Source organism: Erithacus rubecula (genome assembly GCF_903797595.1).
Source record: "Erithacus rubecula genome assembly, chromosome: 2".
NCBI classification, from domain to species: Eukaryota; Metazoa; Chordata; class Aves; order Passeriformes; family Muscicapidae; genus Erithacus; species Erithacus rubecula.
This window is the reverse complement of record NC_136685.1, coordinates 71,443,868-71,515,956: the sequence shown is the minus strand read 5'-3', so window position 1 is coordinate 71,515,956 and position 72,089 is coordinate 71,443,868. Positions and strand designations below refer to the sequence as shown.

At 39.6% G+C, this 72,089-nt stretch overlaps 3 protein-coding genes across 3 annotated transcripts in view; 2 read left to right on the top strand and 1 right to left on the bottom strand.

Moving 5' to 3' along the window:
- The first annotated feature begins 5,151 nt into the window (after positions 1 to 5,151).
- CCR6 (C-C motif chemokine receptor 6) lies at positions 5,152 to 11,101 on the top strand. The gene is made up of 3 exons (XM_079298445.1): positions 5,152 to 5,267; positions 8,410 to 8,482; positions 9,104 to 11,101. The coding sequence occupies exons 2-3, from the start codon at positions 8,474 to 8,476 to the stop codon at positions 10,187 to 10,189; spliced, it is 1,095 nt and encodes a 364-aa protein (XP_079154571.1). The 5' UTR covers positions 5,152 to 5,267; positions 8,410 to 8,473; the 3' UTR covers positions 10,190 to 11,101.
- An 11,709-nt stretch (positions 11,102 to 22,810) lies between these two features.
- Positions 22,811 to 56,198, top strand: LOC306798731 (uncharacterized protein; the record flags this gene model as incomplete). The annotated part of the gene is given in 8 exon segments (XM_079298931.1): positions 22,811 to 22,879; positions 24,260 to 24,311; positions 24,314 to 24,349; positions 25,752 to 25,810; positions 31,876 to 31,969; positions 33,391 to 33,413; positions 55,341 to 55,430; positions 56,061 to 56,198. Coding segments are annotated over 8 exon segments (561 nt in total).
- Positions 56,199 to 63,893: 7,695 nt separating this feature from the next.
- The window catches only part of UNC93A (unc-93 homolog A), a 17,985-nt gene continuing 9,789 nt past the window's right edge, over positions 63,894 to 72,089 (bottom strand). The window contains exons 5-8 of the mRNA XM_079298450.1: positions 71,734 to 71,951; positions 70,463 to 70,598; positions 68,767 to 68,898; positions 63,894 to 64,416 (exon numbers count right to left, since the gene is read on the bottom strand). Coding sequence (XP_079154576.1) covers positions 64,151 to 64,416; positions 68,767 to 68,898; positions 70,463 to 70,598; positions 71,734 to 71,951 — 752 coding nt within the window. The 3' untranslated portion in view covers positions 63,894 to 64,150. The remainder of the gene's footprint in view (positions 64,417 to 68,766; positions 68,899 to 70,462; positions 70,599 to 71,733; positions 71,952 to 72,089) is intronic.

Genomic DNA, 72,089 nt, shown 5'->3' with positions numbered 1-72,089 from the left:
CAAATGCTTGGGAGTACAAAGTGATGACAGGCTCTGAGAAACTACTTTGGTAGTTATTTCAATGAGATATGAAACAGAGAGTGTGTGCCTGAGTCAAGCAATAAAAAGCTGTTACCACAATGGGTATTGTTTGACTACAGGACCAAAAATATGTATCTTTATCTCATGTGTGCAACATTTCTGACATGGAAATTCACTTGTCCTCTACAGCCTAATGTGAACACTGGCAGACAATTCAGCAAAACTTTCTTGCAGGAGACAACGGACTTCAGAAAGCAGCAGTTACTTGGAAATATTTTGCAAAATATTTGTCTTCTTTGAGGTGATATACTTAATTTAAAAAAAAATACATCCGCTTTAGCAAGAATATGATATTAAGCCCTTAAATAAGGGACTGTGACTTACCTTACACATTCTTTCTTGGGATATCAGGAACAATCATATATTTTCTGGTCTATAAAACAGTTTCTTTTGGGTTGAAAAGGTAGAAAAAATAGATTACAAGTGCTGGGCACCTTCACTCAGTTGGCCATTGGCAGTACAAGGATTGTGTTTCTCTGTTCATTGCTGTAAGGGTCCATTACTTCTGGTATAACCTGGGAAGATGTTTTCACCAGAAATGGTTCTTAAACATTTTTAACATAAGCAGTCAAAAGGGAATAGTAAGAAACAGACCAAGTACAGCATAATCTAGAAAAAGCTCTTTCCTAAAGTAAAAATCCCATTATTTCAATAAACCAGGTTTTCCCTTCAAAATGCCTTTAGCTATCCCAGAAGCATTTCGATGAAAGATTGAAGTGTGGTATTGCATCTCATGGGAGCTGCTGTTCCTTATAGTTTCTATTCCTTTTTCTGTCTAAACTTCTGTGAGATCTTTGACCATGGAATGACATTGCTCACTGCCTACTTTTTCTTTCCAAGCTAGGAAACCTTGCCTAATTGATAAACTGAGACTACGAAAGAGGATAAAAACATAAATAAGCATATAATAACTCAGCAGTTCATCTTGGTGCATTTCATAAACCAGTATTTTTGCCAAAAAAATCTCCTGAAAATTTTTAATTTACAACTTTGGTTTATCAACATTTTCTCCAATAGAATAAAATCTGTTGAATCAGCTTCTCTGAAGCCAGTGATTATCAGCAGGAGGGTACACTTACTGCTCTTCATGCTCCTTTCTGGAACTCAGGCCTGCTATGAGCTCAGTTGGTTCTAGGAAGTGTTGCTGCAGTGAGGCAGAGTAGTGCTCTGAGTATGACTGTGCTACTCCTTCAGAAATTCCATGTTTAGTCTGACAAGAAATAGCATCTGAATCTTTACCATGACCAGCAAACTGTTTCCCATCAGGTTTTTTTTCAGCCTCACTTCATTTTCAAGAAAAATATTGAGTGCATTGGTGGAAGAAAAGTGATGGATTGTGCTACTTTACAAAAGCAGTCATAGCTTGGGCTAGAGGTGAGACCTAAGCAGTGACAGTGCAGGCTCCTTCCTACGTGCTCTGTTTACATCTGCTACCCATTTAATCCCTGAACCCTATTTCCTCCTGCGGGAAAAATTCCCTGTGGAAACCTTTAGGAGGTCTCTATCTTCCCTGGCTGGTTTGGCAGGGGGGACAAGTGATAAAAGCATTAATGGATGCTGGTCAGTGTGGCAGGGATATGAGTCACTGACACCTCATAATGTGAGAGAAGGGCTGTGTCTGGCAAGGGGATAATGGAAGCAGATGGGAGTGAGGTAAAATGGGAACAAAACTGATCAAAGGGGAAGGAAGTGAGGGGTATTACAAAACACAATGCTGAAGATAAATTAGAAAGACAACAAGAGATGGGAATAAGAAAAATCTAGAAAAGCTGAACAAAGAAAGAGGAAGAAATAGGGAGAACAAAAAACTAAATACAGAAATACCCAAACCAGCAAAAATGTTTGACAAGAATTAAAAGCTGGATGCCAACAAAAGGACATTTTAATAGAATTAATGAGAAAAAAAAAGTATATATTTAGTATAAAATGGTCATTATAAGAAAATTAAGTAGGTAATATAAGCAACTTGAATGTAAATACATAATTTACATTTTGTGGTCCAAAAGAATGATGAAGAGACTAGAACTTCATCTGATGGCTAGGTTTTTGAATTAGACTGATCTAAATTTAGCTGAAGGAACATGAAATCAGGTTGGAAGAGCATAGGGCTGCATGAAGCCTTTCTTTTAGAATTAAAAATGTGACATTTCAGAAGAAACATGGATTCTGGAAAAACTCAGACAATGATTTTGCTTTCCTTATCTTGAAATATTTCCTTTCCTTAATTAATTGTGGCAAAAACTAACATGTGAGATTTGAGAAACCACCATTACCATATTATCTAAGTGAGTGAAGATTTCCTTTCAGAGCTCTAACACACAAACCCACGCTAGCTAACAGAGAGATGATTGACAAATAGTCATGCTAAAAGGAACAAACTTTCCACTTGCCACAGTGTGGAGGTGAAGCACAAATCATCTGTAAAGAAGCTGAGCAACTGAAAGAAACTGGGTTGAAAAGGTAAGTTAGACTAGGTGTCTTGTTGTAATTTTGGATTCACCAAACTGTTTTTTTTACCTTCTGAAAGATTGTTATTGATGTTAAGTATTGAATATAGTGCAGACTAAAAGCATAGGACACATTGAAGTTGTAAATCACCAGATTATGGAACAAGGTGAGCAATAGATTTTGCAAAGGATCATCTAAAACTCTGATTTATCTTTTAACTGACCATTAAAAATCTGATCTATACTTTGGTGACTCTCATTCTATGAAAATACATTGATAATACTCAGTTTCTTCACAGGCAAATCTTGGCATTCCAAAGGTAAATTGTCTGAGAGAGATGCTGGAAGCTGTTACTGGAAGTGCTTGTCCAAATACAAATTACAATCATGATGAAGTCACAGATGATTTGTAATGGAGAGGGATCTTCTGCTGCATATTATTTGCTGGTTACACAAGTGCCATATGTTACATTTGTCTTGGTGTAATGAAGTTTGCTTTGCAAGACACAGATCCACCTCTTCACTTCCAGTTAAGAGAAGGAGACACTAGAAATACTTCAGTGCAATATCCCACAGTGACACCTCAGCAAATTCCATTACCAATAGAATGTGACCCTACTCTGAATTTGCTGTTTTAACAGGATTTGAGCTTGTTTCAAACTGTCAGGACTGTGAACAGGAATCAGTGGTTTTCTTCAAACAGTGTTGACAGAAAGTGAGCTCTCTGTAAGCAGGATCAAGGCTTTTACATGTAGCTGTGCTACCACAAAGAGCACATGCAACTCAGTTTATCAGCAGTAAACATACTGTGCCTTGCAGCACTTGAGGGACAGGAGATTTCAAAATGAAGGTTGTGTTTTCTTTCTAAGAAAGTCCAGAAAGAACCTTCCAAGCATCACCTCCAGTTAATTAGATGATTTCCATTATTACAATTTGACATGCAAATAACGAGCTAGGAAACCAGCACAAAAATGCAGTTAAAAGACAAAGCACCTTTTAGCAAAGATTCAAAGGATGCTGAAAACTTGTGAAGTTTTAATGATGGAAATTGTTATGAATTATAAAAATGTAAATAATAGAGTGAAGAGTACTTCATTATTGTGATTAAGGATATCTTGCAAGATTCACAAGGACTTCTGTCTTCACTTCCTTGTCTCTGCACTAAAACACATCTTCTTTCCTCCATGCTACTCGAATTTATAAAACAATTTTCAAGAGCTTAACTATGTTATGGATTTAATCACAACCTGCTCCAGATCTGTGATGACAGGGAGTGGTTTAGTCCAAACAGCAATAAGGTGGGCCAAATCAATCATAAAATTTAAAGTTATTGAAGTTATTTGAGTCACAGATAGATTTCACAATTTTTTGCTTTGTATGCCTCAAAGAGTGAAGATTGCTGTCCAGCAGTAACAATCACAACATACTTTCACCATGTATGCATGCACATTTAGGTAAAACAAGACTCCCATTCCAGGGCTTGTTCCTTGCATGTGTCAGTTATAGCTGAAGTTCTTGGATCCTGTGAAAATGAGCCATTGAGAAAATGATGCGTGATTATTAGATTAGATGATTATTAGAACCATTCTGGCATGGTGCTTTAAATGTACCAGTTCTCCTTTTGACACCAAGCAGCATTTTTATTCCATTCACTGGGTGTGGTCAGTGGAAAGAAGCTTAAACTGGTGGGGAGTCACTATTGTGATATGCCCAGTTTAGAAAAAAGGTGAGTGAGCAGAACATCTGTTATCCTGCATTTCTTTAGATCCAGTGTTACATTAATTTAATCATACCTTAAAATCTTACATGACTGTATTTATGCCATGTGGCATCTCTAATGAGATGACAAACCATTTCTAAAACAAATAAGGAGTTGAAAGAGGGGGATTTACCCTCTTTTTTTTCCCCTTTTTTTTTCCTCCTTCCTTCTAATGCAAACATCTAAGTTGTGTTCAGAACCAAGGTTTGGAAAAGAAAAAGAAATCCTTCTACATTTTAAAATTCAGGAGCATTTAATGCTTCCATGTCTGGTTCCAACTGTCTTTAGCAACAGACCTGAGCAGCATTAACATGAGCAGCAAATGTTTGTGCCAAACAGGCAAACCAACCACATTTTACATATTTGCCTGTATTTACACATTTTGCAGATCTGGACATATATTTGGATTGTGTGCACTTTGAAATATAACGGATTACTATTTTTTTTCCTTCTAGAATAGCTGCTAATCAATTTGGTAACTAATACTTGTCTCATTTCACAGTTTTATTCTGAGCAGTCTCATTGATTTAAATGATTGGTGTTGAAACTACTCGTCTGCATGACACTAAGAGTATCCTTTGCAAAACCAGGTCAACACTCAGGACATTTTCTGAGCACAATGGCATCTAACACCCTGCTTATTATGATTCTAATTCTAGCTTGATTATTTTTAAAATAATGTCATAACACAGGTAGACTAATAAGTAAATTAATAAAATATTTGCCTTCAGCTTGTATTTTTCAGCACAGTAACATTTTCCTTTACATAAAAAACAGCTTATATCTGTTGCTTGTAAGGAGGAAGTGGTGGTTATTTCAATTTAAATCTGCACCTTTAACTAGTGCTGTTATTTCTTGTTTTTTAAATTAGAGTGCTCTCTTGTCGAGGCTGATGGTAAATCTGCTTGAGGCAGCCAAAATAGACTTTAAAAGAATCACACATCCTCTTTCCTCTGGCCTTCAGACAATTTTCAAATCGGGTAAGTACTAAACTAAAACAGGTAATCTATAATTCATGTATATGTGTGGCAAATGTATTAAACTAAAGATGTAAGTGGGGCTCTGCTTACAAGGACGAGCTATTATTAAAAATACTTAATGACTGAATTTTTTTTCTTCATAGAATTATGTCTTTTTCCTCAGGTCTGTCTTTATTCATTGTTTTGTTTGTAAAATTCGAAGAATATATTTTCTCTTAAGATTGTGGTTTAGTCTTACACTGAGTACTCACACACTTCTTTCATAGTGAAAAGAAAGGTGATGATGTGGTTAAAGTGGAAAAATACTAAGCTCAAAAATTCAAGGCTGACATATTTAATATTCAAAACATGGGTGTTTTTGAGCACACGTGCACAGACATGTACTATCCATATGTACAATGGATATGTATGAATATACAATGTTTATGTACAATATGGACTGTCCATATGTGCAATGAATATGTACCAATGTTTGGACATAGCATCCTATATTTATCTATATATGGAATTTTTTTTTATATTTGCCTAATACATTCATTCTAAATAAAGATGTAAATATGCAGATTGTAAATTATAAAGATGCCTACTGAAACACCTTTAGAAAGATTTAAATCAAAAAGGAGATTGTTTTTATAAGAGTTATGATTCAATTTCCTCAGCAGCCAGTGCATCTTTTTAATAACTTCTGTGACTGTTGTTTCAAATTCAGAAAAGGAAGTCAGCTCAAGAGATTTAAATTAGATCTAAATCTGATCTCTGCAATTCTGATTTCAGTTTGAGCCCTTTGCTACAGCTCTCATACTAACCATCCCCAGGAAGCTTCTGCAGGACAGTGGAAGTAATTTTATGGATAGATGTATGGCTGGTGGTGCCTTTTTGAATTCCTATAGGATCAGGGAGAATATGCATCTCTCCTGTGATGAGTAGTTGTTGTTCCCCCTATGATCTCTGCTGGTCTTGTCTGAACTAAAAGCCTTTTCTTAGTGATAATCTGAAGAGATCTCCCTTCTTAGCCCTCCTTGCAGGCTGTAGGAAATACCCATGGCTCTCTTTGTTCTAAATACCCTCACCCAATCACCTCCCTTCTGCATGTTATGCTCATGTTCCAAAGTGGCTTGTCTAAGTGGAATGAAGAGTGACTTTTATAGAGAAGATAAGCTATCAGACTCTCTTTGTGTATTTTAACCACGTAGGTCTTTTAAAAAAACATACATGAATGCCTGTCATCTAGGATAGTATTTTTCTTGCAACACTAAAATAACAGGTTATAAAATAATAGCCTAGACAGATACCCTTTTAATTCTGTCCATCTGGAGGGTTACTGAAGCTGCAGCCACGTGCAAAGAGTAACAGAAACACCAAGCAAGGTCATGAATGTGTGGCTGGATGAGACCAGAAAGTAAAGCAGCAGACAGTGACTAAAACTGTGCAAAGATGGGCTAGGGGTCCTCAGCCCCACTTCCCTGCTTGCCCTATACATCTCTGCACTTCTGAGGGACACCTTTAAGTTGTTTGAAATTTGTTGCAGAAGGTGTTCAAGCACTTTCAGGCTGCCATATTCCTGCAGCTTCTAAAAATCAGTTTTGAAAAGCCAGCAGATGAAGCTGAGAGATAGTTAAAGATTTGTTTAAAGAGCAGGAAATCCAGATAAGCTGTGGTGCCTTAGCTGCATCAGAGAGTTCAGGTCTTTACCCAGCTGCAGCCCTCTGTCATGAGCCAGCATGCCCACATGAGTCATCCTCTTTATGTTTTTGGAGAGTGTTCTGTCCTTTCCCTCCTCTAATTTCCCCATTTTATCTGGACTTCATCTGCCCCACTTTTACAAATTCCCTTTTGCTCTCATTTTCAAGGTTAGGTAATTCCCAAACAAGAAGGTTTTGGTTTTATAGACCTAAAGCTGGCCTGTGTGCTCTTCCCAGTTAGTAATACGACTAGCAGAAGCAGACAAACTCTAGACAAAACTGCCCTTCACAACCTTGACAAATATGGGACCTCATGTCATCCCATCCCCGAAACTATTGCCTTGCTGATAGATGCAGATCTCAGAGAGCAGCTAATGCAAGGAAGCAAAGGGCTGAACTCATGCAAGGGGATGCTGAGGAGTTAAATCTCCTGCCCATGAGCTCCTGTGTGAGGTGGAACAAGTTATTTAAGCCCAGCTTCCTACACGTGGTCACCAATGGCATGTTCTCAGTTTTATTTTTCTGTGACTTTGGACTCTGTGATCTGATTTGCAGTAGTCTGATCCTGGATGCAACAGTCAATGGATTAAATCCTTAGCTGAAATCCTTCATAATTTTGAGTACTCTTAGAAGTGATGTTGAGGGAGATACCTGTCTCAGATTGAACATCTTAAGTAGATACTTAATTTTAATGACTCTGATTCTCCCTTGTAAATAAAGATGGTAATACTTTTTCAACACAGGGTGTTGTGCTAATTAAGTAAGCCTCATTTGGAAAACAGTTAGGTATTACAGTAATAAAGAAAACAAAATTTTTATAGGGTGTTGTTTGAACTGCACACTGAACACTGCACTGTAAATCTGTTCACTGGCCAAAAAGGAAACACCAGTTCTCAGTCTGTTCATCCATTGTGTACTATCCTTAGCACTATAAGATACTATTATTCTGCTAGTGAAACTATTATTACCTTTCTAGTGTAATAAAAAAGGACAAATAATGCGATGTTGAAAGTGCTGAGACACTGAAAAAGTGTCAGAGTGGGGAAAAAGGGTAAGTTGTTACATTACTGTTATGAAGAATACTAAGGAAGTGCTCTTTATTTATTCTGTATTTCCCTCAGTACACGGATTGCCATTGTCCTACAGAAGTTGTCCAAGAAAATTTTATTTACTCTAATTTCTTGTGGTGCAAATTCAATGTGAAGTAGCAGTCACATATTCTCATATATAATTTATTAAGCTATGAATAAACATTCAGAAGATAAGTCTGTGATCTTAATAATAGTGATAAAAAACATTAGCTTTTTACAACTGCACATTTTGTAAAGATATGTGATTTGTTAACATGCTCCAGTGATTAAATTCTGTTTTGAGTAGGTTTTATTTCCAATTTTGTTTTTCTACTTATTCACACTTCTTGTGCTGGTTCCCTGATCGAAAAAACTTTATTTTCTTTTCAGAAATATTTGGGAAAGTATTTTGAGGTCCTTCTGAATATATTTTTCTGAGAACTGTACAGCCAAAATGAATTTTGTAAGTACCTAATTGATAGACTATATTAGTATATCAATAAATAAATGACACTGTCAGACCCAGTTCCTTGAGTGTACAGATCCAAATTCCATAATTTCAGGAGCGAAAATCTGAAGAGATGTTTCTGACAGCAGAGTTCACTGTCAAAGCACACTGTCTATTGGATTTTCAGTACAGGTTTGGTGTTTGTCATGCAGGGAAATGTGTCTCAGACTACCTATCATAGGTTGCCTGTCCAGCTGAGTAGAGAGAAATAATCATTTTTGGGCTTGATTCAGCCAAGCTACATTAGTATGAAATGCATAACATTCTAGAAAGGCCTGTTTGCCTTGTGTGATGGTAAGGACTTGACCCCTAATTCAAATTCAGATTTTACAGTATAGAGTCTTTTGTAGCAGACTTGTCCCTTCTGCATAATGCATTTAAATATGAGCATCCAAAAGGATTATTTCCACATTGGTGTTTTAAGTACGATTTTATGAAAGTTCCTCTTACAAGCCTTGTGTGTAGTGTTAAAGGTGTTTGTAATTGGAATGTGTGGTCAGTAATCTATCATGTTTGTACTGTACAGGGACTAAAGATTAACATCTGTGTGTTTTCTGGTGTTGTCCTTTTCTACAGACAGACCCTCCTTCCACAGATTACCCTTATGATTCAGACTATGCTTCTCTAATCATGCCACCTTGTTCTAAGCTGGAAGTCAGGAACTTCACAAAAGCATTTCTGCCAGTTGCATATTCATTGATTTGTATCATTGGACTCTTTGGTAACATCTTTGTGGTGATGACCTTTGGTCTGTATGAAAGAACCAAGTCCATGACGGATGTGTACCTCTTCAACATGGCCATAGCAGACATACTGTTTGTTCTTACTCTTCCACTGTGGGCGATGAATTACGCTGCTGATGAATGGATTTTTGGTGATTTCATTTGCAAAATGACTAGAGGTATCTATGCAATCAACTTCACCTGTGGCATGCTGCTTTTGGCCTTCATCAGCGTGGACCGGTACATCGCTATCGTACAGGCAACAAAGTCTTTTAGACTCAGGGCAAGGGCTCTTGCACACAGTAAACTCATTTGTCTGGCTGTGTGGATATCATCAATTTTAATCTCCAGTTCTTCTTTTCTGTACAGTGAAAGTTACAGCTTCTCCATCAATGAAACCAAAGAGATTTGTGATCACAGATTTGAAGGAATATCTGAAAGCACAACGCTGAAATCACTGCTGCTGTGGCTCCAAGTTGTCTTTGGATTTTTTATACCTTTCATATTCATGATTTTTTGCTACACCTTCATTGTCAAATCCTTACAACAAGCTCAGAATTCCAAAAGAAACAAAGCAATCCGTGTGATTGTGTTAATTGTAGCTGTTTTCCTAGTTTGCCAGGTACCTTATAACATTGTTCTTCTCATAACAGCTGTCAACATGGGCAAGATCGACAAATCTTGTGACAGTGACAAGATCATGGCTTATGCAAAATACACCACTGAAGTCATAGCATTTTTACACTGCTGTGTGAACCCTGTGCTCTATGCATTTATTGGAGTGAAGTTCAGGAGTTATTTTGTGAAGCTAATGAAGGACCCATGGTGCAAGAGAGACAAGAAAGACAATAAACGTAGCTCAAGGACAAACTCTGATACTTATCATTCAAGACAGACTAGTGAAATTCTGACTGACAATGGATCATCTTTCACTATATAATACAATTTGAACAACATTAGTACTGAAGGACTCTTCTCACCAAGCATCCCAAACCAATGTCACTGTGCATGTGGCAGCAACTCTTCTGACCTCTGTGCCACTAAAGGATATCAAATGATCTGCAATTCCTTCCAGGAAATTAATTAGGATAAAGGAATAATATTTTCCTGTGTAAAACCAAAGCCTTATTCATTTCTCTTGGTGCTCTTCTAAAACACATTCTCTTGGAATTATAAAGAAAGTGAAGTTTACAGAGAAACCCTCATCAGTGTGTAATGAAAAAATGCATCTCATCTCTTCTACACCACTGAAATATCCCCAAAGTAATAAGTAAATGAATAAGGTTATGTCTAGGCTCTTTCTTCCATTTATGTTGTTGCTGTTATTACCTCCACCTGGTGTGTAGCTCCCCAGGGTGCTTGTATTGCAGACTGGTCACATTGTGACAATACTAACCCAAAGAAATGGCATTTTGAGGAAAGCACAACAAGGATTGCGAACTGAGAAATGGAAAAACAAACTGAGGACTGCTGACATAGCTGGGCTGTGGTGCTTGGTCTTGCAAATCTTTGCTCAGTCCTATTCTGAACAGAGAGTGAAGCCTTGCTTGAGAGTTTCTTCTCTTTGTTTGACACAAACAAGACTAAGGATTCAGATGCTGGAATCCAACAAAGCTGATATATATCTTTGTAAAATGTTATCTCTTTCTAGCTGAAATTCACACTCTACTTTTTAAAAGGCAATTAACTGTATGAAACTGCAATTATTCCAACTCTATTTGTTGGAATGTGATTGGTGACAAATTATGAAGCATTTCTTTGTATTTAGCTACCATTAGGAAAGATTCCTTAAGAATATATTTACCAGCTCAAATATGCAAATATATAGTTTCAGAAGTTACTTAGAAGTTATTATCTAAAATAAGAGAGCAGAATCTTAATTCAGCCAGAATTTTTACTGAGTCGTTATTTGACTCACTATGAATATAGGAATACTTGTGATAAATGCAATTAGTTTTACCCAGCCTTGGGTAAATAAGCAAATCCTCAGTGGATCTTCTGCTCATTGAGTGAGCTTTACCACTGCTGCAGTCACTGTGGGACAGTGAGATAGACAGAAGCAGGAGCTGAAGATCCCTTAAGGAAATCATTAATATGGCACATGGATCTAGTATTGCCTTGGCTGGTATGATCCATTCTTGTTTCCAATGCAGTGTCAGGTTTTTAAATATCAGTGGCAGATATGATAAAAAGTGCATATATTTATCATAACTGAATAGCAAATTTGCAAGAATATGATAGAAAATTATGTAAATACAGATGCATGCAATTTGCTGTACATAGCCATGATGGTTTTCTGGAAAAGAATTTAGTGAATAAAAAATTTAACTGAAAAGGAAAAAAATCCCTCATATCTAAGAGTTCCTTTCTATATGTGTTGCTGTGAAACTTTGTCTTACTCCATGCAAAATCTGAACAAAAATCTGAACAAAATCTGTCAAAATCTGAACAGTCTGTCCATTAGGGGCTCCCTGAGAGAATGTGCCTCAGGAAGGGAAGTGTTGGAGCCCTGGTCACTGAGAATTTTAGATTTTCTGCACTCACAGGCACTGACCCCCAAGAAAACACTGCTTTTGACCTGAGGCCTTGGAGAAGGCTTCTAAAATTGAATGATGGAACTGGGATTATGGGTGTGTAGTTTGAATAGAAGTGTGTAGTACCACATGGTGGAAAACTTAGAATTTGAGGTTTCAGAATATAGCAATATGTAGAAAGCAAGATGGAGGTTTTAGGGTGGATGTTTTCACCTTCTCTCTCATGGGTCTGGGTGGGATTTTGTAACTGGATAAAAAAGTCCACATTGCAGGTCATGGGTGGTTGGTTATTGGGTTAAAAGTAAAAATTATTTAGGTGTCATTTCTTAATTGGACAGTTTATCCTTAAAAGGCCTTGTAGAGAGAGAGATACAACTCCATTTTTAGCTTGTTAGCTTGAGGTGCTGTGGAACTCACAGTCTGTGAGAATGTAATATAGAAAGGAATTAATAAACATCTGAGTCTCAGCAAGAAATACTGTCTCGTACATTTAATCCTGACCCTGGCAAAAAGAAGATATAGCACATTAGGGAATTGTGCCATAGCCTTCCTATGGGACAAGAGGGACCCAGACAAGCTGGAAGTGCTGGTGTGGGACCGCTGCCTCAGGCAGGAGAGCACAGCTCTCAGCTGCTGGATTTGGAGAGGATGAAATGCTCACTGGAAATGGCATTGAAGTCAGAAATTGCACCAGCTGCTCCCCAATGCATATGGGAGATTCCTGCTGAGGGAAGAGGAATACAGTGCACATGTGGGACTAAAACAGCTCTTGAAGTGTGATTTGTGCTGGTGCCAAGGCCTTGTCAAAAATCCTGTTGAGGTTCAGTCAAAATCTTGATTGCCACGAATGAGTGCTCTGTCCCTAGGAAAGAAGCGGGTAGAGAACAGGGTGGATTCCTGTGATGGCTTAACCTATCTGGCTATCAAGCATCTGCCAAAGCCTTCCTATCACTCCCCTCCTTAACTGGGCAGGGGAGAGAAAATGTAATGAAAGGCTCAGCAGTTAATATGAGAGCAGGGAGAGATCACTCACTGATTGCTATCATGGTACTTGGAGAAGTTAATTGAATTTATTACCAGCCAAAATCAGAGTAAGGTAATGAAAAGTACAACAGATCTTAAAATTACGTTATACCCACTTGTCCTCCTCCCTAGACAACTTTGCTCCTGATTCTTTACCTCCTTTCCCACAGCTAGCAGGGAGATGGGAATGGGGGCTACAGTCAGTTCAGCACATGTTTCTGCCATCACTTCCTCCTCAGGAACAGGAGTTCTTTCCCTGCCCTAGCCTGGAGCTCCTCACACAGAAGACACTCTTCATGAATTCCTTTGGCATGACTTCTTTCCACGGGCTGCAGTTCACAAACTGCTCCAGAGGGGGTCCTTTTTTATGGCTTACATGTCCTCAAGAAAAGGCTGCTCCAGCCTGGGTTCCCTGTGAGGTCACAATTCCTGAGGACAAACCTGGCAGCATGAGCTCCTCTCTCCACAGGTCCTGCCAGGAGCCTGTTCCTGTGTGGGCTCCCAACAGAGTCACAGCCTCTTTTCAAACACCCACCTGCCCTTGTGTGGGGCTCCTCCAGGGTCTGCAGGTGGATCTCTGAGCCCCTGTGGACCTCTAAAAGCTGCAGGGAGACAGCCTGCCTCATCAATGTCTGCATCATGAGCTGCAAATGTATCTCTTCTCTGGTGCCTGGAGCATCTTCTCCCCTTCCTTCTTTCCTGCCCCTGGTGTTGGTTCTCTCACATATTCTCACTCCTTTCTTCTCTGTCTGCAATCACTTATGTACCGATTTATTTTTTTTTCCTATTGAGCATTATTATTATGGCTGAAGGGCTCAGCCTTGGCCAGAAGTGGGTCCATCTTGGAGGAGCTGGCTGACATTGGCTCTGTAGGATGTGGGGGAAGCTTCTAGCAGTTTCTTGGAGTAGAATTCACCTTTAAAGCTCCCTCACTACCAAAACCTGACTGCACAAACTCCATGCATTTCCCAAGGGGCTGCTGTGCAGGGACAGCCACAGCTCCAGCCAGTGGGATGCTGGCTTTCTTACACACACTTTGGAGGTAAGTACAGGGTGGAAGGGTGGGTAGATAGAAATTTAATTTAGCTGTAATACCTTCTTGACATTTTTTGTGAAATCTGCCCTAAGGTAAAAGAGAGACATCAGTTCAGAGCAAAAACAGTGGAAGAGAAGGATTACTCTGCTCAATGTCCAGAAGGAGATGGCCATAGTGGCAGGCTGGCCAGTGGATGTGGCTCAGATATTCCATCATTCCTTTGGTGTTCATGTCAGCAGAACCAACTCACGAGCTGGGGCTGATATTGGTAGTTAAGGACATGAAAAGAACACAGATTTAGAGGAGCCTGGGAACTTGATGTTCCTTTTAATGCTTATAGAGCAACATTTCAAAACTTACTATGCATACTGCATTTTATGGTTATTTTCTCCTTGTTTTGGTAGCTGTGTATGACAAGCATATGGTAAGATTTTCTTTTTTGTTGCAGGTATTCCATCTGGGATTTTTGGAGACAAGACTTGGTTTTGCACAGGTTCTTGTTTCCCACCACTTTTAAAAAGAGGAGGACATATGCAGTGCTCCATCATGTCTTACACAGGGAAGATGTGGGTGATAAGCTTCGAGAAGTCAATTTGTATCTTCCTCCAGCTTGGGACTGGGGCTGGGTTGTGGCATTGACTGCATGTACCAGGTTCCACTGTACTCTAAATGAATCCACAGTGGCCCTGCTTGATGCTTCCTGTTCTAGCAGTGCAGAAGGACCTTGGTCATCAGTGCACACTGCTAAATAAAGACATAATACCTCAGTGCAGACAGTATAAAGCTAAATCTGTTTTCTGACATGTATGATCATGAAAATGAACCTGATTTGTCATTCTTCTCCCCACAATAAATGAAAACTTTCTTCACAGCGTGAAATTTAAATTTTGTGTGGTCTCTCTTCTATTTATACATTACATTTTTTAGAAGAGTGATCACTAAAAACTGGTGAGCCTCCAAGAGAGTCAAGGTGCATAGATAAGATCAAAGCCATCTGTGCCTTGCTTTGAAAGGCAAAGGAAAGAAAATTACACACCAAGGTAAATAGCATTTGGTGATAATGAGTGGAAACCGAAGGGAAACTTAAAAAACAGTCTAGAGAAGAACATCTTGCTATGGAAGGTTATTAATGATGGTGAAGTACATAACAGATATAACTCTGCTTTGAATCTTTGTAGGGCAATCTTGTTATTTATTGAGGAAATTCTGGGGAAATTTTCTTGCTGAAGAAGTAGCAAGAGATGGTACTTGAAGCTTTAAAAATTTGGACACAATTGAAAAAAGAGTTTCAGATTAAGTGAAACAGTTTCAAATTGTCAAACCAATTTGTCTCATGAAGCATCAAAAATATTTTGACATTTCTGGTTAGTTTACAGATACTATAACAAATGCCAAGGAAGTGATTTCATAAAACCACTGAAAGTGGTTGCTAATCTACTATTTTATGCTGCTGCCAAGTAATCAGGGTATTCCCTCCAGCTGCCTTCTATGGCAGGGGGTACCCATCCTCTGTCAAACCTTGTGAGCTAAGGGCTCATAGCCACTTTGAAATAATCCATGCTGAATGCAATAAAAACAGGGTGAAAAAATCACCTTCAAATTTTCCTGCACAAGTAGATCTTGTTTCTCTTCTTCATGTCCCTCAGGCTGAAGAGGAAATTAAATGGCACCTCCTCTACTGTGGATGTATGACACAAGACCTGGTGGCAATGGTGTGACCACTAAGCAGAGTGTTGTTCTCTCAGCCTCTTGGAGCACGGTTCAGTTCCTTTTATGATGAGTTCCTTAAAACAATTTCTTCAATTTTGCTTGAATGAACTCCATTGCCTAAACTGAATCAAAAAGTATCTAAGTTTTATTTACTCTAGAAAACAAAACCTACTAATCAGAAAGCTCTTTTGAAGATAAAAATTCTACTCCACCAAGTCAGTTTTTTTCTGAAGTGATGCTATCATGCAACCCAACTGCAAATAGTAATGGACCATTCATTTCTAATGAAATCTTCATCTTTCATTTGCATGTATTGCCTTTGTGTTAGAAATATATATTGAATTATTGCATTATCAATTTGGCCTATATATATTAGACTCAGCTAAATAAATCAAATTAATATTCTTCTATCAAAAGTTTTTGAAGCTCTTATTTAATTTTAGTATAGCTTTATCACTCCCAGATGTTTATTTTAGTCATTACAAATTGATGTAATAATATGTATAATATGTATTTAATGAATTTATTCTGCAACAACTGGAATTAATTTATAAATTTGTGATTCACTGAGGATTAGGGGAAACAGAGGACAATAGCTTCTTCCACAAGAAGTAGTGGCTGAACACTAAAATAAAAGTTTTTTCAAAATAGAAAATGCATGATCTGAATTTATGCCAACAACAGTCAGTCATGATGCTTCAGGACAAAACATGGTAACATTATTTCTGAAGAATTTGTACTTAGTCCTATCTAGTGGTAAGGAATGAGAATGTAAAAAATATCTGATTACCAGAAAATTGGTGATTTTTTGATCTTCCAGATACTGTTTTTATTTTGATTTCTGGTCCCATTTCTGGGAAAATTTAACAGAAATATGGAGCCATTAAAGTAGTTACTACTGGAACTCTAATTGCTGTACTTGATTTTCTTTGCTCATCTTTTTGCTACTCAGATTTAAACCTATGAATTTCTTGTAAATATCAAACCAAGTTTTGATTCTACTCCATGTAAGTTTTTAGGGGTTTTTTTTGCTAGTGTCAAGAATGTTTTTTTTTTAAACTGTACTGTACTCAATTCAGGTACTGTATTCAATTACAGAAATATAGAATGGAAGTGAAAAAAATAATACTAAGACACAGCAAATGTATTGTTGGGTAGAATGCATGAATTATATGTATTTATGGTTTATAGTTTGATTTCTAAGAGTGACTTACTTATGAAAGTTAAAAGGGTCTTATGGATGCATTTCAGGTGAATTATAATGTATTTTGACAATCTTTCTCATAAGATTATAATAGAAAATTAGAATAGCTTTGTATTTATTTTTCTGATTCAGATTCAAACTGTATTTGGCTTGTAACAACAGTGGTAAAAATAGTACTGGGTTCAGAAGCTTTTTGCAGTCTGTGGTATTTTCAAACCAGTGGTTATATATGCCAGGTTTACTTTTCAAAAACAACTGTTTGTAAGAAAGAACAATATCAGCAGACATAGAAGTAGTGCAGACAGAGATCAAAGAACCCAGTGTACTTTTTACATTGAAGTTAATTTGGCAAGAACACAACGTTTGTTACTAAAAGTATTTGTGCTCTGGGATTTTCATAAAAACAGGGGGTTTTTAACAGGCTTGTCAACACAGGAAATATTTTCTACTCTGTTTTCTTTAACCTCTTGTTCTTGTCTTAGGCTGTATGAGGCAGCATTCATTACAAATTGTTTCTAATTGTTGTTGCACCCTCTAAATTTTCACCCCGAGTTTGACTTAAAAACATGTTGCTGAAGAAAGACAGGGAAATCATGGTTTTAAGGTGGCTTTATTGCTTGAACTAGAAGATTTAATTCCTGTTCACTTTTTCTGATATTTCTTTTTGTTTTCATAAAGGTAAAAATTGATTTTTTTGTACTAATGATACAACTCTTCAGAAACTCATTAACCTCATGCAGATAAGCATTGTGTCAAGAGTATGTTAGGTTGAGGTTCTAAAATACCTTTACCTAGTTAAGGACCAAGGGTCCTGCCGTCAAAATAATACTGCTCATGCAAATACACCCTGCAAAGGAAGTAGGGGTTAGTGGTAAGTGGCAGAAAGCAATTTTTGCTGCTGTGTGCTGTACCCACATTACTGCTGCTGTTGTCTGCTGTGGACAGTGTAGGTGCACAGGCAAAGCATTCTCCTTGGGAACTTCCCTCAAGGTGAGCTTCACTCAACATGGAAAAGTGGATGCCATGGTATAAAACAACTGCATCAATTATGTGGTATCACCCAGTTCAGAAATAGAAAAGTGCTCCTATTTAAAAACTGTCTGCAAATCTTTGTTGTTGTCTTCTTGATGCAAGTGTGGATATTTGGAAGTATTTGGGAACTGTTTTGGCTTTTTAAACCCAAACTCATCCCAAATTCATTATTCATTTTGATTTAGTAGCCTGTAGGATACACAAAATACCAATGTTTCTAGAGTACAAACTTTTAAAATTTCACATCTAATATCATAACTTGTTGTGAGACACTGCTACTTTCCTAAGAATCCCTTAAGATTTCTTCAGAGAGCACACATTATTTTAGGCCGAGAATTACTTTCATTGTTTTATTTTTAAAAATAATCCGTATGCTTCGATTTTAGTTTATTTGCACACTCAGACTAGTGCAACATTTCCCTCTGGTGGTTACAACATGCACCAAGAGTCTGTAAGTGTAATGTCATGTCTGTACTATCTTAGGGTTTTGTCATTTTACATTGAAAGGATGCCCATGCACATCAGACCTTAAATACATGTAATTACTTTGTGGATGCAATCAAAGTTTCTTTACAGCTTGAATAAAGAGAATCATATCACAGATCACAATGTAGTCAGATATTTTACTACTTCCCCAAGTCAGATTTTTTTCATTGTGGTCTGGAGCTGTCTTTGTATAACAGAGGATCTGTTCCCAGTTATATCAGCACACATTACCAGTTACTTCAGCTTTCTCCATCAGCTGGGAGAGTATCCTCCAGTTAGCAGAATGTTGTTGTTTTTTTTTCCACATAGAAGATAGTAGTGTCTCTAGAGAACTAAATCTCTTTTTCACTTTACTAGTAAATTTCTGTTCTGAGACACAGCAGCATATAATAAAACCAACAAAACATCACAAGTCTGTTTCAGGCTCATTTACTGGGAGCTGTTTGGTGAATTCCTATTCTGTTTAGGATTAATTTATAGAAATGAACAGTAGGGCAGGAAGTTTGAAATCCATTCTCAAGCTGCTTTTAATTACATTCTCTTTAATTATTAAATTATTACTTAAATTAAATTATTACAGAGTCACAGAATGGGTAAGGATGGAAGGGACCACTGTGAGTCAGCTGGTCCAACCTCCCTGCTCATACTCAGTTAACAATGCCCATTTTGTCTTAGGGAGTGGCTGGTTTTGCTGCACTGGCCAATAGGTAAATAGATCCTCTTTCCACCCAGAAAATTCCTCATAAACTTTATTGCCAGGGATTAGGCAGAACTATTGAGAAGAATTGCACTCACCTTGTGGCAGCCCACTGCAGAGGCAAATGTCTCTATATGTAGAGCTTTCTCTCTAGATTTATTTGTATAGGATACTGATGGTTTCTTCATAAATTCTGTGTAACCAAGAAGTATATTTATACATTTTTATATATGTATTTATATATTATGTATATATATATAGAATTGGGTCATGCTTCTTAACTTGGGAATTTTCAGATCTCATTTTCATCTAGCTTTTATCTTCCTAAAATTTCTTTGTCAGGGGTCCTAAGCATCCTGCTCAAATTTATTTGCTTTGCAGATCACTTTAGGATCACTTCCTCTGCTAGAGGAAGACAGCTAGACAGCCCCTGACCAACTGTACAGCAGGGTAGACTTCAGTTTTTGACTGAGTTTTTCACCCATTATATTTGCACTCATGATATTTCCTTCTTGAACATGAAAGTATTTGGATACCAGAGAACTGCTAACTTCTCACCATGTTAGTCCCATGGATATTGAGGATGTTACTGAGGATGTGGCAGCTCAGCCACCACTCTACTGTGGGATAAAATATTGGTATAAGAAGCTTGGAAAGTAAATAGATAGTGAGAGAAATGTAGCTCATGTATCTATCAGGAGATCATATGGAAAAATGTAGGTTTCTCTTTTTCATTACCAGAGAAACCTTTACTAGGACATGCTGACTATCTTCTTTAGCTTCTTGTAATTTGGGACATTTTCAGAATGCTGATCATATTTAACAGGTAGCTAAACCATCCTGCAATTAATGGAGGCATGGTGTAAAAATGAGGAAAAAAGAAGTTCCCAACCAAACTGTTTGGGAAGTTTGCGCTGTCACAATAATTCTGTTGTGGTGAAACTTGAATGGGCAGCATGCAAGGCAACAGAAGTCTCTCCATGGGAGAGACAGAGGCCAAGATTATTTTTAAAAAGGCCAAGATAAATGATATGTAATTCAAGCACCCTGGAGTATTCTAAATGGTAGACAGTAAGTGAGCCGTGCTTAAATGAGAGTAGCTCATGACAACTAAATTATTACACTGCATTGTGGATACTGTTACTAAGTTTTAGTAGTGTACATTCAAAACTAGTAAACAAATCACAGTAACAAGTTACTAATTCAGGAAGAGCAAGCCCTCAAGCTGTGCTGTTGCACTGAGGAAGTCATGATCTCAGTCTGAAACTGTTAATCCAAAAAGGCAGAAGGAAGTACCATAAAGCTGAGTATGGAGGTCACACCACTGTTACATGCTTGGGCAGGTTTTTTGGGGCAGACAGCCATCCAGGCTGCCAGCAGCTGAGTGAAAAGGAGGGATTAAAAAAAAAAAAAAAACCAAAAAAAAAAAACAAGGACAAAAATGAGTCAGCATAAGCTCATTTGTATCTGCTTCTAAAGATTCCAGCTTGCTAGTTAAGCAGTTGGCAGCATCCTGCCTGGAGAGGATCTGTCATCACTTGGAGAAAGAATAAAAATGTTAGGAACACCACTATTAAGGTACTCACACTTTGCAGAAAAGCATTGCAGCAGGCTGAGTTCAGCCAAGCTGCTCTCAGCTGAGAGTGAGGAACAGTGTCACTCCTCTGCACAGGAAGGGCTCCAGTGCTGCTCCTCTTGACTTCAGTGGCATGATGAGTGTTCCAGCAGCAAATACTGAGACAAAAAATATGTATTATTTAATTATATGCAATATCATTAAATCCTAAATTTAATTAATTTAGGAACCATCTGGAACTTTACTTTGTTTAGTAGATACCAGTCTTGCTTTTTGCTGAAACCACTATGAGGTGTGAAGTGTTAGACATTGCTCTGATATCACTGATAGCTCTGTTTTTCTCCATAAAAGTAGCTGGCTAGCTAAGTATTTTTGGAAATTATTCAGTAGTAATAAAAAGTATTTAATAGGATTTCTGTGTTTGTGCATGGTATTTTTTATTGTGTCAGTTTAGACACGTCCCATAGCATACATAAGCTAATACAAATTAATTACAAACTTCATCCATTTTATGTTATTGTTGGGTTTTATATTGTATAGAATCATAGAATGGGTTGGGCTGGAAGGGACCATAAAGTTCTAAACCTCCTGCCGTGGGCTGGGATGCCACCCACTAAACCAGGTTACTCAAATTCACTTCCAACCTGGCCCTGAGCACTTCCAGGAATGGAGCATCCAAGGTTTCTCTGGTCAACCTGTCTCAGTGACTCACCAAACTTAAGATTTAATTATTTCTTCCTAATATCTAATCTAAAATTTTAATGCTGTTATCTTAAGGCAAATCCCCCTTGTCCTACCACTATGTGCCCTTGTCCCTCTCCAGCTCTCACACAGATTCCTTTAAGGTACTGGAAGGCTGCTGTAAGGTCTCCCCTGGAGCCTTCTCCAGGTTATACTCAACAGCCCTGTCACTTTGCCTTCACAGCAGAGGTGCTCCAGCCTTGTAATCATCTTTTGGCCCTTCTCTGGACTTGACCTCACAGTCCATGTATGTTCATATTTACAGAAGGCAAATATAACCCATGAAGCTGTTGCATACTTATTTGCATAAGTAGATAAAATAAAACAAATTTCGTTTTGAGGTTCTGTGATTTTCAACACAGAAGGATCAAGATCTGTGCCTGAATTGTTATGTATAAGAGCAGTGAAGATGAATGGTAAAACATCCACCAAATTTTGGAGAATGCAGTGAGTGCAGAAGTCCACTTCAATGCTTGCTGAATATTTTATATTCTGTGCTATTTAAAAGAAAATTGTCACCACTGATCTATGTGTCTTTGTTCTGTTTATCTATATACTTTTAAATTTATAGTTGCCACTTCACTGTTAATAATATGATTTTTAAAAGCAAAAGAACAATTTAGGAATCATAACTTCTCATTGCTATCTCCAGTAAGGTGAAACCTGTGCAACTGCTTCAGGATTTAGGAGAATTCTTCTCCCAAAAGTTCTTCAGAGAGTGGAATGAGAAGGGGATTCCCCTGGGTGCCCCTTTCACTGGCAGCTCTTTTACAGAGTTATGAGTGAGGCTTCCACTGAAGTCTGCAGGCCTTGGTACATGTGCTTAACTTCCTAATGCTGTTTTTGGGGATCTGATAAAACTGTTAGGACTTTAAACTAGATTTTTTTTTTTTTTTATGAGGAATTTGAGAGGTTTTAGCAGTGTTAAAAGGCCAGACGTGCATAGACAGACTTAGTTGACACTTCCAGTTAACACATCAAATGGTTTAAAATTACCAGAGTGGAAGGCCTGTGAAAATGTAAAGTATTTTACTTCTCTACTTTGTTTAATACTTATTAAGCAATTGCCTGAGATAAAACATGTTGCTCTTTGTGATAGTTTTTTAATGAAAAAAATCTGTTAAAGCAGAGATTTCCCACACAGACTTCACGCATTCATCAGCTTGTACCACTATTCCTTGCTGCTCCTGCTGGCTGCCAAGGTAGTGCTGCAAAGATACTTCTGCCTCACAGAGAGAAGTTTTGACTTATTTGCCCATATTTGCTGAGGAACTACTGTGTTGCCAGGAGCAGAAGTGGCTTCATCATGGTTTTGGCAGAGGTGTAGGCCAGAAAGAAGTGCAGGGGTCAGGGTTTTAGGTGAGAACTTCTGTTTATTCAAAAATTCCCTGACAACCAGCAATCATGGGAAAGCAAACACTGGAAAGGTTCATCATAGAGCCAGTTCTCATGTTCAGTTTCTTATACAAACTAAAGTCAGCTACCAGCCTAGGTAGTTACCAGCCTGAACAATTTCTTAGGTATGAAACCTCATGTTAAGAACACATCCCCTGCTTTCCTGAACTTAAAGTACATTGAACGGGTGGAGAAGGTAAATGATGATGGATGGTTACTGGAATTCCTTTTCTATTTTTGCTGAAGTAAAAGCCAACAGTGTCACATTTGCCACTCAGGCACCTCCCTATCAATGCCAAGGTTGAGATATCTTTTCCTTGACAATGATGTCAAGAAAGTTGCCTCACAAAATCTGGTTCTTCATAATGTCTTGATTGAGGTGCCTAAAGCGAAGTATTTGTGGAGAGAGACTCTTGGCAAATGTTTCCTCTTTCCAGATCCCATCACTAGTCTTGAGATTGTATTTCCTTCATTTATACTTTGGAGAAAGCCTGACCAGGACACGGAGCCTCCATGTACTTGGCACAATGTGATGCCAGTGGGACAAGCCACCAACAGGCTCTGTATGTATTACAGACCATAACCTTTATGCTGGCAGCTGACAACTCTCACCATTGAAACTTGGAGACTATGAACAGTTCAGTGCCTTTTGGGGGGGCATGGGTTGTTTTCTATACTTTTTAAAAAAGTAAAAATCCCCAAAACAGAACAAACATCAAAATTCCCCCCAAAATCACAACCAACTTGTACACAGAAAAATCACCAGTTGGAACTTTTAGCTCCAGTTGAATTTGACCTGAAGTGGGGATTTGCAGAAGCAAATTGTCATATCCTAGGACACAACCAATACTCCTCTTGACAGCAGAGAAATGGGAAGACTCAGGGATTTGGTGTTCCTTCTTAACCTTTGAAGGGAATTGCAGTATAAATAGGGGTCATGAGATTTACTTCTTCTTCCAGCAATAAAACCATAGACACATCACTACAGTCAAAGAAGTGTCAGTTGCCCCAGTCCTCAAGTACAAATTCAAATAAGCATATTTCAAAGGCAATGCACTGACCAGATCCAGCTGGAAGTTACCCTGATATCATAAGACCTCTGCACTTTCAAGCCTTTTCATCAATGATGATGGTAACTTCCATTTATCATGTAGTTCAACAATAAAATGTTGAATCCTGGCACATTTTTAAGTTTTAGAGTGAAGCTTGATGTGATGGTATCATCTCCTCTGGTGCTGTTCTAGTACCTTCTTGGTGTGAAACACAGGTGTACAATTCTCTCAATTTTGTGCTATAACTTCTGTGGAAAGGAAATCCCAGAGACCAGAAGGAAATGCTGGCTGATGTGAGCCTGAGTAGCAAAACCTGGAAAGGCACCTACTGCCTGCACTGTTCCAGGTACACTTTGAGTTCTAACATGGCAAAAAAAGCTTTAAATACAAGTGGCAGAATCCTTTATTAAAAGTAATACACACTTCAAGAGACATGTACTCCCAAAGATCAGATATGGCAATTCTTTCTGGTTAAAACCCATGCTGAAGTGTAGTCTGATACTATATGTTCCTGATATTTCCAGGCTCCAGGGCGTCAGGACCAGCTGAGGAAGCAGCAGATGGAGCAGCTGCAAAGGCTGAACAGCAGAAAATCATTGCACTTTATAACCCAGGTACTCAGAGAATCTCTCCTGACAGTGGCACCTGCTCCTGCTGCTGCTTGTACTCCAGCAGTGAAATGCAGCAGTTCTTTAAAGAAAGGGAAGGTTTCATAGTTGTTTTCAGTGGCTGGGGACTCATTCTCTGGCAGCTGGACTAAAACTTTCTCTGCTTTATACATATTACATACAAGCTGTAAATTCCTGAAAACACTTATTTCCTCTTCTGTATACTAAAATTTCAGAAGAACCTTTATATTTAATAACAGACCTCCTGTACAGACTTCTATTGAAGTAGTCTTGAACAGTAGTACAGAAAATCATAGTGTAGTGGTAAAAAACTACAGAGCACCTGAAATGCCTTTCTACTTGTTTAAGTTAGGTGACAGGACAGAAAGGATAAATAAAGAAAGAAAATAAAAAACAAGCATGATTTATGAAGGGTTTTTCCTATTTTCCTGGAAGTAGTGAACCTGGACTTTGGTCCCTATGCAGAAATGTTTATGGTTTTCAACTAGTAAGTTTTCTAAAAGAATGTGTAACCAGCCATCCAGAGCTGGAAGGAAAACCTTCCCCACTTTTTCATTAATGTATGCCTCAGAAATATTTTAAGATATGTAACATTTGCCTGCTAGTGGACTTGAGGAGTAATAGGGTAAATGGGGATTTTTTGCATGCTTAGGAGTACTTTGTATGTTCTCTTTAATTCAACATCCCTGTATCATATAATAATTTTTGTTGCAACTGTTGATTGCAGCAAGCAGACTTTACAATTTAAATAAAATAACAAAAGCAGATTTTGATTATATCTTTCTGAAGCCACAAACAACCAGGAAACATGAAAGCAACTTTGTTTTCATGTCATAAGAGCTTAGTAAGATTTCTAGTTCAAGGCAAAAAAAAAAAAACCTGTCATAAGCTTCTCTATTTTTTCTTCTCTGGTGATTATTTTTAGGCTTTTCTGTTTCTCCTGGGATTTCTTCTCACCTAGCAGCCATGAAAGCCCTTCCAAGGTTTCCAGCTACTTTAATTCCTGTCCAGTTCCCATCACAAGATTATTCCCAAGCTGAGAGTCTGGCATTCCCACAGACAATATGCTCTGCTTGGCAAAGCAGATCCCTGGAGTTAATACCAAATGAGAGCAGTTCAGAAATCTCAGGAGAACATGTGCATCTTCCAGATTCAGGTGAGCACCAAGTACTGTAAAGGAAATCTGAACCCAAGTCTACTGTGCAACTCCTGTGAATTTTTTGCTTTTGCTAGTGATTATAACTGATTTTATTGCAGGTCAGGGCAAGGTGCTTTCTTTTTATGGTGGCTTTTAATAAAAGCTTTTGAAGTATTGTAAACTTGATTTTTTTTATTTTTTTTTCAATTTTGCTTCTCAAATCACAGTCATCCTTCTTCTCATACTAAGAGAAGTTGCACTTTGTAGATGAAAATGGAGAAGTCATTAAGTTGGAAAAGTTATATGAGGTAAAGAATAGGTTATATTTAGGGGGAAAAGCATAAGAAGGATGTGGCTATAGCTTCCAAAGGTGTGAGAACATGTTTCTGTAGATGAGAAGTCCTGCTCTCGGTCAGCAATCTCACACTGATATATAGTTGCATCACTGAGAGTTAAAACAATGTAAGCTGCTACTTGGCATCTTCTCTTGGCTACACTTTGCCAGCCTTGTCTGCTGTGGGAAAATATCAAAGGGTAAGAAAGAATAAAAGAGCCATTTGCAAGAAATCAAAAGCTGGTTTCAAAATCGGGGGAAGAGGAGAAAAAAGAAGTGTGAATAAACATCTTAAAAGGGAAGAGAATATAAATGTAATCCAGACATGCATCCTGGATTCCTTTGAACTTCTATAGTGACTGTGGTACTCTGAGCCACTCCCATAGTACAATTGAAACTCTAATTTCATGTTCTTCAAGCTAGCTCAGGACAGGTACTCCCACTGAAAGAGTCTGGTCTCCTTCTTGTCCCTGGAATTATTATTTTCTTGCTGGTTTACACTCTGCCATGCTTAGTCTGAGGAAGTGTTAAGGTGGAATTTCTCGTGTTTATGCCCATTACTTCCTGTCCTGACTCTGGGCACCATGGAAGGGAGTCTGGCACTCCTCTTGATACCTACCTCTGAGATGCTTGAATTTATTGATGAGGCTCCCTCTCAGTCTTATCCAGACAAAACAGGATCAGCTTCTGCAGTCTCTCCTCATAAGAGAGATACTCCAGACCCCTCACTATCTTTGTGATCCCCCTGCTAATCCTTGTCTTTCTTAAACTGTGTGGACCAGAATTGAGCACAACATCCCAGATGTGGCCTCATTAGGGTTGACTGGTGAGCTGAACCTGCTGACCACTCTGTTCCCAATGCACTCCAGGATCTCATTGGCCCTCCTGGCCACAAGGGCACTTCTGGCTCATGGTCAGCTTGCCATCCAGCAATGGCTTGTCATCCACCTGTCATCCCAGGTCCTCCTCAGCAGACCTGCTCTCTAGGAGGTCAGTACCAGCCTGTCATTCCTCTCCAGGTGCCGGACTCTGCACTGGCCCTTGTTGAACCTCATGAGGATTCTCTCTGTCCAACTCTCCAGCCTATCAAGGTCCCACTGCATGGCAGCTCAGCCTCCATGTGGATCAGCCATTCCCCCCAGTTTTGGGTCATCAGCAAACTTGCTTAGGGTGCTTCTTAACCCTTCATCCAGGTTGCTGATAAATAAGTTGAATAAGACAGGATAGCAGGAATCTGACAGCACACTAGGACAGGGGGAGGTATGACTGCTTTTTATTGGCAGCAGTGCTGATTTCAGCCTGCCTCGTGTGTAAAACTAAGGCTTGAAAGTGCAGAGGTCTTATGATATCAGGGTAACTTCCAGCTGGATCTGGTCAGTGCATTGCCTTTGAAATATGCTTATTTGAATTTGTACTTGAGGACTGGGGCAACTGACACTTCTCTGACTGTAGTGATATGTCTATGGTTTTATTGCTGGAAACACAAACATGAGCATATCAACAGTTTGCTCATAATTTCGTATTCTTATTTAAAGGGATAACCACTGAGCCATTGCTTCAGTCTGCAGAGACCCCCACAAAAAACCTTTGCAGACAAGATGCTCAAGATGAGAACAGAAAAGAAAAGACAGGTGAATTACACAGCTGCTTGACCCACTGCTCTTGCCTTGCTCTGGGAAGCACTAGCTGAAAATTAAAGAGCTTGAGCACCTCTCCCCACATGTGAGACCGTGAGAAGGGATAAGTGGATTCTGCATCTCTTGCTGCTGTCAACCTACTGTGTCACCTCTGCCTCCCCAGCCACATTCTGGTGCAGAGCAGGCAGGAAGGTTGCTGAAACAGAACTGCTCATCTGCTGTGGGACTGGAGATGTCTGGGGATATTTGGTGTGTAGCTGGGAAATACTGAGGGATGAACACAAGATTTTGTATTCCTGTTGCTGGACCAGAAAGTCCTTCCAGTGTGTTCCAGAGGCCTTCAATAGCACTGCTATATTTACATGATGAAGTGAGTTATATAATCCCTGCTACAGCAACAGTGTGCAGTATGAATGAGCAAATAAAGGCTTTTTTCTTCAGTTGTCAGCCCTAACTTAACCTAAAAGAGCAACTCACCACTAGCTGACACTCAGAAGAAAAATTAACTGAAGTAGAAGCTACCTTCTTGTGGTGAACACAGCCAGCAAGCTTCAATAAGAAGATGCACACATCTGCAATGTTGTGAAATAGAGCACAAAAGGCCTGGTTAGAAATTATCATGTGTAAAAATACTGCTTATTAAACTGTTAAATGAACTGGCTCACAAGTCACATAATTATAGATACACAAGTTGTTCAATACTGTCTAGCAGTGCCTTCACTGCCACATTCTGTAGTGAACACATTAAAAAAGCACTACAAATCTCTGTAGGCAGGGAACACACATCTTACCATTTATCCTTTCCATGATTCCAGCACTAGATTTGAGGATCAGAAGCATCTTTTTTCCCCCACAGATTGCATTCTTCCACCTCCTTAACTCAGTTGTGTTCTGTAAAATGTTTTTGAAAATCAAAGCCTTGTATATGCTGTCAAAGATACAAACATTTCTAATTATTTTAGGATGTTTATTTTTAGTTTATTCATTCTGTAAAGGCTTTTTTTTACATTGTCCTTTTTCCTGCTGCTTAGAGAGCAGTCAGTTAAAAGAAAGGAGTTTCTCTGAAACTTTTTCTGCTGCTAAAAGCAAAGAAAAATAAAAAAAACAAAAGAGAGCAACTAAAGGAGAAGATTTCTTCATCTCACTTTGGCATAGAGGGGAAGAAGAAGAAGATAGGAAATATAGAAGCCAGGTGAGAAATAATCTTAGTCAGTCAAGCTGCAAACAGGTGTTTTCCTTCATGGCCTACATACTCCTTGTGTTATATATGCAACATAGCAGCTCTTTCCTTTTTTTGAGTGTCAGGTGTGCATGGGCAAAAATTAGGCAGGTCTATGGCCTGGCAGCTGATCTACTTCTGTGCTGGTCTAGCCCATACAAACGAACAGGTTTTGTAAATGTGATCTTCAAAGCATATAAGTAAGGCAAAAGTTGGTAGGAAGAGATAAAATCTACTGCTATGCTATTGCTTCTGCAGTGGCCATCAGCTTGTGATGGCAGCTCATTCATCCCTGTCTTTGCTGTGCCTTTTCAGCTGTGCCAAGGCCAATTTTTATATACCTATATATTGAACAGGGCAGTGAAATAGCCCTTGTTGAAATCATCTGGAAAGAGGAGAAATGTAACATTTAGCTTGGATCACTTTTGTGATCTGGTTCATCACTACACTGCAAAAGGACATCCTGGGAGTGCTCACAATGGGCAAGAATGGGTGGACTTGCACTGGTGATGGAAAAAATGATCAGAATTGATATATTTCCTCAGCTGATGCAGATAGAAGCAGCAGGTGTTTGGCACACTGAGCCTTCCATCAAGGATAAAAAAGAAGCAGCAAACTTCTAGGAAAGCACAGACTGAGAGCAAATGTCATGAGAATTTTTATGTGTTAACCGTATGGGAGTTGGGCAGAGAAGGAAGACAGGGACCTCCAGAACAGAAAACTGGGAAGATGTGGCAGGACCATATGCATGTCTGGGCAAGGGGCCCTGTCCATGCATGCATTTTTGGATTAGCAGTGAGTTTCTGAAATCTGTCTCCCAGTCACCCCTACTTGCTGTGCGTTGGTTCACATTGTGGTGTTATCATGAGCTGGATGAAGCTAAAGCACAGAATGTTCTGCAGCTCTTCATGACATTTTCACTATGGCACCAGGCTATATTTGGTTTGAAGCAAGCTTCACTGAAGTGAGCATTGTCTACTGTTGAGTCCTCCTTAGCAAGTGTTCTCCCTACAAATACTATTAGCTCATGGTGTGGTAACAGAGACAGGCAAATCAGAAGGTTATCCATGGTACAGTGATGCTGGGTAGCGATGAGGTGTAGGAAGGACAGTGATGTGCAGCACAGCCAACACTTCTATTAACCCTTGAATTTTTAAATAATTAGTAGAAATTGTTAATAAGTGTCTAAATTAAATCTCAAGCACACTTCCTTTGAAGTATATTCATGTATGATGTACTGTGCCTCATTTTGAGCCAGGTTTCAATTTGGCCCTCCACAACATTACAGACATTATTTTTTTTTCTACTCTATCACTCCTCACTATCTAATTTGAGCCACTCTATCAGAGAGATAGTGAGTTCTTTGTGATTGTCATCAACTCTAGTCTGGAGAAAATAATTGAAACATTTTTCTTTTTGACTATTTTTTTGCCTATTTTTAAGGACAGACTGATATCAGCCAAAAAAATGTTGCTTGCTACAAGTATAACTAATTCTTGGTCTAGACAGGATGTTTTAAAGTGAGAGTTGGATTCATACAATGGGGAGACTTTACTAACATGCTTCACATTTTAAAAGAATTGCAGAGACTGAACTCCATATCACCTCTATAGAAATTATTTAAAAAACTAACTGGAGAATGTTACCAATAAGTACGTTGTTGTTCCTTGCTTAGACAAATCACACCAGCCATTGCTATTAGAGAGAAAACTTCTGAAAAAATTTAAGAAGAGCAACTAAAAGCATACTATCATGTCATAGGAAAACAGCAGAAGGAGCAACAGGCACTGTTGCCATTGGTGTACCCACTTTGTTGACAAATTCTCATGGACAGAGATACTGTGTGGGCTCTGTTTGGGTTCATTACATGGTAGCACATTTTCCCCCCGTTCTTTTGTGTGATATTGGAAGATTATCCCCCAAAGTGAAAAAGGGTTGTATTACTCAGTCACAATCCATTCTCCCATGATTTCCTCTGTTTCCAGCTATTTTCTGGGTCATAGTTTGTGCCCAGGTCTCAAGACACCTAGTTAAATCAGGCATCAAGGATGACTCTGTTTGCTCAATAATAACTGGTCTCTCATGTGCTGCTACTGTGAGAATGGGGGCATTTCCAATGCTGGTTTTGTACAAAGGTCAAGTACAGTGAGAGTGTTCTGCTTTTTGCTGTGGGTACAGTTTGAGATGAGCTTATGCCTGACACCTCTAGGTGTCAGACTCAGCATTTGGTTTGGTTTGGTGATTTGAAAGATGGATGTTTCATCACACAGAAATTTCCCCTAAGTCTCCCCTGCAAAATAACATCTCACACTGATGCAGCTATCTATTTCTGTGCCACATGGTAAAAACTACTGGAACTTCCCCTGAAAACAAAGAAGAATAGAACTTTTCTCATCTTCTATCATATAGACATTTAGCACCATCTCCATGCAGATGAATACACATGAAAAAAAGACAGACTGTGTTTCAGCTGACAGGGAAATAAAGATTAAGACTGACTGTGAAACAAAAGTAGCTGAGCAAAGTGCAGAAGAACAAGAAGTGATCAGGAGAGATGAAGACTCAAAGGAAAATCTTTGTGACTCACCACAGAAAAGATGGCCTGAAATCCTGCAACCCTGTCCTGAAACAGTGACAGACACAAACCTACAAGTAGGTGAGGAAATGGAGACTGTCACATGAATCCTCTAGGAAAAGCAGGAAAAACTGCTGGAAGAGCCATGGAGGGTACTCTGCAAAAGGATGTAGATAGAGGGGATCAGCCTCTCAAAGGTCATCTCACAGAGGGAACAAACACCCCCTTGAAAGCCCTACAAAGGCATTATCCACTCCAGGACGTAGATCACAGTAAGGAGGTTGAGTGCAGGTCCTTCATTCACACAGGGTCAGAAGTGGGTTCAGATCTGCCTACAAGAAGTTGTTGTGGGGAGCCACAAATCATAAAGCAAAAGGCAAATCCACTCTGGGTTTAAGATGGTCAATGACAAGATAATGAAAATTGCATGTAGCTCATCTAAGGCTGTGGAGAAGGGAAGTTCATCCTTAACCTTGCAGTTAAGAGTGGCAAAGGAAGGGAACAGTTACCTTGACATGACAAGTTGCATCTTCTTCCTTGTGAGTCAAATTGCTTACACAAAGGGATGATGAACCCAAATCCCACTATGCTCAATATTCCCCCAGCAGGTGCCTCAAGGAGTAGATCACAATGACAGACATTTGGATCTTTCTCATGGTGATTATGCTAGTGATAAACCCAGTGGAACAGAAAAAAATCTCTGTTAGGAAATACAGCAGATCAAGAAAACAAGATATCCAAGGAATTTCAGGTCAACAAGATATCTCCCACAGCACAAGCAGCAGTGATTCTTGTACTGGAGCTGTTGGTCTGAAAGGGAGCAAGACTCTATCTTCTTTTCAGGAGTCCCTATTTCATCTCACAAGACTGAAAATAAGAGAGCATGAGCCTGAGTCAAAGAATGCGAATAGGGCCAGCAATGTTTAAAGCCTACATCTACCATCTTCAGGAGTGGTTCATGAGATTCCTCCACTGAAAATTAAAGAAACCCTTGAAGTGGAGGCACTACAGAAAGCACTGCTTGCAGACACCTTAGATAAGAACTATTCAAGTGTTGGTTTGAGTTTATTTTTCACTGGGGAAAACTTTTTGTCTTGGACTTATGACTCATTCTGCCTGTGCTACCTAGCTATATGCCCACCTCTGTCAGTATTGCTCAGACCTAAACTAGAAAAAACAGAGAAGAGGGAAGAGATACATCTACAGACATCTTGTTTTTCTTACTTGTCCATCATCACTAGTCATTCTTCCTAAGTCTGTTTGAGGTGCACTTTCAAGTGCAGACTTTTGATTCCATGAAATGGATGCAATGTTGAATGAATCCCTGAAGTCAAGGCTAGAATTCCCTGTAGCTTAGGTATGACTCACCCCTTGACAGTGAAATGTTTACATTTTCTTTTTAACTTCATCAGAAGTAACACATGTGACTTTTTAAAAATGAGTAAATTATCTCTCAAATTTGCATGTTTTTCTCCTAAAACAGAAAGCCTCAGATCAGTGACAATGTTATAATTTCCTAAGAACAGCTTCACTCAGTTTTTTCTTAATGTGGTCCCAGCTTTTTAGTCAATCAACTTTGGGCCCAGTGATCTTATTTCTGGTAATGAAGGCTTTAGTCCTTTTTATTAAACAGGTTCTTGACTTTTCTTAGTTTCCACTGAAGGACTTCCAACACATTCACTCCTCATCCTAAACTCATGAGCTTTCTCTTTATGTAAAATCAGTTTTCCTCTCTCCAATAATCACCATGGCAGAAATCATCACTTCTGATGGCTCTCAATTGTTCTGTCACAATCTACTAAGCACACTATACTCTGTGTCAGACTGCTGTTAAAAAAGGGTTCCATAAAAGTTGAACCACCACATGGCATTCACATTCTAAAAAAGGAGTTCAGCTGCTGACACTGATACACACCCAAATCTGTTTCACTTACTTGATTTGCAGGACTTGGTTTACTTTACTAAAACCTATGCTGGGAATGGAATAGTTGCATAATTAGACAAAATACATTAATTCTTTTTTATAGATTAAGCAATAAATCTTTCTGCACTTATGCAGTTTGTGATTTGAAAAACATAGAGAGGGTTCATAAATAGTCACAAAGTCCTGATTGTTATCATAGATACCTGTGCAGAGGAAACCCAGGTAAATCTGTATACACAAGAATTTGTGTCTGCAGTGAGGAAAATATTTCTTTTAGAACCCTTAAAATCAGGCTGCTAAATTTTTACTTACCAGCTAGCTTCTTTCCAGGGGTACCTGTGCTGTTTTTGAACTGAACACTTATTTAGGCATTTAGATTAAAAGTAAATACCTCACTGCAGGAGGTCAGCTCTCAAAACACTGGTGCACTTTGAGTCTAAAGCTGAGTAATGTCAAATGCTTCCCATAATTTGCTGAATATTTTTGGGTTACAGTGAAAGCAGTAAGAACTCAGTAAGAATTTTTTTTTCATATGATCAGGCTGCTGATAGAGTAAAGCATAAACTTCTCTCATTCACGTCAGGGTAGAACATATTTCTGAGGTCAAAAATGTGTAGAGCACACATCAGTGTCAACAGCATTCTTATTTGGAATACTAATATTTTCACCAGACTGAGGCTGTGTTTGACCCCATATAAATTAAGAAGTTGCTTTTGTAATTTGTAATTATTAAATGCTGTAAAAGTTTTAGATTGGTTTGATTTTTGTTTATACTTTCATAGAATAAAAATAACTTCTTAACACAAAATTCCTACAATGAATAATTTTGGATCTATGGGGTATGTAATGGACGTGCCTTCACAGCACTAACTAACTAATTGTAGACTATACAAATGCCTCTAATAAAAACTGAGTTTGCTTACAATCAAATCAAATATGAATTTTTAACATGATAAAATCTGTTAGAAATTAGTAGGTGCCATCTACTACAATCACAGGAGAGATTATTTTCCTCTCTGTATTTCAAACCTAGTTCTTAACTGGTGCAAAATTAGCATAATTTATTGATTTTTTATTTTGATACATTATGCAAAATAAGAAATTATTTTCCTGATCTGCTTGTCCATTATTCTGTCCATTTCAAAGACAATGGGAATAGTGCAAAAAACTATTTTGCATTTATTGGTTTGTATCATTTTCTCCTACAGTTGCCTTTCAGCAAAATGCTTTCACTGTCTTAAAAATTAATGGGTTTCATTAAAGATCCTTCTTGGATCTCTGGTTGACTATGATAGGTGCTCCAGATGTGAGTATTTGTGGGATTTGGCAGTTCATGAAACTACTAATGAAATTGGGTGCTGCTTTTATTTTTACTGCTGCAAGTTTTGACTGTGGAACAATGTACTGGTGCAGAATTATTGCAGTACCAAGTTCTACCAGCACTGTATTCTCAGCCTGTTAACTGTGCTGCCTTACCCATGTAATTTCTGTGACTTTTTAATAATAATTCTTATTTTTAAAAGAGCTTGCATGGATTTATTAATGTAATTAGCCATAGTAGCCCCTGTCATTTCCATACAGATGTTTAACCAAAAATGCCTACCCAGTATAATGCATACATCTTTTCACTTACTTTTTCTAATTTATGAGCTAAAACTAATTGCAGAAGGCAGATTATCCTCCCTGGCTGTGTTGTCCCTGTGCTGATTGATACAATCCAATAACCTGCTTTGCATTTTTGAATCAGTAACCCTGTTAGGAGCATGAGATATCTGCCCATTGAGAACAGCTCACTTGTGCTGTGTGACAATTTGTGCCTGCTGCAAGCAATGAAAATCCTTTTCAGAGCAGCACGACATGCCCAAATTTGCTTTGTTTTCAAGCACTTTGTTTTCAGACCTTTCCAGGCACAACTAATGTAAGCAAGAGGGTAAAACCAGTAGGAAAGTAGTGCCTTGTGTGCATCTGGTGCCCAAGGGAGCCTGGGCAGTGCCCAAGGCATCAGCCTGTGACTCCACCCCTGCAGCACTGAGGCTGCTTTGCTGGCACTTGGTGTCATCACACAAGATTCTGTGATGGTAATTTGATTGTTCCTCCAACCAATGCAGCTTGTTTGCCATTTTTAATGCAATTTCTTGTCGTATGGAATCTGCACGCTTACTGGACCAACAGCAGCAGCCAATGTGCTGGTGTTTGGTTTATTTTTTCCACCTGCATCTCACTGAAAAACCTTTTATTGGACAAAAGACTTGCTTCATGTATGTTCTTGCCTCACAGGCAGCCCTGTCTCAGGGAATTTGTCTCATGTAGAGGTGGGCCTGGCACACAAGCAAGAATTTCAGTTTGTGCAGTGTTTAGCCTCTTCTAATGTATTTTCTATCTGGGTTCTACACCTAGCTCCGACTGGTAACTTATGGCTGGGTTATGAAATGTTTGTCAGCAGCTCCAAAGTCCCAAGTGCTCCTGGTATCCTTGGTTGTTGCATTTGCACAGGGCAGGGTCTGTTTTCTAGCCTTGACTTAACACAGTGCAGTTCAGTCTGTGGTGGAAATTGTACATAGATGCTGCATCTTGCTTTTGTTGCAGTGCATTGTATTTCAGAGTAACTGGTCTGGATATGGAGGAGTGATAGGCTAGACATTATCACACAGGGCCTCTATTCACTCATTCAATTTGATTATTTTGAGGAGAATTAATACTTATATTGACTGTTGCTGAGGTTTTCTCCATCATGCTTATAACCAGAATATTAGTCAAGCTTATTTAGAATAGAGAACAACAACATTAGGTAATTATTTACAAAGAGCAGTAGGACACAGGGAGTTTCTTTTTCTCCTAGTATCTGTGAGAACTTTCACATTTTGCTCCTGATGTGCTAAAACTCCATTACTGAAAGGGAAAGATGAGGTCATGGATGCCTCCAGTAGTTCATGTCTCTTTTTGAGTAATAGTGAAGGACAGATGGTGGCTGTAGGCAATGAATGGAGCTGGAAGCTCACTTTTTATTTGTTAGCAGGAAGCTTACAAATAATTTCATGTCAAATTAAAAATTAACTAAGAAGTTAGATCAGAGTAATATAAATAAACTCTATTTGAGGATATGTAAAGATCTGTACTCTTCCCCTTTTTCTGAGTGTTAAGTGCATTTCCAGATCAGTCACATCCTGAGCCATTGAGTTCAAAGGCAAAATCTCTTCTGAACACCTGCATTTAACTCTTGGAGCATATTTAATGTGGGAAATAAATATTTTATCCCATTTCATTCAGGTTCATGGCTAATCTGATTTGTAGGAATGACTGGGCAGATGAAAATACAGCCAAGTCCCCAGTTTTGCATGATACAGATTCACAGATACACTGACAGGTAACAAGGTGTGCCTTCTGCAGGTCTGACCTGATTCAGCTATCTGAATACAAAATGTATTTAAAAGTCTCTAAGTTCACCATCATTACATTGTCAAAAATTCCAATTAGAATTCTTTCCAGATGCTAAACAGAACAAATTATGCAATGGCATGCATGCATGGGTGTTCCCAGGGAAGGAGTACCTTAATTTTGACAAGTGCTGATAATGGGTTCCCACTCCCAGCAGCATCAGCACATGAGGGACATGCCCCAGCCTTCCAAAGATCACACCCAAAGAAGGTTTGAACACAGTCCTTCATTACAGTCTCTTATACCAATTCCATACTCTTTGTTTATCTTGTGAACAGAACATGGATAGACCAGCTGGAGACTGTCAGGAGCCAGGAGCTGACTCACCCTTTGGAATACAGTAGAGATCAAGCTCACCTACTGCAGAAAATTGCCCAGAGCAAGTGTTCTTACAGCTAGAGTCACTGGAGAACTTATGAAATCAGAAGAAATGCAAGTAAGCTCTCTTCTGTAGAAGAAATATGCAGTTCCTATCAATTAATATCTTTCATCTTATGTTTTCATCTGAATCTTTCCACTTGCCACACGTGGTAAATTATTCCTGCCATTCTTTAGGATGGTTAGATACACAGTGAAGATTTTAATTTTAATAAGATTCTGCTTTGCATTGTGTTTTAAATGTACATCCCTTTCTTTTGTATAAGAAAAAAAAATGAGGTTGAGCCTACCATTTTTTAAGGAAGCTAAAATGTTCCCATGCTCCTCATACTTCCTGGTGCTGATTTCCTCAGCAGAGCTGACTCTTGAAAAAACTTCCAACTCCTGCACAGTGAATTCTCCTACTTGTAAATATTAGGACTCATTGTGCCAAGTGCAACACAGATAATGGCCACCATTCTCATTTCTGTGCTGAGTATTTGTCATTATTTTTTTCTCTAAACTATCTTGATCTTTGGCTTTGAGTTATTTTTATGATATCTAGCCCTGTGTCTAACAATCTAACCTGCCTAATTACATCCCCAGGTCATTTGTTATGGTTTCTTCTAAATTCCTTTAGGGGATTCTATCTTTTTAAAGCTTTTATTTCAAACTTCTTAGTGATAAAATAATCTCTGATTATCTGTGGCCATTATCCCTATTAAAAACAGCTTGACATAATATGACTTAAGGGGCAATTATCTAAAAGAATCACTGATTAACAGAGAAAAAGTGGTTAGCCATGTGAAACCAATAACAGAGATGTGCAGCTGAAAGTTATATTTTTATAAAATAAAAGAATAGGCAATGGTAAAGCCCAGAAACGTCTGGAACAATGTTCTGCTGCAAAAGAATGTCTAAATCAAACTGATATATTTGACAGCAAACTGACAATTTAAATTTATTTCATGATCAGAAAGGTTTCAGAACAATTAAAACTGGCAACATAGTACTTTGTTCAAAATTTCTATACTTTATTTTTAATCTGTACATTTTTGAGATACCTATTTTTGGATCATACACATAGTGAATTTTTTTTCTCCTTACATTATGTATTTGTCAAAAGTCACATTTTCAACAGGAAATGTTTCAGTGAGGCTGCTTTAGTGCTTTGTTTAAAAATATTTTGAATGTACTCTCTGCACAATATATTAAAATATCAGTTTTCTTTCCACCTGGATTAGGAAAAAAAAATAGAATGTATGCCAATGAATAGTTGTGTTTCCTGACTATATGGGCAGGCAGCTCACAGCTAAGAAAGGAATGTGATCAGGGAACAAGTGGGTGGACACACAAGTGAAAGTGAGAAAGGGTTGCACTTGACAATTGGTTGACTACAGAGCAAGCTTAACATTTCTAGCTTAACTCCACCATTATTCCCTTTGCACTATCCAGCACTGGTGCCCTGAAGGAAAACAACTCAAGTGTTTGCATCAGTAGTGTTGAGGGAAGAAGGGAGAAGGCAAAAATAATGGATATGGATGTATATGGAAATGTCCTCTCCAAATTTCATTTTCAATTCAGTTGAAAATGACATCTTTGCAATCCCCTGCTGCTTGTAAGAAGGATCTAACTATTCCTGTGCCCTTTTCACCATATGAAGATCTGATTACCTGACATTCTTGTCATTAAAATCTACCTTGTATTCTAGCCTTTTCTTAAAGACAATAACATTTACTGCTGTTTATTTATGATTAATTTGAATTTCATGATTTTCTTCAGCACGGACTTGTCTCTGCTCATTTTGTAACAACTGGTTTGTTTTAAATATAAGAGTTTGTAAAGTAGTATTTTTTTATTGTTTGGGTTTTTTTTTTCTTTGTTGAAATAATTTTAAATGTGGTTATTTTGTGTTAGTTTTTTTTTTTTTTGTTTTAATTGCATACCTTAATACGGTAGACCTTTAAGCAGAACAAAAAGGTCCAGTGCTTGCTTCTGGACATGTAAGGTGGGCTTGCCTAGTTCAGAGCAGGCAATGACTCGGCACACTGTCATTTTTTCAATGATAGATATTAAAACAGCAGATTGCTGGACTGCAGGAGCAGCTCAAGGGAGCTGAGCCCTAGTGCCTGCAGCAAACTGAGACACCAGCTTGAGTTGCTGACCAGGCAGAACATGGAGCTTCAATATGAGCTCAGAGTTTCAGAACAGCAGAGACCAAAAGCAGAATAAGCCCCAAAGATATGAATTTCATGGACAGAAATTCAGATAACCTGGTACTGGAAGATATTATCTGCTTAATATGGTTTGAAAAATTCAGTAGTTTTTCTTTGGAGCTGTCATATGTCAATACTGTCCCTCCACTTCTGCCACGCTTAGCTTGAAGGGGAGAAAGTCAGTTCTACAGTGAGCCATGTTAAAATGCACGTTTTGTGTGGTCCTCTCCCACCCAGCCTTTTTATCCATGAGGAATGCAGCTTTACCAGGTGTTACAGCCAGCCTGTCATAGACTCTTAGGCCATATGTCTCCAGTGTCTAAATTCAAGCCTCCTAAAAAACCTCCTGAAAATAATTCTAGTGTTTATATATATAGTGCCATTTACCTTTTAAATAATGCACCTCTTCAGCCTGGAAAAAACTATAGTTAGACCTTCTCTTTAATCTTAGTTCTTATTTTATGCTGTAAATTTCTGGAAGGAAACACCATCAGGGGCCTGCCTTACAGAGGCACGAGTTGGGTTCTTGAATAGGAGTTACACTGGGATGGAGCAGGAGAGATAAACAGAGTGGAAAATGTAGCTGGCTGATGTAAATGTCTTTGCTTTTCTCTGGAAATCAAAATGATTTAATCACAGGTTTACAGAGAGTCTTGTATTTTTTTTTATTCTGTATTCCACTTGCTCAATGTACTAGTAGAGTTTTACTTGTTCTGTTGGTATATAACTGAGTAACTTCTTGTAAGAAAGTTAAAGAAAATTAAAGTAACTCACTTTTTACTAAGGAGACAGCAAGCCTTGGTGAAATTAAACAGCTCAGACTAGAATTCAAAAAAACCTCTGAAATTTGGGTTGAATGGGTAATTTCATTTCTTTGTGTGTATTCAAGGGAGAAAAATATGTATTTTGAGGGATCAGTTTTATCCTATGTGTGTCAAGGAAACTAGAAAACTAATGATCTCCTAGACAGTATAGTCTGATGAGATGAAACATATACTTCCACAGAATGGCCAAACCTAGAAGAAAATATAATTGAGTCATTTTCTCTTAGGCATTTCCCTAATTTTCAAATCCAATTTATGGCAAGGTATCTCTAGAACCACCAATGAACCTTTGCTTTATTGGAGTGAAGAATTTTGTGTCTCTTTTTCAGTTTGATTGTAATATACTTGTTAATGAGATTTTCCAGCTAACTCCTAAATTTCACTGAAAATGAAATTTGATGTTAAATTGCACTTTATTTTTATTTTCCCAAACCTATCTGCTCTTATGATTCATCCTTTCATAGATTGTGAAGGTCAGAGAAAAAAAAAAAAAAGATTAGTCACCGGTACAAAATTAAAATACATAAAAATTCCAATGAAAGACAGGATAAGAAAAAGCTAATTGACTTCTGCTGCTGGCCAAATTTCTGTTTTATTTCTACCACTTTGCTGATATAAAACTACTACTCAAGACACTGAATATTTTTGTTGTGTGAAAGTAATATTAGGATACTGTATATGAACATGAGAGGTTGGTACCTTAAAACGTTTTTCTCTGATGCTGAGGACACTCAGTCCCTAGCAGAACGACATGTGGAACTTCATTCATTGTGTCTAAATATCATAATTTTTATGAAAAGAAAATGGCCTTAAATTTGAGAAGGTGGCTTTGAATGCTGTTTGATTCTACTAGCTGTGATTTGAATTTTAGATTATGTATTTATGAAAAATTCTCCACTAGGTTGCAGAAGCTATTCTGTGAGGGACAGCATCTTCATCCAAACCAGAAGAAAGTTTGTGGAAAGATAATCACAAGACCCACAGCATCTCTCACGTGAGACTGAAGAAATCTTTGCAAAAACACTTCCTTGGAGATGTGAATAATAAAATATGCATCCCTATTGCCAGTAGTCACTTTTCTAAAGTTTTAAATATGTATTTAAGAGAATGTTCTTTGGAATAAAAATTTTTGCAAATGAAAGTATGTATAAGCATAATCATGTTTTCTTTCTTGCACATAATTCTACATGAATTATAGATTTCCTTCTTGTTTTGCAGTAGCAGGAGAAAAATCCTTCCCCCCTCCTCTCTTTTCTAGACCTAACTGAATTGTGTGTTGTTTTTAACAAGTTTTCTGAACTTGTTGCACCTGGTACTCCACAGGCTGATTTTACAGGGAATCCCCTTGCCCTGGCAAACCATAAATCTAGTATTTTTCCATTCAAGACTTTACTTGCCAATGCATAGCAATGTACTTCTCCCGCTACACTCAGTGGGAAAATCACTCAGATTTTTACAAGTTGTGACAAGTTAGCTCACTATGTCAAATGAGATGCTTATTTCTGGCTGCTATGTCCATGACTGCTTCTCCACAGCCAGTTACCACATTTCTAACACATCTCACTGTTTAGAATTTACATATCTAAATATCTTTATGCTTTCCTATCTCTTGGTTTGTTATTTCTTGCTTCATATTAAGGGCATCTTGGACATTACAAGTCCATTTTCTTACTTTTGCTCAGATTTAGTTGAAATCTATGCTTTGTTCAAGTGTACTGTCTCTCTGGAATTCATCTTCTCTACTGGAAACTATTCCATTGGCTAAAGGAAAACTTTATTATATTTATTATATTTATAGATATTTATAAATAAAATATGTATTATATTAAATCAGCCAACACACTTCTCTCTCTGCCTGTTTAGGTACTGAAATAAAATGTAAAAGAGATCAGATGAGAAGGGAGGCAACTGTTCCTCTATGGTGAGCATGACAGTGTGTGTTTGAAAGTCACTAGAGAGTAATTTTGGCAAATTCTATATGGTGCCAGATATGAAAAGAGATACTGATAGTTTCCTCCTGTGGCACACAGCCACATGCAATAAAGATTGTGACTTCAGCAACAGTTTTGAGAAGGGGAAGTTGAGGATAGCAGACTTTTGGGCTCCCTGCTATCTGGGCTTCCATGATCTAGCCAGGGTTGGATCCAGTCCAACTGGAATCCAGCACAAGCATGAGCTAGACTGGTGGGCACAGTGCCCAGATGTCCTGAGTGAACTCTAAAATGTTTGGCAGAGGCACATGCTCTTTATCTGATCTGATGGCACAGAAAGACTTTACAAGACTGTCAATTATTTGACTGTAGAACTGAAGACTTGGGTAAATGGAACATTAAACAGAAGCCCAAAATCTGTGTCATAGTGATATATCTGAACACAGTGACTCATTTGTATTTTTTTTGCGTCTGAGCTCTTTTGATGCAGGTGAATGATTTCCCTCACAGATCCCGTGAATCTGGATAATTCTGAATTTTGGATATAGATAAAACAAACTATCCTACTATTTTTATCCAAAATTGAGAAACTGAGAATAGGAACACATCAAAGTGAATGGGATAACCTTGAGCAACAGAAGGGTTGTCAGGCATTGGGCTGAACAGGGAAGTGGTGGAATCACCATCCTTGGAACTGTTCAAAAAAATGTGGCACACTGGGACATGTTTGAAAGTGGACTTGACAGTTCTGTGTCAATCGTTGGAACTGATGATCTGAGAATCTTTTGTAACCTAAAATATTTTATGATTCTAGGGCTGGAAGAAAACATGCATGTCTTCTAAAATATATGCAGGTTAAAGGTAGCTTGGACTGGTGAGTTTATTCAGCTGTAACCAAGGGGGCAAAACAATTTCCATCTGACTTATTTTTGTCAAAGCTAATAGAATTTGAGGATATGCACAAAAACAGTTGGCAAACAAGTCTGAAAAATGATCAATGCAGGTTAAAGAAACAATTTTTTGTAGACATTTTAGACTTTATGAAGTAAAAAAAAAAAAAAAAAACAACATATCCAAGAGATGTTCTACATCTCTGAAAAATATGTACTCTTTTTGCTTGTAATACTTTTAAGGATGATCTCTATTTGTGCTGTAACATGACCTGGAGGGTGAGGAACTGTCCAGTTCAAGTTGTGCTAAGTAAGAGAAGAAAAATGTCCATTTTAACTGCACATCATTAGTAATTCTTTCAGACTATGAAAGAATGAACAGATGGGCCAATATAGTTATTGTTTATTAATTTTTTCTATTTGCTAACATGAATCTTGTGAAAACAGCTTGGTTTCTGAATGCTGCTCATTAGCAAGAGCAAGCTGCCAGTTCCCTGCCCAACGTGCACCTATGGATAGATTTTAATGATTTCTATGAAAAAGATGAATTCATTTGCCTGGCAGGATTGGAAGTGGGAGGAGAGGAGTGGAAATCCACTGAAAGGTATACTGATAGCATTTCTTAATATTTCAGACAAGGTCAAATATGCTTATTTCCAAACTTAGATGGGTTTTGATGTCTAATCTTGCAAGGGATTTTTATGACCTTTGAGCATGTTATTTCCTTGTCTATGAGTGCTCTCCCTGACAAATTACCAACTCTGAAGCAGAGGTCTGTGAATATGTGGACAGACTTTCATAGCATTTGAACTTCAGTGCTTTATTGATGAGTACTTGTTGCCTTTTCTCAAGTTTTTCATTTTTTAAGGGGAATGTGAACTCTACAGACACAAACTGTGACATTTGAAGGTAATAAGAGATCCTTATTTATGGGAATTGACAAGTGAGAGATTTCTGGGACAATTTGATGATGAACTCTAGGTATTAACAGCTGAAAGGCAAAAGCTTGTTAGAAAATGTAACTGATTATTGTTGAGCATGAGGACTCAGGAGAACATCTTTTTAGAATTCCTGTGGTCAAGTAGGCACTGAGTAACAATACCTCCTCCTGTTCTCCACTGCCCTACTGATACCATAGATCTGAGGAGGTTCATAGAGGAATTTCAAGAGGTCCCTGCTTTTGCCAAGAGCAGGATCAGTGTCACTGATGCAATTCAAACTGTGCTTCAATAGCTCCCATGATGAAGATACAGAATGAACTGTCTACACGTTCTTTATGAAGTCAAGTTTCTTAACTAAACTACACCTCTTTTGTTGCCATCAGATGATCTGGTGATTAATTTTTTTTAATGTTTTCAGTGAAAATTGGAAAAAAATTAACTACCTTCTGCATATTGTTATGCTGCTTCTTATTCTAATTCCTGTAGCCCTTTGCATCAAGGGACTGCATTTACTGGTCGTTCATGTATCTGAAATGAAGAATATTGAGATGATTTGATGGCTTTGTTTATGAAAGTGATGGAATTGAGAGAATCTTTATCAGGAACCCAGTCACTCGTGATTTGTCCAGATGCTTTGCATTTGAGTCTCTTTAAACCAAGTTGTAATGGTTGCCTGGGATACAGTGATGGCTCTGAAATTTCAAATGATCTCTTTGAATGACATTCCTCTGAATAAAAACAGAGACTATATGTAATTCATGCAAGCCTGTCTGGATTCCTTTGACATTATTGCTTTAAAAATAGGTGTGCAATGCATAAAAAATGAAATCTGGCTTCTACAATGGCACGTGTAACAAGCTGAAGTACTAACATTGTTCTGCATTAATGCTCCTTCAGCTGAACTGGCTGATACATCTCATCATGTTCATGGAAATACTGCTACTTTCTATGACACCATCTTGCCACAAAACATCTTCTATTTACAAGTCTTATGTAAGGTTTTAAAAAGCTTGAATTGCAACATTCTTTCTGTAATAAACCACAAGGAAAACAAATGCTACCACATGTGTCCAAGTTTAGGACAAATTTGGGGAAAAAGAGCTCCAAAGAGCCCTCCCCCCCCCACCTTTCTTTTCTTTTTCACAATTCCTTCCTTCACTGAGCTCAGAAAGAATTGTTCTTCAGGTGAAAATGGAAAAAACTTTTTTATTAACAAAAATACAAAAGAAACACTCCCCAACCCAAACCCAGATGAGACGAACCCAGCCGGTCCTCGCCGGGGAGAGCGGCAGAGCCTCCCAAGCCGACCTCCAGCAGCGGCCCCCGAAGTCCAGATTCTCGTCCTCCGGAGTCGGTGCAAATCCCTGGAGCAGGGAGAAGGGAGAGAGGGGGAGGGGCAGCCGGGAGCAGGCTAAAGCAAGCCCAAGACAAGCCAAAGCGAGCCCAAGACAAGCAAAAGCAAACCCAAGACAAGCCAACACAGGGGCACAGACAAAACAGCTGGGGGAAAAGGAAAAAAAACGGCCAAAGCAGCCAGGGGAGGGGGTTACAGCTGAGCAGACGGCCAGAGCAAGAGACAGCCACAACCGAAGCGCAGCAAGAGAGAGAGAGCCGGAAAACACCAGCCTAGATAAAACCATCTGAGGGAGGGACCGGCAGCTGCACGGGGGAAGCAAGGAGAGGAGCCAGTCCAAACATCAGCCCATAACATTCCACCCCTTATCCCATATCGTGATCATTGACACACGATTGGGATACACACTCACTAAACACGATATGAAAACTTCCTCTGACTTGCTTAAACCTTCAACACTTACACATTTCTTTCTATTCATAGAATCTAGTATACAATGGTGGCAACACTCAACAATAACATTTGTCTATACTTCATCCTATAGTCAGATCTCCCTGAGGTACACAGCAGGTTGTTCCATCCTTCTGCATTATCCACCAAGTACATTCTGGTCCTTGAGCAAAGGCAATCCCACGAATGGGTTTGCCTGTACTCGAGGCAGGATGAATCCATACTGTCTTTCCTAGCAACCCTCTAACATGGGCCACTGGGACTTTGTCTCCGTCTACTACATTAAGGCCTTCAGACTGGGCGGGACCTGCTCGGTTGGTGGAACCTCGAGTGTTGACTAACCAAGTGGCTTTTGCCAGGTGCTGCTCCCAGTTTTTGAGAGATCCCCCACCCAATGCCTTTAAGGTGGTCTTCAACAATCCATTGTACCTCTCCACTTTACCTGCAGCTGGTGCATGGTAAGGGATATGGTACACCCACTCAATACCATGTTCCCTAGCCCAGGTGTTGACAAGATTATTTTTAAAATGAGTCCCATTGTCTGACTCAATTCTCTCAGGGGTACCATGCCTCCAAAGGACCTGCTTTTCCAGGCCCAAGATGGTGTTGCGGGCAGTAGCATGGGACACAGGGTAGGTCTCCAACCATCCAGTGGTGGCTTCTACCATGGTCAGCACATAATGCTTTCCCTGGCGGGTCTGAGGCAGTGTGATGTAGTCAATCTGCCAGGCCGCCCCATACTTGTATTTGGACCATCGCCCCCCATACCAGAGGGGTTTTACCCGCTTGGCCTGTTTGATGGCAGAGCAAGTGTCACAGTCATGAATGACTTGGGTAATGCTGTCCATGGTAAGATCCACCCCTCGGTCTCGTGCCCACTTATAGGTGGCATCCCTACCCTGATGGCCTGAGACATCATGGGCCCATCGAGCCAGGAACAACTCTCCCTTATGTTCCCAATCTAAGTCTATCTTTGAGACCTCTATTTGTGCAGCCTGATCTACCTGCTTGTTGTGCCTATGTTCTTCATTAGCCCGACTCTTGGGAACATGGGCATCCACATGACGGACTTTCACGGGGAGCTTCTCTACCCGAGTGGCAATGTCTTTCCACTCATCAGCAGCCCAGATTGGTTTTCCTCTACGTTGCCAGTCAGCCTTTTTCCACCTTTCCAGCCAACCCCACAGAGCATTGGCTACCATCCACGAATCAGTGTAAAGGTAGAGCTTTGGCCATTTCTCTCTCTCAGCAATGTCCAAGGCCAGCTGAACAGCTTTGAGTTCTGCAAGTTGACTCAATCCACCTTCTCCTTCGGTAGCTTGTGCAGCCTGTCGTGTGGGGCTCCATACGGCAGCTTTCCACTTCCGGTTCATCCCCACAATGCGGCAGGAACCGTCGGTGAAAAGGGCGTAGCGTGTTTCATCTGCTGGCAGCTGGTTGTACGGTGGAGCTTCTTCAGCCCGGGTCACTTGCTTCTGCTCCTCTTCATCAGCGAGACCAAAATCTTCACCTTCTGGCCAGTTTGTAATTATCTCTAAAATCCCAGGGCGATTCAGGTTACCAATACGGGCGCGCTGCGTGATGAGGGCAATCCACTTGCTCCATGTGGCGTCGGTGGCGTGGTGAGTAGAGGGAACCTTTCCTTTGAACATCCACCCCAGCACTGGCAGTCGGGGTGCCAGAAGAAGTTGTGCTTCTGTGCCAATCACCTCTGAGGCATCTTGAACTCCTTCATAGGCAGCCAAGATTTCCTTCTCTGTGGGAGTGTAGTTGGCTTTGGACCCTCTGTAGCTTCTGCTCCAGAATCCCAGAGGTCGGCCTCGGGTCTCGTCCGGCACCTTCTGCCACAGGCTCCAAGACAAACCATGGCTCCCAGCTGCTGAGTAAAGTACGTTCTTCACATCTGGTCCCCTCCTAACTGGACCAAGGGCTACTGCATGGGCAATCTCCTGTTTAATCTGAGCAAAGGCTTGCTGCTGTTCAGGGCCCCAGTGGAAATCATTCTTCTTGCGGGTAATAAGGTAAAGAGGGCTCACAATCTGGCTGTACTCAGGAATGTGCATTCTCCAAAAACCGATGGCACCTAGAAAAGCTTGTGTCTCCTTTTTGTTAGTAGGTGGGGACATAGCTGTAATCTTGTTAATAACATCAGTAGGAATCTGACGCCGTCCATCTTGCCATTTCACTCCCAGGAACTGAATCTCCCGAGCAGGTCCTTTAACTTTACTCTTCTTGATGGCGAAGCCGGCTTCCAGGAGAATTTGAATAATTTTTTCTCCTTTCTCAAACACTTCCGCTGCTGTGTTTCCCCATACGATGATATCATCAATATATTGTAGATGTTCCGGAGCTTCACCCTTTTCCAGTGCAGCCTGGATCAGTCCATGACAGATGGTAGGACTGTGCTTCCACCCCTGGGGTAGTCGGTTCCAGGTGTAGTGCACGCCCCTCCAGGTGAAAGCAAACTGAGGCCTGCATTCTGCTGCCAAAGGAATGGAGAAAAATGCATTTGCTATGTCAATGATGGCATACCACCTTGCTGCCTTGGACTCCAGCTCGTACTGGAGTTCCAGCATGTCCGGCACGGCAGCGCTCAGCGGTGGAGTCACTTCATTCAATGCCTGATAGTCCACAGTCAGTCTCCATTCCCCATCAGATTTACGCACAGGCCAAATGGGGCTGTTAAAGGGTGAGTGGGTTTTACTGACCACCCCTTGGCTCTCCAGCTCTCGGATCATCTTATGAATAGGAATCACGGCATCTCACGTTGTTCTGTACTGCCGACGGTGTACTATTGAAATGGCAATTGGTACTTGTTGTTCTTCTCCCTGCAGAAGTCCTACTGTAATTGGATTCTCAGATAGTCCGGGCAAGGTGTTCAATTGCCGGATGCCCTCTGCCATCACAGTTGCAATTCCAAATGCCCATCTTAGTCCCTTTGGGTCCTTAAAATATCCACTCCGAAGGTAATCTATGCCCAAAATACATGGGGCCTCTGGACCAGTCGCAATAAAATGTTTCTTCCAATCCTTTCCAGTTAAACTTACTTCCGCTTCCACCAGGGTGAAGTGCTGCGATCCACCTGTTCTGCTCCTACGTGTCTTGATGGAAGTATCGTACACTGTGCACCTGTGTCCACTAAAGCTTTATATTTCCATGGTTTAGAAGTGCCAGGCCATCGAATCCACACAGTCCAAAAAACACGGTTCTCCCTTGCCTCCCCCTGGCTAGAGGCAGGGCCCCTCTAAGCCTGTTGCTCCTTCTTTTCTGAGGCATACATCTTAGGAGTTCCCTCAAGAGGGTCAGACATGTCATTATCAGTATCACATTCGGCACTTTGGCTGCGAGAAACAGGAGCAGCTTTCCTTTTGGAAATTTTTTCTTCCTTCAAATCCCGCACTCGATGTGCCAGAGCAGCCGTAGGCTTCCCATCCCATCTTCTCATGTTCTCTCCAGAATCTCTCAAGAAGAACCACAACTCAGCTCGGGGAGTGTACCCTCTCTCCCAACTGGGGGAACGTCTGCGTTGGATATCAGGGTTTCTCATCTGTACAGCTGAGATTTGGAGCAGGTCCTCCTTAATCTCCTCCCTGAGTTTCCAATGATTCTTTTGTATCTTATCTTCTAAGTCTTGCAAGCGTGTTTCCACCGCTGCAATTCTAGCATGGGTCGGGCCATGTACTGCATCCGCATATGCACGAAGCTTTTTTGCCATATCGAGTACTGTCTCATACACCTCATCTCTCTTCATTATCGCTAGGGCAGACGCATACTCAGGTGGCCCAAGCCGCACGAGCTTTCTCCACATCACCGGTGTGCATGGTACCAGGTCTGGATTTCTAGTTGTTACATCATCCGAAAAAATAATTTCTGTTACTGTCATTTCCCTGAGGCGTTGGACCCCCTGCTCTATGGTTTTCCATCGGGTCTGCTGCACATACAGGTCATCTGCACACAGATATCTTTGTGCCACACTATCCAGGACGCGTTCCCAGAGACTTTGAGGGTTAGCCCCTCTCATCACGCCCTGGTCGATAACAGGATCATGGGACAGACACCCCAAATGTCTCGCTTCAGAGCCATCCAAAACTGTGGCCTCACCTGCTGCATCCCAGAGACGAACCAGCCAGCTGATAATAGATTCATCAGGTCTCCGGGTGTAATCTTTTCTTAATCCACGAAGATCCTTCAGGGAAAAGGACTCATTATTGGTCTCTGCTCTCCCATCAGTTGTCTTGACTCCTAATTTTACATCAGGAGGTGTCGAGGGTCCCTCTCCAGCATCATCATCATCATCATCATCATCATCCACCGGCCGATCGGTCTTCTTGGTGCGTTTCCCACTTCTTGTACTGGTAGCCACAGCCATTGATTGGGGCTTATTCTCCAGTTTAGTTGCTGGGTTTCGGCCTAGGGTGTTGGCAACAACCTGTGTAACTGGGATAGGAGACAATTTATCTCCCTGTTCCCTCTCCTCTGTCTCCTGCTCTATAGTGCCTAGCAGGGTGCGATATGCATGTGCCAGGGCCCAGCTCACTGTAATAATCCTTTTCTCTTTAGAACCATCCTGGCACTTCCCTTTTAAGTAGCTTGCAACCTCGATTGGATCCTGAATCTTTTCAGTTGGGAATTCCCAGATTATGGGGTCAGAAAATTCCTTTAAAATCTGGCCCATTTTCTCCCATTTGCCATTCCACTCAAGATTCCTCCTGCCGAGCTTGACTCCTAAATCAGGAGTCTTCCCAGCCCCTTTAGAAATCTCAGCCTTCATTCTATATAGACTGCAAATGGTGCAACAAAGACTTACTAAATTAATTGCCATAAAGATGATTTCCTTAATACTCAGGGAGATCTGAATGTTTTCTAATAAAGATGTAACCGATTCAGAGGAGAGGAAAGGAAATAAAGGCAAGAAATCTTCTTTGCCTGCTTCTCCTCTAATAAATAACACAAACCATGATTTATACATTCCTGAAGCAGATTCCAACATTCTCATAAATCTCCTGTAAGCCATTGCAACCAAGCCTAGCCCGATGAGCATTTTCGTCAATATCCCTTTCATACAAAAACTACGCATCAAAGACAACACCGGAGCTATCTCCGGATGAGTAAACAGACCCATTGACCACAAAGGTATTAAAACGTCAAAGAAACCTAACGAGCCGACATACAAACAGGCTCCCACAACAAAAGACATTATGGATTTAAGAGACTTAGCCATGACAACAGCTGAAACCAACATAGTATTAGATAAAAGTTTTTTCCACTTTTTTCTGGTGCTGATAATCTGAAGGTCGTGAGTTCGATCCTTCCTCACATGGGGCACCAAAAATATGTCCAAGTTTAGGACAAATTTGGGGAAAAAGAGCTCCAAAGGGCCGCCCCCCCCCTCCCTTTTCTTTTTCACAATTCCTTCCTTCACTGAGCTCAGAAAGAATTGTTCTTCAGGTGAAAATGGAAAAAACTTTTTTATTAACAAAAATGCAAAAGAAACACTCCCCAACCCAAACCCAGATGAGACGAACCCAGCCGGTCCTCGCCGAGGAGAGCGGCAGAGCCTCCCAAGCCGACCTCCAGCAGCGGCCCCCGAAGTCCAGATCCTTGTCCTCCGGAGTCGGTGCAAATCCCTGGAGCAGGGAGAAGGGAGAGAGGGGGAGGGGCAGCTGGGAGCAGGCTAAAGCAAGCCCAAGACAAGCCAAAGCGAGCCCAAGACAAGCAAAAGCAAACCCAAGACAAGCCAACACAGGGGCACAGACAAAACAGCTGGGGGAAAAGGAAAAATAAAACGGCCAAAGCAGCCAGGGGAGGGGGTCACAGCTGAGCAGACGGCAGAGAGCAAGACACAGCCCACAACCGAAGCACAGCAAGAGAGAGAGAGCTGGAAAACACCAGCCTAGATAAAACCATCCGAGGGAGGGACCGGCAGCTGCACAGGGGAAGCAAGGAGAGGAGCCAGTCCAAACATCAGCCCATAACAACATGTTAGTGTCTCACGGAAGCTGGTGAATATTTGAGCTGTTGGGCTCCTACTGGCACTTTCTAAACATGGTGAGCCAGCTGTCTCAAAACTAACCAGGCTGCAAAAAAAATAGCTCATCTCTGCCTGATTCTACCCAATGAACCAGGTCATTTCCCCTCTGTAGCTGTTGATGCCTTATAAAGGAAGGACTGGAAACGTGGCTGGAGACAGAAGGAAAGGAGTGAGACTCCAGCAATCTGGGCTGAAATTGGCTTGAGTTGCTGTGAAACTGCTCCAATGGCTTTTTAAGTAATTTTAAATATTTGGCAGTTTCAGTCTTGAGATATTTAGCCATGAAATGATGGAAAATTCCTTTTATCCCTCTACAATTTCTGATCTAATATTTCTTCATCAGAAATAGACTTAAAGGTCCTTAGTTCTACACCATTTTTCTCAAGCTGAAATCCCAGGCATATTTTGACAGTTTGCCCATTCACCTTTATTTGAAACCTGATTATATTTGGAGAACTCAGGCATCTCCACAGAATCTGCCTGCAGAAAAATATTAACAAATGTAAAATATTAATTCTATTATTTTTATCAATAAATTCTATTAATTTGTATACCTTCTAGCAACCTTGTCTGAAAGAGCTAATCAGTTGCCTTTCTCCTGCTGAGAACTGTTTTATGCTTGAAGGAAAAATATAGGCTTTTAAAATCCTGCCATTTCCTGGTGTTATAATGGGACTGGTTTCTTGGCTCCTTCCTTGTAAGCATACATTAAATTGTAATGTCACTTATTAATATAAATAAGACATCACCATCCAGAGCAGCAGTGGTTACCCTAAATTTCATTGATCACACAGAGAAAATTTTACAGCTGTCAAACACTGACCATGGTTATGAGAGAGGGAGCAGTGCAATCTTCCCATCTGTGCTTTGCTAGTCCCATGTTCCTTAAGCAATAGCTCATGGACTTAATCTGACTATTAAGCTGATGGCAAATATATTGTTTTTGTGAATAGCTTACACACATCTTCTCAAGAAGCCACTCTTCAGTGTGTGAGACATTTCAAAATCAGAGTTATGGGTGCCATTTTCAACTTACTTTGATTGTTTCTTTGTTTCTTACCATCATGTACTCACTCCAAGTCATTCATCAGCTCAGTGCATTAGAGATCCTTCTGCTACCAATTCTGACAATCCCTTACAATTTCTGGGTTAGTTAAGCAATGTGGACAGTGAGACTTTGCCTTTGTCTCACATTGCCAGGCAATTCTACGTTAAATACAGTACCTTCAAAGTTTTGGTTAGGCAGGAATGCAACCTCAGTTTTCCTGTCACATCAATCTAATAATTTCTTGGTGGCTCCAAATGCCTGAGAGTCACTGTGCAAATCCTGTAAATCCCTGTAAAATCCTGTAAATCATGCAGAATACTTTATGTTTCCTCTGTGCTATGCTCTAATGTCTCAATGAAAAATTGGGGAAATACTTTCAAGTGTTCATGATCTTTCCAGTCTAAATAACTGCTATAGTTTGAAAATTTTTGCATCTCATTTCCTTTCTGTGGTTCACACACCCCTTAGGCTCCTACAAGTCTTGTATCAGCCTTGATTGATGGAGATGTATGAGATCAAGATATAGAAAGGTTGGACATCCAGCAAGTATGCTGACTTTATCTTTTTGCCTTTACTCTTTATATAAGAGCTGTCTTTAAAACAACATTGCAATAGCTTTCCAATAATAGGCTAGATTTCTTTATCAATATATTTCTGCACAAATGTTGAACATTATCAGATTTATGTTGTTAGTTAACATTTTGATTTTATCTCAGGAAGAACGAGGGTTTTAAAAGACAGAAAAATTGCTAAGATCTCATAATAAAGTGGCTTTTGTGACCACACACAAGAAAAATGGCATAATTGCATATGACAACAAAATATCTACAGACAGTTCTGCTTTTCTGGATGCTGAATCAAAGCTGCTTAAAATTCTCATTCTTATAGGAGCAGCAACTGTATTCTTTCCCTCTGTGAGAAGAAATAAAACACATTGAGCAAAAGAAGGTATTCTGTTCCCTATGCATCTTACATCCTAGGCAGTAGACACAGCTGTAGAGATGGATCTGGCAACTTTGAGCATGGTGTTTATAGTTATTTACACTGCCCTGTGGGGAGCAGTTCTCCCTATTCCTTCAGATTCCATAATTCAAAATTCACCACATCTTCAAACTGTAATTAACATCAGTTCATTAGTGCCCTGGATGCTGTCTGCCAGATGTCACTTGACTTAAGGCTCCTTTACACTGCCAGACTGCAAAGAGCATTTATGGTAATCGTAAACTGGAATTGTAACATCCAGAACAGCCCTTGGTTACACAGATAGCATCACCTAACAGCTAAGAGACACGAAATTTGTTTTGGAAGAGTGACTGTAGCTAATACAAGAACCTTTCCTGGTAAATCATTAACCCACTACCCAGAGATAGCTCTAGTCTCTGTTCCTGTGTTTATTCTCTGCATTTTGTACAGATTATTTTGCCAGAATGCACTTTTGTCACCTCATTTTTGGATTTCCATTTTGACTTTTTTTCTTTGCAAATGGAAGAAAACTGGAATTAATGTGTAACATTTCTAGTTACAAATAAAATACAAAAATTCATTGCAAATGCAAGGTAACACCAGAAAGAAGGAAATATTTTCTCTGTCTGTGAAAGTAAAAAAAAAAAATTGCACAGTTGTTTTAAGTTAATGAACATATTTTAAAAATATTTTTGTTTATATAACACCAGCTTTGAGGTTTTCATAATGTAGCCTCCAATCTATCTATCTAGAAGATCAATGCTACATCAAGAAATGAGAAAGCACAGGAAAGAGGTGAAGGAAAAAATATGCAGGAAAAAATAGAGTATCATGATTGAAAGGTAAAAGAAAATTGCTTTTTTTTTTTTTTTGGTTTGGTGATATTACCATTTTATGAAAATTCTGACAAGATTGGAACAATATAACAAGGCTGTCGTGCATCTTTTGGTTGCCTTCTTCTTTGAACCTCACCAAAGAAATTATACTATGGGGTTTGATATTACCTGAACAGAAACAACTGCTATAAGAGCACCAGGAAAAATTATTACCAGAGGCTATGTTGAGTATGAAATCTTCTCTGAGTAGTGCTTTTTTGTAGAAGAGCATATTAATGGCATTATTGCCTGTTGTTGTAAGAAGTCTCAAGCAATTTTTTAGGTCTGTGCATGCAGTCAAAATTAATTCTGTAGTACTGAAGGTCACTATAGGGTTACGTGGAAAGAAATGGTTCTTAACCTACCATGCCAGCAGTCTGTGTTAATACATCAAATTCAATAATTTTGGTTGACACAGTCCAGAGCCAAGCATCTCTTGAGTGATATTGGGAGAAGTACAAGCATATATTTAATGGGTCTGGTCAATAATTCACTAAAGCTGGTCAAGAAGAAACCTGACTGTCTTCCCTATTGCTGCAGGGCTGTGCACCTCATTTTGCTTAACATTAAAACAAAGTGGTGGGGTGAGAACTTGTGCTGAAAGTAAGTTCATCTTGTGAAAAGACAATTTCTTTTGGCCTCTTTGACACACAAATGAGGCAAAAATAACACCTGTTCTGCAGAGATAAGTTTTGAAATACAAAGGTATAGCATGGCTTCCTTCAGGGTCCAATTTAATTGGAAGGTAGTGCTGTTCATTAACTTCATTTACATTGGATGCTCGGTGTGTTTGAAGGCAAAAGATGTGCTTTCTGATGGACCTCACTTTCTAAGATGGTACTGGAAAAGATTAGTGCTGATAAAAGGATGACAACCATCAGCTTTTCCAATGGAGGTGTGAAAAAGATCATGCCAGGTCAGAGGGTGGGTAAGTTTTTGTTTTCATTAAGGAAAATAAAATTAGCAACCTATTTTCCAGCAAGATTCTATAATTTATCTTGAGATTTCTGAGAAAACCTGGTGAGGAAAGGTGTTGGTTTAACAACCCTGAGCAGGGAAACTACTTCATCTACAAAGACAGAAGTGCAAGGGCATGAAGGTGACAGTCAAAGAAGGAACTAATGTGTAGCTGGCCAAGCAGGAGACTGAGCAAAGGCAAGGGGCCATCTGAAGCAAGGACTGGTTTTTATACATTTGTTTAAATAAAAATATGGGCTGTACTGGAAATAAGTGAGGCCTTGGCAGCACTGGGATTATTTTAAATTAATAGTTCATGGATGAGAGGCAAAGCATGGAGGTGGGAAGAGGACTTTCATGTATGCACTGTTCTCCTGCACACTACAGAGGTGAAAGTAGCATCATCTGGGCAAAACATGAGGGCGAATGAGAGGAAGGAACAGCAATGTGAGCATAGCTACTTTAATGGATGGCAGATGCAGAAAATTACCTTCAAATGACATTTTAAAGATGGCTTACTTTTGAGCACATTGTTATGGTTGAATTTGCTTATGCAAATGCTGTGAACATGCTGCTATCATCTCACTCTCCTTCCAGATTTATTATTATGCAGATGCACAGACAATTCACATTGCTTATCCAGATGTCCTGGAGGTACTGCAATTCCCTAACAATGAGATAAGTATGCAAGAGCTCATAATGAGAACTGTATATGCAGATTTATTTCTACTATGAAAGTGTGATCTTATTTCTGATTCCAGCAGATTGTGTATTTTCTTGCCATTTCACATTGTCTTTGTATTTCACTTTCAGTGTATTCCACCACTTCACTTCTCAGTTTCCTCCTACAAGCAAATATAATAATGTAAATGCAGCTCTTCCAATTCTGATTGTCTGATTATGTGATTCGTTAATTTCTTTTACCTGTAATGTAGATATAATTTACATCCTCACTACATTGTCAAAAAAAAAATCCTGACCTAGCTTTGTGTAAGGCAACCTGAAAGAACACTAGACAGACTTTTTGCATCTTCTTTTCCTCAGAAAAACATTATCCTGATGACACACAAGAAATTGTGTTCCCAGATCACATGTGAAATGCCTCTACAGTGATGGACTGATGGAAGTAGTAGTAGTAGGAAAGTAAGTCCTGTGTAAATAACAGGGATCCACTTTGGACATAGATACAGTGACACTGACATTTAGAACTGTGGTTGGATTTTGCATGGCTGGGAAATTTCCAGATGAATGGGGAATGGATTTGTAAGATAACAAGGGTTTTCCAAGAATGTGGCACTGAAAATTCACTCCCACCTTGAATGATAGGTGATGATTCAGCACTGGCTAAATGACTGTGAAATATTCCTTATTTAGTTCCATGCAACTTTACACTGGCCAGAGTAGCTGGGAGATCTCCTGTTGTCAGTGTTAGGAATATGGACTCAAGATGAGGGCTCCTGAGCTCTATTCCCAGCTCTTTGGGTGTCCCTCTAACATCAGGCAAGGACTGAAATTATCTCAGTTGGTTAGAGCATGGTGCTAATAACACCAAGGTTGTGGGTGTGATCTCTGAAGGGGCCATTCACTTAAGAACTGGACTTGAGAGTCCTTGTGGGTCTCTTCCTAGTCATGTTCTGTGAATCTGTATTGTCTCTATTCCTCCATGCAAGATGAGAAAAACAGCATCAGGACTCAGTTACACATCTCTTCTGGAGAAGAGGAAGGATCCTGTTGTGAAATGGATTTTCTGCCTGCAAAATGCCTTTAGATCCCTGCATGAAGTCATGTAAAATTCAGATCTCACCATTTTTTAGCTATTACACTACCTACTGAAGTCTTTTAGTGAGACCAGATCTCTAATGCCATCCCATGTAAATCCTGAGGTTTTCCACTTGATATTATTTTCCAATTTCATTGAGTCTTGCTAGATGGCTCTGTGAGACAGGTTAATAAAAGACAATGTTTCTCATCACTTCAATCAATGATGCTCCTTCTAGGAATGGAAATAAAAGAGATTAACTAGTGGTGTTCAGTGATGGTCGAAGAGAAATTCACACTGCACAGCTTAGGAGGAGAAAATGTGAAAAATGAATGGACGGATCTGTAGGGCTGAAATTACTCTGGCTCAACAACTGCTGCTTAGATTGGAATAACCTGAATGAAATGTCTCTTGAGTGAGACTGAAGGAGGTGCAGTCATGCCCTTTTTGTGTATTCAACACTAAAACAAATATCCACAGTACTTCTCACCAAAGTCTCTGTCTCATGGTACTGATCACATTTTCCCTACTTTTACTGCAATTTGCTGTGAAAGTGACTACAATTAAGAACTATATTAAAAGAACCCTGAATATACAATTTAGTGCTGCCTTATGCTGACTAAAATACATCTACATGTTTTTTTTCCCCGAGTTAATAATAAAAAAAATGTGTGTAAGTGACTAATGTTTTCAATTTGTTTGGATTCTTTGGAGCAGAATTTCTCAGCATGTATCATGAGCTGGACATTAGACAAAAACCTGAGCAGGAGTGGGGAGAAGTGTCACCTCTCTGAATGAGCCTCCCAACCAAAGTTATTAAAAAATTATATGATCATAATCTAAAAACCCTGCCTCATACATTTGAAAATAAAATGAAATGTTTATTCCATCCCAGTGCTCATTCTGGATCAAAGATCTGGATCTTCTGGATCTTCTTCCTCCAACAGTTTTTCCTCTGTGTCTCTTTGTCTTTGAAATAACCTTTCCCACTATTGCATTTATTGTTCCAGTAGTGCAAAAATATTTCTGGTCAATGAATCTCTCCACCTGTAAGGTTCTTTGGATGGCACCTGATACTTAGAGGGATAAATAATTTACCAGATGCTGCTTTCAATTGCCTTTTCCATAGACTGCCTGTCAGAGAACCATAGAATAGCTTGGGTTGGAAAGACCTTAAAGATCATCCTGTTCCAAATGCCCAAGACAAGAACACCTTCCACTAGACCAGGTTGCTCAAAGCCCCACCCAACCTGGCCTTCAACACTTCCAGTGAAGTGAATTTTCCCAAATCACTGAAACTCTTCTCTTGTAGAGCTCAGCTCATTGCCTGCCCACTGACTGAGATATCCAATTATCTCCTTATCCCCTTCAAATTCCTGTAGTAACAAAGACACTCTCATAGCATGCTGCTCTAGCCTTTTCTCACAACTAAGTGCAAAAATTGCAGCATTATGGAATTGCTTTCTCTTCTCCTCTGTTTCCAGGGGCTCAGTCAACAAATCATCACTGAAATTACAGAGCATCTTTCAAAGAGAGACCAAGAAGCATTGCTGATAGTGATCATACACATACTTCAGTTTATCAATTTAGTTATGAAGCTGTGATCAGTTTGATATCAGCTAGTGTAATGGTAAAATTTTGTTTTCCCTTAACTGCTTCCTAGCATTCCTGCTTTCAACTACTGAAATAGTTAATCTATTTTATTTGTTTTATGAAAGAAAACTCTAACTAAAATAAAATCAAGACATCATTATTTTCCATGTTATTCTCTAAGAATTTCAGTTTGTGCTACCTTATGCTGATCAAAACAGATCTGTGTTGATTTATTTTTCTTAATTATCAGCATAAAAAAGTGAACGTGGCTGGTGTTTTCAGTTTGACTGAGAAACTAGATATGATATCAATGTTTTATAAAGGACCATTGGTTTTATTCCCAAGAATTCCTTCAACAAAATGTCCCTGTTCTCCAGTTTAAATGCTGACTATCTTTTTGTTTCTGTTGTAAATCAGAAAACAGGCTTTTCTCACAGCTTTTAGCCTTAAATCACTGTTTACAATTCAATAATCTCTCAGTGAATCACAGAATCCTGTGAACAAATAATCCCTCCTAATTGTAAACTAAATAAGGAACAATTTTGTTATTATGTTCCTTGCTCCTTGCTTCATTAAACAATATTTTGACTTTGGAATAATCTGTCCCACAGTCCTGCACAAATTGTGACATATGGGGAATATGTGCAGGACAGTCCCCAGAGCTGTGCACAAGGGTGACCCTACTGAAGATTTTGTAGCACTTCTGCTGGCCTGTGTCCAACCACCGTTTTACCAAGACATATTTTTTCAGGTGATATTTTATACTGTAGTAGTAAATGGATTTTTGACGTAAAGGGCACACATTGTGTTTGGAAACAAGGAGACAGAAAATTAACCCACATGAATGACAATCTCTATCAGGTATTCACAGATGAGTTCTGACACATCCCACTTTGTTTCACAGGCTGATTCTCACACCCTCTCTCCTCCACCTTCCACTTGCCTCAGTTAGCCAGAAGCATGGTTCTACTATTTTTAGGTCATAGCTGCAGGAACAAAAATAACCCCCCAAAAATTCAAATTAAGTGTGACTGCATATTGTACTTGACCTGCAGCAACACACACAGCTGCTTTTCAATGTTTTTTGTCTTGGACGATTTACAATGAGTTTTTCATGAATCCTTCAGGGAGGTGGAATGCTTTTGGGAATTACCACTTTTGTCTTCTCACAGCTTTTCCTGGCATTAGCAAAAACACTCTACAGCCAGTATTTGGCCTCAGTTTCTTTCACATTTAGAATATGCTGTGTTGTGTGAACAGAGCTAGTTCCAATCAGTCAGCCAGGGATATGGGACTCTGGTCTTTATCAGAGGAAATATGTGTGTTGTTAGCTCATAGTTGCAGAAGTCAGATGTAGGTAACCATCAGCTGAGCTGGGCAGACTGATGTGGAGAATACCCAGCCTCCTGGGATTTGTTCATTTTTAGCTTCACCTTTTGCTCAGAAGGGTATTTTGGGCATGCTATTTTTTCCTGCAGCTGGGAAGTCAGTGTTTTTCTTGGAAGTGCTCTGGCAGTTTTCTCAGTTAGGACAGCCACCTTAGGAATTGATCCTCTTGCAGCCTGCAGGGCAGGCTGTGGAGAAGAAGCAAAAGTACATTTTGCCACTTTTTCATAAGTGAGTAAGCCAGGCACTGTCACCAGCTGTGCTCCAGGGCACACACCTTCTGCCAGCCTGCACCCCAGCCACTTGGTTTGGCCTGGAAGTGTCAAACTGCTTGTAGCTCAGCAGTTCAACAATACTGTGAATAAGTTTTCTTCTCACAGCGTCATCCATGGAACAGCCTAAACACAAGGCTAGATTTTAACTGAGTTTTAAAAGCCAGGGCTTGAATTTGTCATAAACATTCTCATGAAGATGAAACTCCAATAGCTTCAAGACATCTCTTGTATCACAAACATATGCCCTCATGTCTATTTTACCTTAAGGTGATTTTCTTTGCACTGCTGCACAACTGGCACATTATACTAACCCAGTATGCTGCCCTGCTCTGAGAAAATTCTCTTGGTTATGATCATAAAGCCCAATGCAAAATAGACAGCAGAAAGAAATAAAACACCTAGTGATTCCTGGACCATCTTACATTCTGTAGTGAGGGAATTGTTGCCTAAAAAAGACAGGATTTGAAGCAATTTTTGATCCAAGATGAGAGGAATAAGGCTCCTATTGGAAAGAGACTTTAAACATCATTAATGGCTGAGACTGTGGCCAAAATTTGAACTTGTGTAGACAACTTTCCATATCGCAAAGTAGTATATAATTCTATATTCCCATGGTGATATGCATATTGATATATTTAGTGATGTTCTACAATTAGAACCCCAGTGATCTTCTATCTCATATTTAAACCTGTGTTGGAAGGGAGCAGCAAGATCTAAACTGCACTGGGATTACTTCTGAGAATCTCCTTATGGATAAGAGACAGACTGAAGCTGAATTATCCTCAGTGAGAGCTTCCCTTGAGTGAGTGGTTTATAGGAACAGGAGATAAACATGTTAAGAAGTGTGAGTCCACCTGCTGCTGGTGAGGCCTCAGCACAGACTATGTGACTGTGATATTTGCTGCCTGCTACAGTGCAGCAGGGCTTGTAGGGTCTTTCTTCACTATGAAAGAGATGTCCCATGTCACAGCAACCTCAGCTTCCATTTCTTTCCTTCCTTCCATATATTCCAGTGAATATATGTTCCTAGCTGAACTTTTGCATTATTATTTTATATACACTATGCAGCAAAATTCCTACAGCCTTTACAAACATAAACATATAAATTTTATAATTGTGTATTGCCCATGCATAGCAATGTAAGTGGCAATTTTCATTTAAGTCATGTCCAAGACTGATGGGCACTTTTATATTCATCCTGTCTCAGGCAAAAGCATGTTCATTGCATTGCTGCCTGTAGCTGTGGCTTTCATTTCCAAGGTAACAGAACTTTTCCCCATGGTCCCTGTAAATGGAAGAGTTGTCATTCAAGAAATGACTACATAAAGTCATGTGATAAATCAAAAGTGAAAGCCAGCTTCTCAAACCACAGGCCACAATGTCCTATCTCCTGTGCTGATTCAATGAGATCTCAACAAGGTCAGAACTTTTTCCTCCTCCTTTGCCCCAAACTTTTACTGCTGGGCATGGCTTCATGCTCATGGGATGTCCCTTTCATCAATCACCCTGTCTCAGCTGCCCTGGCTTTGCCACCTCCCAATCTCTTGGGCACCTGCAACCTACTCACTGAGGGGGAAGAGCAGAGAAAAGAGAAAACCTGGATGTTCTGCAAACATGACTAGCAATAGCCAAAACACTGGTGTGTTATCAACACTGTTTTAGTTACAAGAATCTGAAACACAGCACCATATGGACTGCTACAAAGAAAATTAACTCCATCCCAGCCAGACTCAGTTCAGGAGTAAAAAGTGAGACTACATTTAAAGATAACTGTATTGTGCCTATGTAGGAGTCATCTTTTTGTTCTGAAATTGCAGAGCATCTCATGTAGCAGGATCCTGCCTTCTGTGTTGAGTTGTTGCAAATAAAGTTATTACATTCACACAGATGAGTTTTTCCTCATGATTTTGACCTCAGAATTCCTCTTTGCTTCACTTGCCATTGAGCACCACTTTGTTAAAAAGAATCAGAGGAGGATTCACAGATGCAATGAAACACAATGCTGAGTTTCTTTATGAGATGAAAGCAGTGTGGGGTGAAAATCAGCAGCAGCCTAGAATATCCATCTGTGCATGCTGGGCATATAGGAGGCTGTCAGGATTCTTCAGCCACAATAATTTTGCCATTTGTATTTCCAACAGAGAGATCAACAGCATGCCTTTGAGCTGACAGGGCAAAGGTGCAAGAGAAAGCTGCACCTGTGAGGGAGCCCACCTGTCACCTTCTTTTCTGAAGGACATGATGAATTTTACTTTATTTTATGAGACCTGTGCCCATTGTGTGAAAAACCATGAATCAACACAAACAAAGTCTGAAGGGGAGTCCAGATGGCTGGGAACAAGAAATATAAGAAAGACAGTAAAGTAGCATGAAGTTTGTTGCTGTTTAAAAGACCTAACAATTTGTGGGTTTTTGCCACACAAATTGTGTTATTGTTGTCACACCGTGTGGTGCCACATCCTCCTGTGGTTAGTAAGTGAGAGGAAGCAGTTTTAAGTGTTATCTCCATGGAAGGGAATAACTTAGCTAGCTATATGTAGTTTGCTTCCAAAAGCAGCACTAATTTTGGACATGAAGAGCATTTGTCTGCAATTCCTTTGGTGCTGTCTGCCTCACACAGAGAATCTGAATAATGTCATTACCAGTAATGAGCATGAGGTCTGTACATTGCTCTCTCACTAAGATTCACAGTAACAGTACTGTAACACCCTTCCCTTTGCAGTAAACCATGAAAATCCATATCTAAAACAATATGGGTAAAACTAAAGAGAAGTTGAAATGAGATGAGCCACTGCAGGATACATGTAGGTCTCAAGAGCTTATTACAGTGTAAGCCCATCCACCTTTATTCCCTGTCTCTCTGTGACTTGCACTGCCACCTGCACCCTTCTCATGGTGAGGTTCCCCATGGCCTGGCTGCTCATCTTGAAAACAGCTCTGTCCCTGAATGGGAAAGTGGGGCAAGGTCATAATCACTATTTATTTTGTCTTGTGGAAGGCATCTCTTTTAGGATGATGTTGCTGCAAGTGGTGACAGAAAAACTGGAGACAGGAAAATCAAAAGAGAAGGAGTGCTGGGATAGAGGCATGGCAGGGGCAGATTCACAGCTGTCTGCTGACTAAAGTTGGTGGGTTCAGTGGTTAGCTGATTCTGTGGTGTGCAGATATGGACATATCTGCAGATATAGCCAGACTGAAGATTGATGTTATTTACAGCAAGTGTTAAAGAATGCAGCATAAAAGCAACATAAATCTTTATAATTAACAGTTCCATGAAATCAGGTGTGTTATCTGCAATCAGCTGAGCAACCCAAGCTACTTCTTTCATTCTGCATGTGGTTTGATTGTAAAGCTATACGAGGTCTTGTCCACAGAAACAAAAATGTGAGGACTTTAGGAATCTTGTTTACAATTATTAAGACTTTATTAATCAAACTAAAAAGAGAAAATATTTAGTTGGTCATCTGCACAAAAGGGTAAAGTCAGATAATCTTCCCTTATAAAGGTGACATGTAAAAGGAGGTTTTTATTCCTAAGACATTTGCATTCTAATAGCCTTGAAATCTGTTCCTTTACCATCTTTCTGGATACAGTTCACACTGGAATGTCCTTAGAGACACACCTGTAAGGAGCTGGCCAGCTTGCTTTGCCTCCATCACTCTGACCCTGTAGGATTACATGTGTGTTTCCTGGGAGTGGGCTCCTCCATTTTCCTTCTTTGCAGCAGTAGGTGTCCCAGGGGAGCTCCTAGCCTCAAGGTATTCCACAGCTCCATATGTCACCATGGACAGCACAAGCACAGACAGTAAAATGTACAGTTTGATGTAGGCTTGCAGTTTGGTGCTGTAACCAAAGGCGATGACAAATCCAAGTGATTCCCAGAGACGGTAATTTGCAAAGGCAGCCTCCTTGTGTTTCTCAAATAAAATGCCATAGAGTCCTAGAAGGAAGGAAGAAAGGAAGGAAAAACATGTCTTGTGAAGATTAAATCTGCAAAGGGAATAAATAGAGCACAATGGGGAAGACAGGCACTCCCTCATAAATGTCAGGAAAAGGAAAATACAAGAAAGGAAAATACAAGCCTTGTCTTAAAAAATTGTTTTGCTTTTTTGAATTGTAACAAGTGGAATAACAAAACAAACATGACAAAATAGAGAACACCAGAGAAAAAGGGAACAAAAATGTGAGGAAGGGAGAAAGGATGTGATCTATTGAAGTAAGAAGGCAGGATTTAATTTTTCAAATTATTAGCTACAAAAATCAAGGGGTTTGCACTGATGAACAAGTAGGTAAGTAGAAAAAGGAGGCCTTGACATTGTAGAGTCTCCACATATAACTATTGAGAAACTCATACGAAATCCTTACAGGCTTTCACAACATGAACCCAGATTTAGTATGCAGACAAGATATGACTCTGAATCAATCAGGTTTTCAGATTTTTAGCTCCTGGATGGGTTAGCAAAGATGCACACAGAACTTCCAGGCAGCAACTGGGAAACCTACTTGATGTGGAGATTCAATTCAACTGATCATCCTAACGCAGTTGTGTTCACTGGAAAGCTCCCAATGAGTTCAGCCAGTTGCACACTCACAGCTGGGATCCAGGGAGGGATTCCAGCCTCCAGGTGTGACTAGTGAAGCACACAGGGAAGGGGAGAGAGCTTGCTTTCCTCTGGGTGCTGAGCTAGCACCAGGGGTGATAAAGAACAGGGCATTTACTCTGACTCAGATGTGTGTACAGAGGGAGAAGAGGAGAAGAATATAATGAACTTTGACTCTTTTCTCCACTGGTCTAACAACACATCTGTTTGAAATATGTACACTCAGCCAAAAAGCAAAGAGGAATGTAAAGTTCTCTGAAAATCTGAGTAGACTCAACTACCCCTTCAGTTTTGTTAAGTAGGGGAAGACACTATCTGTATGAAAAAGCTTATGTATCCTGGTGACTGCAAGAGAACATTTACTGAATTATTTCAATTTAGACATGATGGAAAATCTGGACAAGTGCATCACAAGATGTACTTAGTTCATTAAACTGGCTGAGTGGACTGTAGATATGATAGTCCTTCATGGTTTTGCCTAATTAATGAACAAGTTGTTCATACTAATTTCCTGATATGCCTAGTGTTATCTTCTGTAAAGATACAAGTGAGGTAAATTTAATAGAGGAAGGTTTCTGATGCCATGGCAGTTCTGTGTCTAAAGATCCTTGTTTTCAGCTGGTACATATTTGCTATTTGAAGCAAATTGCCTGAATGAACTTCAGCACGACCTGCTGGGCTGAGTGAGTGGAGAGGCTGTTAGTTCTGGAAATTCACAGTTCACTTCCATGGAAATTATCCTGGTTTTTTGACACTGTTTTTCTATTCGTTCCCCTGGTACTTGTAGGCATGAGTATGTAACAGGACTGCTGGAAATTATTTGAGTTTATATAAACAAGGGTTTATAAACTCCTTAGACTCATTTACATCCTTTCTAAAGACACAAATCAGCCTAGAAAGAACTCAGTTTTACAGTAGTCCACCTGATAATTCTGTACTGCACATTTCTTATGCTCCAGTTTTCATGGCCCAGGATGCAATTTTTGTCAGTGGGTAATACCAGCATCTGTGCTCAAGTTAGATAAGTAAGAGCACTGTTCTGAAATGAAGTAGCTTTCTTTGGAAAGAAGTGAGACTGTCCACACATGAACACAAACATGTCAGGAAAACTTTTAAAGGTGAACTGACTAATCCACTGTGAGCCTACATATCCTCTAGGGGGAACTCGAGTATTAAATAATTCACAGCAGCACAAAGCAAACGAAAGAATGCCCTAAGTATGTGGCACTGTGCCATTTGTGTATTCACTGGTTAATCTGCTGAGGCCCAAGCAGCACTCGTGGGATCTTAGCCAAGGAAGGACCACAGACCTTGTAAACCAGTGTTATTTTGGAAGTCTTATCTCACCTCTTACTCTTTGATGCTGAGAATTTTACATGTGATGTATATCTGTATAAAACTTTTTAAGAGGAAAAGACATTTAGTCCTACATGGGTATGTCAAACTGAAGATCCTATTCTGGGATGCAGCATTGAGAGGTAATGTCACTGCACCTCTCTATTAAGGTTTCATGTCATCACTTGAAATTTCAATGCAACAAAGCAAACTTAGTATAATTTAATAAATGGGAGCTGTGAAACAGCTGAGTAAGGTACAGACAAAAAAAGATACTATGCAAGGAAAAAGAACACTTGGGTGTTTTCCAAGCTAACACAAATGTGACATTTTCACAAGTATCTTACAGGAATCTGGGAATGAAGATGACCTGATACAGTGCTGTAAATAGAGATTAATCCTGTCACATAGCTGCACAGCTCACTCACCATCAAGTAAGCATGAAGCATTGTCCACTGTCTTTGCCTCCTCTGGGGGTTTTGGAAACTAGAGTCACTTCCCAGAACATCCTCCAATCTTAAATCCTCTGTATTTGCCCCTTTTTTTCCCTAATGTGGGCTTCAGGTCCAATTTTGTCAGTACTGCAGGGACCCTGCTAAAGAAACATTCTCCTCAAGTACATCTCAAATGCATGTAAATCCTAGAAGAGAGGTTATAAAGCCCAGTTCTTTTCAGTGCTGTCCAAGAAAAATGGGCAAGTGGTGATGGGCATAAATTGAAATACATGAGGTTTCCTCTGAACATCAGGTATTTTTTTTACTATGGGGCTGACTGAGCACTGTCACAGGTTGCCCAGAGAAGGTGCAGAGCCTCATTCTCTGGAAAATGTCAAAGGCTCCCTGGACATGGTCCTGAGGAAGTAAGTGGCTGTGCCTGGATGGCCCTGCTTGAGCAAAGGGTTTGAATCATCTGAAATCCAGAGGTCCTTTCCAACCCTAACCCCCCTGTGACTCTGAAAGAAGTATAGAATCTGAGGACAGGACTTTCTGGATAGATAAAAGCAGGACAAACGACAGATCCTTTATCCCATGGAGCACTAAGATAGGGTTCTCAAGAGTGTTAGGAAGAAGCTTGCAGAGCAGATAGACTGTGGCTGAAGAAGCAGGAAATGAACGAACATCTTTACTTAAGACAGAGCAAATCCTCATTGAAGTTCTCCTTCCATGACCCTGAGCATTATCAAGAGCACTGATGTCAAGATTTTACCTAAGGCAGGAGCATCTGGGTAAGGATTTGAGATGATGAGAGGGAGTCCCTTGACGTGTGTACTAGCTCTGCTTTAGGAGAAATGAGCTGGAGCTGCTGGAGGGGCAGAGAAGATGCTGGCTGGCTTGTGTGTAGAGGTAGGGACTCTACATGAGCTTGAAAGGAGATCACTGTCAGTGCCAGGCTGCCATGTTTTCCATCTGCCTCCCCAGGAGGAACATGACACTTTATCTAGTGGGTGAGATCTTCTAAGCCCCTGGAACAACCAAAGGGATCAGAGGAAGGGAAGCCAGGACACATAACCTGATGTATGACCAGATGAGCACTTTCCCCTGAAGTGATTTTGCAATGACGTGATGTAATTCCAGCTCCATTTTTTTTGCAAATAATTTCATACTTTGCTTATGCATTGTGTGAGAAATACTATTTATTTTGATTTCTATAAAGCTTCTGCCTATAACTTTATCTGGTGCCATTAGTCCTGTTACTAAGATTTATAGTGAATTTCATGCCACTTTCTCCATACAATTAATTACTTTACTGACTGCTTTCCATACTCTTGTCCAGACTAAAGAGTGCTAGCTCTTTAGCCTTCCTTCACATAGAAGTGCCCCATGACCTTGCTCCTTTTTTTTGCCTACTTATACCTTATCACATTGGATTATAAGTTTTGAAATTGAGTAAATCAGAGCTGTATAAAGTTACTTGACTTCATAATACTGCTTTCTGTGGTTTTCTCCTACATTTTTTCCCCCCAATAACTCCTAACAGACAATTTTGTTCTTCATTTGTTGCTGATCTTGGAGTTAATTTTTATCCCAAATGCTCTCCTTTATTGCAAAAGACAGACTAAATATAAAATTTTTCTTAGTTTCTAAATTACTTTGAAATACTCATACTCCTCTAGAACATTTATTCTGAATACTCATTACCATATTCTGCAGTATTCTTCTCTTTAAATCTTGGAAAAATTGGTTCAATGAATATATTGCATTCTTACTCTCAATTTGTTCTATTTCTTCTGCGTTAACATATTTATTTGAGATGCTGTCTTAAAGCCATTGTCATTGTTATGCATTGTTTCATGGATGCAGACATGCAGATTTTTATATCTCCAGAGAATACATTTCATTGTCACCAGGACTTACCATTAGTTTGTGTTTGCCAAACAGCATCAGATAGGCCCCAGAGAGCAGGGAACACAAAAAACACTGCAAGCTGCTTGGGATGAGGTTTCCAGAGCAGTAGTGCTATTATACAGGCTGTGTTCGTGACTGTGGCTGTTGATTTAGAAAGAAATAAAAGAAATATAGTTGCAATTATAATCAGGACAGATTGTGGTAGATTACACTTTTTAATTCTACCCCCAACGAAAGCACAAGGCTATCTTAAAAATCTTTCTGGTTCATTGAGCTTTGAGCTGGCTGAGTTGATATCACATGAAACACAAGACAATGCAGGCCTTTGACAGTGTCCAGTTCATCATTCTGGGCAGTGTCCTGAGCTGAGATCCTCAGTGCTGATATGGTCATAGCCCAAAGGACACGAACCACTGAGTGGGGGAAGGAGCTTCTGAAAGGCTTCAGTCACCATGTGAGGCATGTGGGAAGGGGGAGCAAACACCCTTCTGCTCTCCTTGCCTTAAATGAGGTGCTCATTTAAGGCCAGAGGGGACAATAAAGGCTTTCTAGAGGGTCTGGTGGCTTTGGGTCTTTCTTTTAAAAACTGGTTTGTAAATGAGTATCAGATTCTTCCCCCACAGATGCACATTCATAGGCTGAGTACAAAAACCACTAAAAAGAATTCAGAGGTCCAGAGGTCTCTCCATTCCCCAAAACACTACAGTTTTAGGGGAGATTTAATTGTTTATTGCTACTATTAGGTGTTGATTTTATTTTTTTTTTTTTTTTAAATCTGAGTTTTATAGACTGAGACACACACCTAGATCAGACAGAAGAATATTTGAGTTAGTAACTGTAACAGAAAGCACTCTAAATTTCTTCTGCCTTGTCCAGGTTTAAAATTTCCTGTGGAGAAAATGCTTAGAATGTCTTGATGCATATTGATTTATTCAGTGATTTTTCTAATAATACAAATTATTACATATTGGAAATAAGGTGCTATTCCATCTCAATGTGCATAGTGCATAGGGAGGCACAAAAGAAATCTTTTCTGGTATTTTTTTAATGCATCCATGACTGTTAGAACAGTTAGAACCTGTTAGAACAACGTTCTCTGGAGGGAGAGATGTTCTTAAACATACAAATATTTTTTTCAAAGCAACATGAAAATCACTGTCCCATACACAACCCCTTAAGGCACTCCAGCCTGACACATGACTTTCTTCTATTTTTCTCCCTATAGGACAAGTAGTAAAAAGGACAGCAGGCCAACCTTTAAAAAGTTGCCTGAAATCTCACTCAAATTTCCAAGTTTGTAAGTTCCTGAGACTCAGAACAACAGTGATTTACTTTCCCTTCATAAGGGTGAGGAGGTTTCAGTCCAGCAGAGAAATCATTCTTATTATAGTGCAAATCTCAATATCTGCATTGCAAGATCATTTGTCACTGACTGCATCAGAGCTATAAAGCATCAAAGCTATAGGGCACTTTCCTCATAGACAGAGTCCTGAAAAGCAGGCTGAACATCACCAGCAAAGTGAATTAAGGCAAAGACAGCAATGCAGTGCTTAACTGTGATCTGAGCTGCCTCTCTTCTCATGAATGAGACTGACTTTAGTTTTAATTGGTATCTGACAGCAAGCTGACCCTTTATACATGCAAAGTGGGGAGTAGTGGATCTGATTACATATGGTGATCAACCATTCAAGAAATATTTACATACCTAATGCAAACAGAAATTTTCTACCCGTGAACTGGGAGATCTTTCCGAAGAGCAGAGAGCAGAGGGAATTTACAGCTGCAAAGCAGATCATCACGTAGCCAACGTACTGTATCCCCAGGGCACAGGTCACATATACCTGGAAGAGAAGGGAGAGTGGTGCCACATTTTCTTTGATGAAAATAGACTGCTAAAGTTCAAGGATCTTAGCCTGAGGTTTGGTAAATAGCCAGCACGGACGAGACAAAAAGAGCAAGGACAGAGAGTTTGCTGACAAGTCCCTGGTGCATTGACACAGCTGGCCTTCAGCAGCAACTTTCCTAATCCAGCTCCCAAACAGACTGATGACATGCAAACAGAGGAATAACAAGCACAAAAAATCTGAGCACTGCTTGCTGCACAGATAAAGCTCCTGGAAGCAGCACTAGGAATTTTCTGCCCCTCCTGTCATAGACCAAGAGATGAAAATTGACAATTCAGACTATGGTCGTTACAGAGCAGCTTCCAAAAAATGAAGAGGACCTCTTCTATAAGAGCATGTAATCAATGGAGGTTGTCATGGAATGTCCCTTTCAATCCATTCCAACACAGCAACAAGTACATCCTTCCATCTGATTTGTATGCAAGGTTTGAAAGCCTTAAGCATGAAAGAAGCAGCTCAGGAAGGCTGCCCTCTTTCTTTGGGGGATTTCTCAACAAATGCCTGGAGAACACATCTGCTGCTGTATGTCTAGGTTTGAAGAGAAGCTGAAGAAGCAGAGGTGGTTTTAATAATTTCAATCTGTCAGGGTCTGGACCTGTTGCAGCAGTGGCTGGTGAGGGCTTTCAGCCAGCCATGCTGAGGACTTGCCCTCTTACCGTAAAGGTTGTCAAAATAAAATATGTGGAATGTGTGTTGACTTGCATTTATACAAGCTCCAGGGAAACCAGAAGAGGAAGGAAGATATAAAAGCTTTGCTGGCTTCTGGCTTTTGCCCCAGTTTGTTATTTACAACAAGGTGAAGAGTTTGAACCTGTAGCTCTCTGCTGTGGCCTCCACTGGTGAGTGAAGCTCTCTACTGCATTCTCTTAGAGGCTGTTCCAAGGGACATATTTACTCCTGTTTGAAGATGCCACTGAGAGTTCATTCATGTAGAAGTGAGCAGTAATTTTGCAATCTACAAATCATCATTAAAAACATCTCCATTTGACAAGTAAATATAGATCAGATGAAATAGTAAGACACAATGGCACAAAAAAATCAGACAGAAATAGATTTTCATTTACATCCACACCTTTGTGTAGTCACCAGAAAGAAATCCCTGTTCAAACCCACTGTACATTGTCAGAGGGATTAGAAGACACTGTCTTTTATCTTTTAGATGCCGGAAAGTTGCTAGGAACGTAGACCAAAAGGATGGTGCCTCTAGTTTTTCTTTCTCAGTCTCTGCTTGGTCAGATTTGATCTGGTCCAGAAATATAATAACCAGCAACACAGCTAGCACACCACTAGCTGCAAAAAAAAAAAAACAAAACAAAACAAAACAAAAAGTTCATGAAAAACTGAGGAATGCTGAAAGAATGATGGGAAGTCGCTGCTGTTATTGTTCTGACTTGGTGCTTAGCTCTCCGTGGGATATTTTGGCAGCTG